Below are 72,089 nucleotides of genomic sequence, written 5' to 3' on the forward strand. Positions count from 1 at the left end.
CTATTAGCTATCAGAGCTGCTTTCCTGGAATGGAGACATTATTTACTGGGAGCTAAACATCAGGTGTTGGTTGTGACAGATCATAAAAATCTACAGTACTTCAAGACTGCCCACACATTGAGTCCAAGACAATTACGGTGGTCTCAATTTTTCAATGAGTTTGATTTTGTGGTGACCTTCCGGCCAGGAAAAAGAAATGGTAAGGCAGATGCTTTATCACGTCAACAAAACCTGGACAACCTGGTATCGGAAACAAGGTCAATAATCCCCGCAGAGAGAGTGGTAGGGGCAGTAATTTCTAAATTGATGATGCAAGTGAAACAGGCAATGAGGAATCAAAGGAATCTGAGTTGGGGAATGAGTAACACTTTGGAAACATTTAAAGAGAATCTTCCTTACTATGATGGAAGATTGTATTTGCCCACTTTGGAACTCCAAAAGAAGGCTTTGCATTGGTGCCATAACTCCCCTTTGGCTGGTCATTCAGGGAGTAAAAAGACACAGACTCTAGTGGAAAAATACTTTTGGTGGCCGAATTTGAGACAACAGGTGATCAAGTATGTGCAGGAATGTGAAACATGTGTACAAAGTAAATCTGATCATACTAAAAAGTCAGGGTTACTGAAACCATTGCCCACTCCCACTAAAATCTGGACACACATATCAATGGACTTTATTACAGACTTACCACCAGATGATCAGTACGACACAATATGGGTGATAGTAGATTACTTGTCGAAACAAGCTCACTTTGTGCCCTGTAAAGGAATTCCAGGAGCAGGGAAATTGGCGGAATTGTTTTTGCAGCATGTGGTTCGCCTGCATGGGCTACCACGTACTATTGTTTCTGATAGAGGACCACAATTCACATCCAAGTTTTGGCGCGCTTTCTGTCAGATGTTAGGAATTGATTGTGCCTTGTCCACTAGTTATCATCCTCAGACGGATGGACAAACTGAAAGAGTTAATCAGACGCTTGAGCAATACCTGCGCTGTTATTTACATGATGGTATGGAGTCGTGGGTTCGAGCATTATGGATGGCTGAATTCACATATAACAATGCTGAACATGCCTCCTTGGGAATGTCTCCCAATGAGTGCTTGTATGGGCAGGTACAGGAAATGTTGCCAGAACAGTTACCAGAGGTTGAAAACCTTCCAGTACTTCAAGACAGAAGGCAATTACTTCTAAACATCAGACAGAAGGCGCAGGATAATCTTGAATATGCAAAACATCAATATAAAATGTATGCAGATAAAAAGAGAAGGGAGGCTCCTCAGTACAAGGTGGGAAATAAGGTGTGGCTATCCACACGCAATTTGTCTCTGGTAGGATCTCGAAAATTTGCTCCTAAATACATTGGACCTTATGAAATAGTAAAGATTGTGTCTGAGGTTGCAGTAAAATTAGATTTACCTAAGTCTCTGAAAATTCACCCGGTATTCCATGTGTGTCTCCTTAAACCCGCAGCACCTGGAACACGCATGAAGAGACCTCCTGCCATTAACAAAGAGGATCATGTTGAATATGAAGTAAAGAAGATTTTGGATTCAAAAAGAAGGAGACAAGTGTTATGGTACCTCATCCAGTGGACTGGATATGGATTGGAAGACTGTTCCTGGGAACCTGCTAGTGCAGTACATGCACCTCGTCTGGTAAGAATGTTTCATGCAAAGTATCCGGAGAAGGCAGGTCCTGGGAAGAGCCCTGGAAGGGGAGGTAATGTAAGGAATAAAGGATTGTGGGGTAAAAGAAAGCAGGTACGGCATAGATAAACTACACTTCCCAGTAGGCATGGGGAAAGTGTAGTTCTTGGGCCGTTAGGTCACAGCTGCGAGTGATCTGCAATTAGTGCGGGTCTTCATAACGGCCGCTCGCCCATGCTTCAGTGCTGTTGATTAATGACTGGAGAGCACGAGCGGCGGCGACGGCAGCAGGCAGGAGCAAAGCAGAACACTTAGAAGAGGCGTGAAGGAGTCACGCTAGCTATGCCGTGTGTAATCTTGATTCCTGGGCTGCGGCAGTGAAAACTTTCTTACTGCTTACTTCATTGCAGGTCCGGGTCTGTCACGGATGACTCCCCGGGCCATAAAGTTAAGTGGTGCCTATGTTTATTTACTTGCCGGGCTGCGGCGGTGAAACTTTTCTTATTGCCTCATTCCCTGCAGGTCCGGGTCAGTCACGGATGACTCCCCGGGCCATAAAGTTAAGTGGTGCTTAGGTTTAGTGACTTGCCGGGCTTCGGCGGTGATTTTGGGAAAAAACACTGCCTTTCAATGCATTTATGTTTTCGCTGGGCTGTGACGGTGATTTTTGAAATGCCATGTAACTTTCATTTGAGGTGATTTATTGAAGAAAGTCCGGATACTAAGTTAAGTACACACTAATGGTGCCTCCATCTTTTGGAGCTAATTAGTTTTGGAGGGTTCTGCCAGAGATATTATGTTCTGGACACAAGAGAGATATTTTTGCTAGAAGGCCTTTTAACATGGATACTAGGTGCCTTCCAAGTACATTGTTTCATGATTTATGAAGTATCTGTGTGGGTCAATGCCTTCTTGTTTATTATGCACGCACTGTTGACAAGTCATGATTTCTAATGCAGATGGTTTTGGTATATGCACAAGGTTTTTGTAATGTTACGTGAATACAGGAGTCAGGTCAGGTTGCAGGAGTAATTATTGATGAGTTCCTTCATTAATTAGGTGTTCTTTGCTTGTATATGTCTTTGTTTTCCCTTCCTTTCCTTTATTTGTCCATCCCCTTTCCCTAACTCCGTCTTCCCCCCATTGGCTGCCACGTGGCTACCTGTAATTCTATAGTCAGGCGCCCATGCCAACCACGGTGGGAGGGGTCGATCCATTCGGCTTCTGTGGTTCGGGAGAGAGGATTGAAACCCACTCTCCCTTAAGTTCAGAGATTTTGACAATTACCTAGATCCATGGAAAAATGTTGGTCATCAACCGCCATTCCAATAATGGTGCCTGCGCTCAGAGTGATGGTCCTAAGGTAGCTGTTATCCATCAATATTGGAATGGTGAGTGTTCTACTTTGACTAATGGTGTTGGGTTTAACCCAACCCTGGCTTTTGAAGATGGGCGTTGAGGTGTACATATGCGTCAGGATTTTGCAGTTTCTGTCCTCTATTGATTTTTAATTCAAGTGGGAATAGCTGCGTCCGTCCTGGGATGGTGACCTCCTCTCCAATTTGAACTTTCACGGCATACGGCAGCAATTGGGCTGACTGAAATGCTTTCTCTGTATCATCAAAATCCATGGGATTGGCCCCTAGTCGGGACCAGGCTTTGTAATTGATCAGGTCCAAATTAATGGCAAACTGATTGAGAATGTCACTGCCTAAATAGAATGCAGCAGGGACATCTTGCACGACCCAACAATTACACACTATGCTTTTTTTTCCGATAGAGATTTTGGGCATACACCCGCTAGGCAGGAGATGTTTGGAATTGGGAGTTTCCAGGCCCATTTCTCACTTATTGATCAATTTAAATGTGGGAATGGCTGGATCTTTTGGGTGCTGTTGGAACATGGCTTCGCTGATGAAGCTCTTACGGTTGTTCAAGCACACTCGGGCAAGAACAGATTCCTTCCCCTCATTTAACTGAATAGGGGTGAATAACTGTTCTCTAATTTTCTGAATGTCAGCTAAACTTTGAGCTGGTTTCTCATCACTCTTGACTATAGAATTGGGATTTTCAGATTGTGAATTGGTATAACATGTCAGGTACTTGGTTGTTCTGAAAATGGAACTCAGTATGATCTGGTTTTTGTTCAACCATGTGGCATATGCCATTTAAACTAACATGGTTGATGCTATGTTTTAATTTTATCGGTCTGTTAGTCTGGGTCCAGAGGACCATATTCACACAGTCTATTAGGGGGGACAACCTATGCAGGATGTCATTCCCCAGTAGACAGGGTGTGCCCTCTGGAGTCACAACTATGACCGGGTGTTTCACCTTTTGTCGCCCAATTTCTATTCCAAATCCGCAGTCCCCTCACCAGGAATTTCATTCCCATCAAAGATACTGTCAGACACTCAACCTTGCGCGGAGGTAGCACGTACACCTGCCTCCCCGTTGGGTCTTGGTGCCTGGCTTGGTAAGAAAACTCAGGCTTCCGTAACCCGCCGGGGAAAGAGGGTTAGGGTCCGCTGGATTGGATAGGTAGGGGGAGTTAGGGTAACCGGAAAGAAGGGGTAGGGGAATGGTAGGTAAGGGGGTTATTTGGAAAGGTCCGTCTTGCTGTTCCCTTATGGGGTTCCTGAGATCGATGGTACTCCGCCCTTACACTCACTCTTACACTCAGCAAGAACCCAGAGACCTGTTTGGTCTCACATGCACATAGTACGTTACTCTGGAAGAAGCGTTCCTATCACGCTTCTTGAGCTGTCCACATAAACACCCCTGGAACAAGTATTACTATACACTGTAATAGAATAACTCGAGGGACACTTAGCTTCGTGTGATGCAGCTGAGAAGTATGCGGCTTGCCCCAGTTCTTGCCGTAACACTACGGCGCGATATAAGTTCTTGCTGTACACTACAGCGGAGCGCCGCTACAAGAGAATCAAAAACAGGTGTGAGTATAATGTCAACAACCGTGTTTCCTTCCACGGCACAATCACACATTCATTGGTTCCGAGTATTGTCAGGCCGTGTTACTTCACACGAACTAATTGGCAACGGGCGAATGTTCCGCCAAGGCGGACTTTGGAATCCCTTCCAGTGTTAGGCTTCACCCCACTCCCGACATATGCACTCAACACTGAATAGCAACCAGCGTGTTCCAAACACACGCTGGAAATATCTGTTATTTCTTTGTAAGCGTTCCGTTAGCGGTCGCTTGTTCTCATTAGTCAAGCCCAAAAAGAAATGCACTTATCTGTCATGGTGCGCGGGGCCTGCAGTATTCACAGGCGGGGTTTGGCCCCGCGGGTCGCTGCCTGCAGGAGCCCTCGATCTGCACGTCTTCTCCGGTCAGACTCCTTTAGCATAAGCAGGGATCCTTGCGCGCGTCGCGCGCATGCGCTGGTCCTCGGGCGTTGTCCCGAAGTAGTTCTTTTGCTCGCGAAGGCGCGAGCATGCTGGGTATTGAAGTCTTTCTTGGTCTTGATGCCGAATGATGTATTCTGCTGTCTCCAGGCCTGCACTCTACAAATAGGGCACAATAAAGTCCTAAAATACAGGTGCTTGGACAACTGCCTGTTCTTCCCTAGCCCAGGGTGTTGCTCTTTGTGCGTGGTGTGTACCAAATGCCCCAAACCTGCATTAGGCACAGTTGGAATCCTGACAGATCTGAAGCTGTCCAGGAAGAGGGGTGAGAGGGATCTGGTATCTCTCCCACTTCCTGAATTCAGCTGATCAAAGGCCCTCTTTGACAGAAGAGTGGCTTGGGATCCAGTGTCTACCAGTGCTGAAAATATACATTGCCCTTACACTTGGACCGGGGCATAAAATCTACCCTCCTTCTCCTCCAATGGGCAAAGGTAATGGCCATTCTGGGCAAGTTTGGTGGTCAATTTCCTTATTTTTGACTCTGATACAGGGGTGGTATGGTGATGGTTCGGTGTTGGGGTTTGGAAATCTGAAAGAAGAATTTGACATTGGGATATGTGGGGAGCTTTGGGCTCCCCTTCTTCTGATTCTAGGCCGCCCCTCCCCGTTTTTGGAGGCAGTCCCATACTTGGTTTGGACAGTGTGGTTTCCTTGATTCTCATGCTGGGGTTCAATGATGGGCAATTCTGACTCAGTCCCCACATTCAACCAGTCTTCATTTGGATCTCTTGGGAACCATTTTTCGTTTGGAGGAGTTCCCTGTTCCTGAAGGAGAAGATTTTTTTCCCAGAATCCTCTGAGGATTCCTCTCCTTCAAATTGGAGCACACTAACCTCCTCCACAAAATGGGTCTTTTTGGGTTCTTTATTTCTTCTACCCACCCTCTGTTCCGGGGGTTGCAGGTTTTTAGGGGCGGGAGATTTTGGTTCTGGTTCCTGGGTGTCCAGGGGCTTTTCACGGGTAAAAAAGGAAGTTTCCTCTAGGGCTTTACACCTCCCTTCCCCCCGTGCCTACTCCTCTGGAACCAGTGAGTTGTCCGGGTGTTACCACGTCATTGTTCTGGAGTACCCGACCCTTGGTTCGTGGAGTTCTAAGCCACCATGTTAATCTGAGGGTTCTGTTGAGCCCTCAATATGCGACCCAGCTCCTGGGATAGGTTCTGGACCTGGCGCTCCAGTTGTGACACCCGTTCCGGCTGTTACAGGGGTCTCTAATCAACCCTAGGTGAATCACGGGAGGGGTAACTATCTCTTCTCCCATACTACCGTGGGTATTGAGAATGTTGGTAACCCTCCACCCTTGGCCTCCCCTCTCCTGGATTGGGCTGTCTGAGCTCCTGAAAGCAGGGAGTGAAAGGAGGGTTGTCCTGCAGGTTGGGGTTTTGTGGGTACCGGGGAAAGAAACTTAACCCGGCATTTGGGGGATTACTGCCCTCCTGGGTAAAGTTAGGAGGGAAGTTTCCTGGGGTGGTACTTACCTGGTTGGAACCCCCCCTTAGACTGGGGGAGTCCATACATACCCCAGGATTGGTCTGTTACCCTTGTATCGGGGGCTGATGTAATCAGGGGAGTTAGGGGTCCCATTTGTGGGATTACCGACCTGACTACCGCCTGTCTGGGATTGGCCCGAGGGCCTTCTGGGTCTTTGATTGGATGGATTTGGTACAGGTATATTTTTAGGCCCCCATCTCCAGATCTAGAATGGGGGCAACCTTCACCTCTGCCACCTTAGCAGCAGCAGGGGTGTTGGCTGGTTTGGGGTTCTTGTTTGTGTTTTTGTTATCTGCTGGTTTTTGTACCTCATAAATGCGGGTCGCCTGTTCTATGACCCAGTCCAGTGATCTTTTGTCATGAAAGTCCCTCACCAGCTGGGTCATTATGTATTTTGGGAGTGCATGAAAGAAGGTGGTGATGAACCCCTGACTATCTGTGCACACCCTCCTTGTGGTCTGTGCAAAGCCACGTTTGAGCTCCTGCACAAATTCTTGGGGGGCCTGATCTTCCCCGCACTGCAGATTGTAGGCCACCTTGCGGGCCTCTTGGGGGTTTCTGTGAGCAGAAAAATGTTTCAAGATGGCCGCCCTGTAGGTGGACCATCTGGAGTGGTTCTGGTCCTCCAGTCCCGCAAAGAAACTGGAGTATTCAGGGGAGAAGGTCCATTTTACATATTCTATGCAATTCTGGCTGTCCTTCATATGACAAGTATCCATCATTTGCTCATATAGTTCTACGTTTTCCCAAACGGAATACTTTGCATTTTTATGATATGGAGTTATGACACTCCTAATGACCTTAATCTGCCTAATTGGATCTTTGTTCATAACTCTCTTAAGCTTGTTTGCCTTCTTTGTTTTAGTCACCCGAGTCCACTCGCCCTCATACTCAGAGGTGCTGCTTCTGGAGGTCCCTTCTTGATCCTCTAGGCCCTCCCGGATTCTGTGAGCTAGAGAAGGGCTCACAGAATGTTGGGGCCTAGTTTCTCTACTCCAGTGTTGCTCAGAATAGTCTTCTGACTCTCCCCTGTTCCCAGGGTTGGTACGGTATCCCCCCCAACTTCCCTAACTGGGTAGAGGTCTTTAGGATGCTCTTTTTGAGCCTTATTTCATTTAGTTCCCCATCAAATTTAAACAACTGGTCCCTTGGAAGGCGGTATTTCAGTGGATCTGATTCCCTGACCCTCCCCTCATAGGAGTCTTCCTTGTCAGAGAGATAAGCCCTAACATTGGGGTATCTGTACAGGGACGCCCGTCCGTCAATTTTTGGGGGGCGCTGATCTGTCTGTCCCATTTTACCAAGCCTATTGAATTCTGCCAGCCCCATGACTCCCGGCTCATGTGAGCCAGTAGACATGAAGTTAGCAGTGTTCATGGTATTGAATGGGTTTGAGTCCCCAAGTACAGAGGTGCTGATGTACAGGGATGCCCGTCCATCAATTTATGGGGGGTGCTGATCTGTCTGTCCCATTTTACCAAGCCTATTGAATTATGCCAGCCCCATGACTCCCGGCTCATGTGAGCCAGTAGACATGAAGTTGGCAGTGTTCATGGTATTGAATGGGTTTGAGTCCCCGAGTACAGAGGTGCTGATGCTATTATCAGGGGCTGCCCTGTCCCTCTCTACCTGTTCTGGGTCCCTCCAGTTAGGATTTAGTCTAGCGCCCTCTTTCTCCAACCTTGCAAACTTTTCTTTATAGGCCCTATTTCTTGGTAATAAGCAAAGATCTGAGCCTTTTGTTCATCTATCAAGGCCTTACTGGTCTCAATGATCCACTCTTGCTCTGCCACTTGCTGGTGGAACCCATCATTCTTTTCACAGAGAGCCTCATCGTCTCTCTATACTTCCTGTATGATCTGGGAATACTGGGACAGTTTCGGCTGCAGGAGACTCAGCTCCTGAGTTTTAGCATCTTTGGTTTGGGTGTTCTCTTCCAGAGCACACTCTACCCGTCTGGCGTGCTCCAGTAGCTTCCCATACTCTGTTTTTAGTTCATGGAGCTCCTGGAGGGCTAACTCACTTCCCGCTAACTAGGTTCTTAACATGCTTATTTCATGGTCTAGCACATCTTTCTATTGATTTAGGGTGCCCCTCTGTTCAGCCAGGTCATCCCTTTGTTTTTTGATGGCATTGGATTTCTGGTGCTCCTGATCAAATTCTGTTTGAGAGTGGAGGTCTCTCAAGATTAACTTATTATTTTCCTCTTTCAGTTCATCTATCTGATTTTGCAACATGGTTATTTGTCCTGAGCAGACCCTGTTATAGTTTAACTGTTGAGTCAGCTTCTGGTTACTCTCTCCTGACTCTCTATTTTTGCTGCTTCTACTTGGGCCTCTTAATCTGTATTATTTTGCTGTTGGCGAGCCAACTCCTCTTTTAATTTTGTGACATAATCTCTAGTTTCTGCCTCCAATTCTTGGCTCTTCTGTAATTTTGGTTCTGCTGAATCTAGATCAGTCTGGTTGTTATCTAATAATTTCAATCAGGCGATACACCGTGGTCTCATCCTATTATGCAGCAGACAACTGAAATGCATGTTTTGTTATATATAGGTTCAATATTTGAGAGATACACCACGCATATCACACCCCCTTTTCAAATAACCTGGGTCACAATGGACCAGGAACCAGGCTGGTAGGTAAAGGTAATATTTATTTATTCATTTAGAAATTCAAGAAAATCACACCTTTTTAATATATCGGGCAGCAATCACCAATGGGGTGATAAGAACAATATGAATGTAAGCAATAGACTTAGTTTAACCTTCTATTAACACAACTACAAAACACCAGGGTATAGAGATACTTTGGAATTTTTAGAAAGATAGCACTATAGTTAGAATTTCCCCCTGCAACGTTCCCTCAACCCACAAATAATCAATGTTAAGTGGATAAACAGAATCAGCAGGTAATCAGGAATGACAAATAAGAAACAAAATAGAAATCTAACTTTCCCTCCCCAAACAAGAGAGAAAAACGGATTTAAACGCTGGCAATGCTAAAATGACACTCGGAAATGAATGGATAAACAATTAATGTGTCTAAAACTCTTGAAACAAAAACAATTCTTTACTGGAGCTACACTGGAAAGATACCAGCAATCACAAGCAGGGATTGAGCAAAAGCATACAATTCGAATTTGAATGGAAGATTGAAAACCGTTTATAACCAAAATTACACATTGTAAAATTGCACACGTTTGCAAATCCGCCTGAATTTACTAAAACAGTTTTGAATAAAAAGGGGTGAAATATGTTTGGGTTGGGGGTAGCTATGGGTCCTAGGTACAATATGAAAGTAAAATGAGGTCTCTAGCTGTTAAATTGAGGGAGTTATGCAAGATCTAGTGAGGTGCGTTTTTTGGAAAATAAAGGCACGAAAAAGGAACAGAAATCATTTTTAACAATGAAAGTTTTACTCTACACTAGGGTATTTGGGCTAGGTGACCAGATTGAGACACAGTAAGCTCTGGGGTTGATCCACGGAATCAACCTCAGCACCTCTGTGCCCGCCCTGATGGACCCAGTCCGATTACCCAAGGGAGGACTAAGGGCTTAGGATTTCACAAGACAAAATTATGACAGATATTGGTGCTAGTAGAAGGAATCAAAGCAGGGTAGCTAGAATGTTTATGACAATATTACAATTATCAGAATGAAGATAGGATAACTTAGAGATTGGGATGGAGCAAAGCAAGGCAAGGTTTACTATGTTTCTGTGGTTCCTATTGATACTCACAGTCCACTTTTAGTTTGGCTTTTGTACAGTCAGCGGTTCTGGTCGCCACACGAGTCTGGTCTAACACAGGGCAGCCGGACAAATTCAGCGGGACAGAGTCAGTTGGGCAGGGATGGTATACCAAAGGATAGTTCTTCTGGACTGGCTGTTCTGGTTACTAGATCCTATAGGGCATCAGGATAGCAGTGAGTAGCAGCAAGGCAAGTAAATTCAGGATGCTTCCCCAAAACACCACAGCGCTTCCCCTGGTTATGGGGATTATTTTAGAATTGAGGCCTAGCTGAAGCAGGATCAGCAATTGCTTGGCCTTATGGTTGGGATCTGGAGTTTAGATTGATAGATGCAAGATGAAGACAGGAACAGACTGGAACAGGACGCCGGCGTAGGAATCCGGAATCAGTGTGTGTCCTGAGTGCTGGTCATGGGGCCTTATTTATAATGCCAAATTATATCATTACAGTATACGACAGGGGCAGGATTCACTACCCACGCCCCTAACAATAGGATTGGGCAAGGGTATAGTCTCCGCCTTGCTCACAATTGGTTGGATATCAGAAAAGTGATGTCATGTTTATGAGGTGATTTTTACTGTATCTAGAAACTCCCACATTTCCTTTACTGAAAATTCGATTTTGCCAAAAACAGATATTTATGCAGTTGCCACCTCTTAGTAACTCAGATACACAGTTTAAATATGTTGTGCAGCACAAATTAGTCCAAACCTCCAGTCTGTGCGACCTTGTTTCGTCTTTCTGACACATTTTGGTAATTTTACACATTAAAGATTTTGCCCACAATTCCCCAATTTTATACACAGATGTGAATTGTCCCCAGGGATGTATGTACGAAATTTGACATTTGCAACATGAATGCTTTTCTGGTGATACAACATATATCACAATTTCTGTCCAGACTGTGTCACGACATTCTACCAAGTTTTCAAACACAGCCACAATTCCACTTTTACGCTGTGAAAATTCCACATTTTTACCAATTTTGACAGCTGAGATATAAGTATTTTTAAAGTTTTTTACAAAATAGTATTAAGACAAATGGGAGTCATTCTCTGTCATTTTTATCTTCCCAGCTAATACCAACTGGTAGTTTCTTCCATGCAAGATGGGGGGTCTCTCTCTTAATTGAAGGTTTTATTGCCCTTTACACTTGACAGGTGAGTGTCCCTGTACTGCTATTGTCCCAGCCTGGAGCAAAGACGAATGTCTGATGAGCATGTGAACTGTCATGTGAACTGTCATTGTCCTATCCCATTCAAAGTTTTTCAAGCTGGTACTTTGCACCTAAGTGTCCTGGATTTAGGGTGTATCTCCCTTCCAATGAGGAGTTTCATAGCTGGCAACTGGAATTACAGGTTTCTGAGAGCTTGCAACTCCAGCCTATGTGTTTTAAACTGTTTCATTTCTTACTTTAATTCGGTTTGCGGCTCCTCAGTTTGCCACTGTCTTGGCAGCTGTAGGTATTATCCTTGCAGCAGTACTCTTAACTAAAGTATAGATACAGTACTCATTGACCTGGCTCAGAGGGTAAAAAGTATATTTGAACTTCTTCGCCTGGATACATTTTGTCAAGAAATAAATGTGTGTTTCCAGTGTGAGTGAATATGAAGTTGCTTTTGATTTCTTTGAGAGTTGGTTTTAACTGGGCCTTTTTACTCACAGTGGTTTTTGAATGACAGCTTAAATTGCCATCAAAGCAGCATTTTGAAAGGGTGAAAACGGTTTCATTTTGAAGGGGATTTTGGTTTTTGCAGCAATAGCAGGCTTTCCTTTTCACTTGATTCCATATATGTTTCAGAACACACTGGCCTATTTTTTCAGTGTGTCCCCTTGTTCCATTTTGCCCGAAGTGTGTGAGGCAAAATGGTGCAGCCATTTTTCTGTTGTTGCTGTCAAAAGCAGTTTTGAAGTCCTGGTGCGCACAGGAGCCAGTCAGCCAGGTTACTGTTTCTTGCGCACAGGCAGCTCAGTGATGTGAGGCAATGCCGTTGAGTGGGTCAATATATCCCACATCTAAAAGTGATGAGCATCTTGGAAAGGAGGAGAGTCAAACCAAGACCATTGTACACATATACTGTACACAAGTAACTCAACGTATATAGTAGTAGAATGAAAGTATAGGGTATGCCTAAGGTATATAGTTGCAGATGCTGGGTGCATAAACTCTGTTCTCTCATGCTTCTCATGTTTATGAACACATTAGTAAAGCAATTACATATTAAAAATCATTCCTGTTATTACAAACATACAAGAACATTTTACACTTATCAATTTATCAGTTTACTACCCAGATTTTCACCGCAAAAATATATGGAAAATTAGAGATGGAACATTTTACAAAACAGTATATTAATTGACTTTAATGGAAGCAGAGATTTGAAAGAGAATATATAAAAAAAATAATAGATAGAACAGTTGGAAATTAGATGTGGTCCAGTACTGAGTTTGTCACAGCTATGGTTTTCAAACAACTATGTACAGAAGATGACACTGGTTTTTGATCCTGTTGGAACTTTCTGTAGAATTGTATACAGGTGGTTTACTTCTGGGCAAGCCCAGATACACTTGTGGAATCTGTTTTGATAATCTCAAAGAGCATTGCTTTGAAAGACAAAAGAATATGATATTTTTAAGGACTTTGCATTAAAAGCCCAGAAGCTAAAAAAGAGAGATTCTGGGAGGGATGAGGCCGAGCTGTTTGAGTACATCATGGGTGCTGTTACAGTGAAGAAGAGCTTAGCCGAGGACCCAAGGACACTGGATAACTTTCCCCATTCTGGTTTATGGAGGAAGGAGACACTCATTGCTCCTTTTGTCTGACCTGGATCTTTGCAGCACTAAATTAGATTTTTGATGGCAGAGGCTCCAGGTTCTACTCCTTTTTGCTTTGGAGAGAATGTGCCTTTATATTGAGTATAGGTAAGCACCAAGCCCTTAAGTACAACAACTCAACACCATTGGACTATCATATTCTGATGTGGCTTATGTTTGCATCATGATCCATCCTATGCACTCTCTGTTAGTGCTTTGTCATAGCCATTAAAGGCCATGATGTATTATTATGTATTTTCTCCACTGGATTTTATATTTTGAGTAATTGTTTATGATGTTTGGATTGTACAACTCACGCCTCCCTCCAGATTCAGGGACTGTCAGCTGTTCAAGTTCATCACAGGGTGCTGTTGGAGCAAAGCAGGGCTGAGATGATGATCCCAGAAAACTAGATAACTTTCTCCATTCTGACTTATGGAGGAAGAAGTGGCTCATTGCTCCTTTTTTATGACCTGGGATTTTGCAGGCCTAAATTGGATTTTTGACAGAGAAAGGTGGGGCTCTTTGCCACCATCCCTCCCCCTCAATGAGTAGTAATACAAGCCATGGAGGATGTCTGAGCAATCAAGGAAATAAGAGTGAAGAGACAAAGGAACAAAAATATTGAAGTTGCTGATGTTCATTCAAGATCTGGGTTCTACAATGTTTGCTCGAGAAAATGTGCTGGAGGTTCATTTGCTTGATTTCTTTTTTTACACATTTCATCATAAAAAAGTGGGGAGACCCACCCTGCAACCCTCCAAAGAATCCCCACCTTAATATATACCTAAACCTATCCCCCCATCTACTTTTACGGCAAAATGTGAAAAACAAAATTGAGAAAATGTGCCTGTGAGAAAATGGGCTAATACCATGATCTACATTGGTACCTAAAAATACATTTTAAAAAAAGGTTCTGTGGTGCTGATGGTGGTAATCTGCATATTCAGGTGGTATGTCAGCTTCATTGAAAAAAGTGGGACATGAAAAGTTCTTTATTTTACTTAAGGCCAATTCAACAGCAAAGGTCCAGACTGTACTGGGGATGAAGGATGCTTTCACAGCATTTTACCACCTTAATCTGGTATCTCCCACAGGCACACCAAAGCATGAAGAGATGAACTGCACACTGTAGGAACCATCAGGTTGTAAGAAGGCTTTAATGCTGAATGTTTTCATTCTCATTGCAGTCAATGTAGATTCTGTAGAGTTTAAATGAAGCTCACATGGTCAGACTTTTCAGGTGTGCTGGCACCTTCAAACACACTCCTTCAAAGCATACAGGTGAAAAGTAGAGTCTCTATGTAATACACAAGCATGGGTATAGGGTACCTCATAGACAGATGTTACCCAGCAATCTTTCACTTGATGCAGGGTACACGAAGACTGTAATGTTTCACACTTTAGGGTTGGTCTTGTTGGCACTGGAATGTTCAAAATCCCCATGGATTGTCCATGACGTGAGGTCCTTTTCTGAGACTGATGATCCATATAAAGTCTTTTTGAAGACACTCAGCAGATTATAGATTGACTCTGAGATGGCTTGTCACAGATCCTGTTTGGATAAGTTAATTTCCATCAGTTGCACCGGCCACGCTTTGGTAGTCCAATCTGTAGCTACTGTAGACAGTGTGTCCAAGAAGTCAGTAACTATCAGATGTTCGACAGCAGCTTGTTGATCATCTTGTAGGGTTTCCAGGTCTTCTTGGATTATGTGCACCATGTCAACCGCCACATTTCTAAGATTTTAGATTAGTTGCAATAGAACAATGAAGTTGTTGTCAGTGGCAAGTAAGCTCTTCTCTATTGAATGATCTGCCTGGCTTTCGATTTCTAACACTGGTAACTTACTGATGTATAAGGAATCAGTGCATCTTCTTTCACTTTTTGTCATAACCTTTCCTAAGTGACCGATCTTATATAGGATTGCTAACCATTCATCTGATTTACACTGAGTGTGTTTCTCATTAATAGCCACATTTAAGGATGAAAGTTTAGCAATGCATTGGCATGCGTTGCCTATGGAAATGGCATTTGTTCGGAAATGTTGTACGTATCCCAAGCTAGGACCTACATCTACACCTGTGTGTCTCTTATAGAAATAATTTATCTAAAGTTTCGAGGCCATGGCATGGCTGAAGATTTTGTCATGTGTTCACTTTTGTTTTCTAGCATTGCTTTGTTAAGCTTGTTAGTTGCTCACCAGAATTTACCCTCTTTGGCCTTCCAATTGTGATAAAAGGATATATCATACGAACTACAGGTAGTTTGGAAAAAGTAAAGTTAGGAAAGTACATCAAATGTGGATAAGTACATGCTAAGCCTAGAGTGTCAAATCCATGTACCAGTCAAGATTAACCTGCCCTCCTACCCCATGTTGTGTTAAGAGGGGCACATTCTTGCCAGGATTGTTCTGTCATTGTGGCAAAAAATGTTTTATCATATACCACAAAGTATGTAGACCTCACACATTGACTTTTCTCTGCAGGAGGAGGAATATATACATGTTCTTTACTATGGGTCCTCGCTGCTCTATTCTTACATAAGGAAACTGTGCCTTAAACTCAGGTGGTGTGTCTGGAAAAGGAACAGCACAGTGCTCCCAGTGGGTTTTATTTATACGCTGCTTATGTTTGTAAAATAGGAAGGCATTGAAATACATCACAAAATAAATATGATTTGACATGTCATCAAAATTCTCCAAATCATCTTCGGGATCTAAAAAAGCTCCTTGAGAAAATGCCTCCATCTTAGCCCTCAGCATGTTCCAATAGGTATCAGAGACATACATTTTAGGGGATCTATCCCAAATTCATCTATCACTGATGGTGTATGTACCGGGAGTTGCTTACTATGCCCACTGTAGGTTCTATACTGGCATGTTCAGAACTGACATGACCCAAGTGGGTATACATTACGTTGTGTTGCAACGCCACCCAAATCAGCCTACACCTCCCTCTTGTGTATTGCATGTGCTAAAGCTATGGTTGATATGTTCTTGTTCATCTATTGGCTGTGTAGAGATCTCTAGTGGAGTAAAAATGTTCCTGAGTTCAATAAGACAAGAAAGATGAGAGGATTTATCCACAGCAAAATGTAGAACAACATGACTGTTCCATCAATTTTTTTGGGAACAGCACTCCCATTGCAGTATATGACATTTGCAAACATCCAAGTTGATATATCTGGAGCTGCTGCATCTGCTTCTGGTTTTAAAGACATTTCAAGATCATACATCCGTTGCAGCTCTGGCTGGTAATGAGATCTTGGGCCTCATTACGAGTCAGGCGGAATGGGTTCACGGGGTCCGCTAATGGATGCGGACCAGTTATTCCCATTCCGCCTGATTACGAGGTCCCCTCGCGGGACTCGGCAAGGTTGCCTGGTATAGCCAGGCGTCGTTACTGGGTCCCGCGAGGGGACCACGAAGCTAACAACGGGCCGGTCGTAATCGGCCCGTTGTTAGCTCCCGCTCCCATTCCCATTGAGCCCTATAGGGGCTCAAATGGGAATGGGGAAGGTCTGGGCCCGGGTTCCCTGATGGAGGAATTACCGGGCCCTCCGAAATCGGAATGGGCCGGTAATTCCACATTCAGGGAACCCGGACCCGGTTCTGGTGGCAGCCATGTCGCCAATAGCGGCATGGCTACCGCCAAAGCCGTAATGAGGCCCCTTATGTCTGGTGCTACTTGAGAGGACACCAATTGGACCCACCTTGAGTGTAATGCTTTTGCATTTAAGACTCTAGATCTGCACTAATGTGTGTATGCCAGTAACAGGTTTGCAGCTAGTGTGTGTACCTCATGTAATACAGCTTGTATAACAGCCAGAACCTTCTCATCTGGAGCAAACCTCTGCTGTGAAATTGTTTATACATGTGAATGGTATTATGTGGGTTCAGTCTCACCACCATTACATACTACATACGTAAAAGCATTTAAACCAGGAAACAATGCCACTTTCAATCTTTTTATGTGTTTCTGTTCTGATAAATGCTGGCAAATGTTGTGCAAAATGCATGTCTGCTCCCCCTTTCACTCCAATGGACGGGAATTAGGTTTAAGCAAATCATATAGTGGTTTCACTAATGCTGAATATTGTGCAACACATGAATGCCTAACATTCAAAAGAAAAAGTAAGGTCTGTAACGGTTTAAGTATGTGTGGACTCTGCATGTGTGCTAATTTCTCCTGGAATTGAGGGCAAACACCCTCCCCATATCAGATAATGAGAACCCCAGGAATATGATTTATCTATGGGCTATCTTAGATTTTTTTAAATCGAAATCTAACCTTTAGCTGCTGGCATCCCTATGATTAAATGTACCTTTTTGAGGTGTTCTTGTAAATCATCATCTAAGCATATGTCATCTATATATGTCCAGCAATCCTAAAAACCCTCTAAAGGGGATACAATTCTGCTTAAAAATATCCATGGGCTATTTTTATACACATGTATGAGTCTTGTGAAATAAAACTGTTTGGTCTGAATGTAATAGTGGTGTACTCATAGGCCTCTGGGTCTAAAGGTTAAGCAAAACATCTATTACCCACATTCAACACAGTCTTATACCTATATATGTGTATGTTACTCAAAAGGCATGAACTGTGCATGTTCTGAACAGTCTCTGGCGTGTGTCTGCATTGAGTATTCTGAAGTCAGTCACCAGGCAATATGAACCATGGATACTAGAAGAAGTGTTCTGTTGTGTGGGCTTGCTTGTTGTTCTAGAACACCTTGGTCTAATAAATGATCCACAATTATCTTTAAATGTGGAATAGCCTGTGCTTTGATTGGATACATTTTCCAAAGCATTGTTGTTTTGCAAACACTGCATTCTACATGGTGGCCAGTCAATATCATGACTCAGCTGTCACAGTTGTCTATGGGTGGATTACAACCTGCTGGTATTGTGATGGGTAGAACTATCTGCCTCTAATCTGAGGAGTAACTGGAGGGTAGGCAGCCTAATGCTGGCTCAGTTTAGTGGAATCCCATTTAGAGATCTCCTCATGCTTAGTGGGCTAGGTGCCCAACAAAGGCTTGATGTTCTGGAATGGAAATGTCCGATCTTCCCCTGCTGGCAGAGGTCTAGCTTTCATCTTCACAGCCTGAGTACAAACAACAGCAAAGTGTCTCCCTGGTGTAGGGATCACGTGCCTCCTTTTTTGGGTGGTACCTCTGAATGTGTTCTAAGGATAACCCTTCCATAGAAAAATGACCATGCCTATCCCTGGTAGTGGGATATGTCAAAACCCCTTGAAACCATCTCTAGTGGTCTTCCTGATGTGAAGCTAACTCAGGATACTCATAAGGTACATATTGTATTGTGGCTAGGTACCTCTTACTGTGTAGGAGGTAGAACCTGTCCCCTGGCTTGGCACCAAGTGCCTTCATGTATGTAAAAAGGGACTGTATTGGAAAACCTTAATTCACAGGCACTGCCACAGTGAAATTAGTTTAACCATCTCTAATACCACCTTCCTGTAACCCTCTTTTTCCTTCAGGGCAGTAATATACAGGTATGGGAGCGTCATCATGTGAGTTAGCCATTCTAGCACCTCTTTGCTCAACTGTAAAGCTTATATGCTTAATAAAGATACCCTTCTCTTCACTAGAGTATGCTTCTAAAACATTAAACCTTCTTTGTATCGTCAGGCCTTTATCAACCCTCTTAGCCCATCTTGAGTAATTAAGTAGGGAGAATATGTAAGGGTATAGGATTGTAGTTTAAGCAGTGTGTCCCCCTTGGTGTTCACTAAATTATATTAATTTTGTCAACTTTACACCCAGAGCCTTTCCTGCACCGCAGAGGGAGTGTAGAGACCCCTCAAGAGGGGTTCTGGTAGGACTAGAGCTATAGAAAAGCATATAAATGTCACAGTGGCAATAAACCAATTCAGTCGGCTAGCAATCATCACTCATCCACACGTCACTGATTAAATAATGTCAGGTGATTTATAGAGGGACTACTGTTAAACCTCCTACCAACCTATTCCTTATCAAAACATGCACAACATACTGTAAGACAATATATGTCAACTTACTCAGATGCCCAACATTTAATGAAAATGCACAAATGTTCATGAATTGATTCTTAGTAAAAACCACTCAATTAATGGTACTACACTCTCCTACAATGGGCATTTCTTTTTATTAAAAGAAGGAATTAATAGAAAAGCAATGCAACTATTGTTGTGTTTATACATAACACACTCAATATAAGAACTGTTATTAATGAAAACACTTCTAGCATTGTCTAACCTATATTCCTACGTAAAATGAATCAACCAACCAAAACTCATAATAGCTTCTTAAAGGTAATTTTAATGCTAATTGTCTCTCACTAAACTGCCTCATGAACTGACCTGTCTTTCAATAGCTCTCCCCTTTCTCAGTGTGATATTACAACAGGTAAAACCATCTCTTATACTCACACCAATCATCTGTGGTAGAGGAGAGCTGAAAGCTGACAGCACCTGCAGATAGAGGAAGAATTCAGTTGTTCAATCCAAAAATCACCAAATAAACCATCAAAATGTCAAATCCAATGGAAAACATCCTACAAATCTGTCATGGTCAATAAGGGTGAAAACACAGCCTTATACAAGATTTAGTGTCAATAGGATTGACTAAGATGCAAATAGAAGCCAAATCAGAAAATTATAGTCCAATGAGTTTGAGCTGTTATAGTTAAGGGCTTGGTGCTTCCCTCTAAAGCTCAACAAAAAGGATAATTCTCTCAAAAGCAAAAAGAGGAAGCCGTTGGAGCCTCTGCCATCAAACATCCACTTTAGTACTGCAAAAATCACAGGTCAGGAAAAAGGAGCAATTCTCCCACCCTTCCTCCATAACCCAGAATGGAGAAAGTTATCCAGCCTACTTGGGTCATCATTTCAGCTCTGCTTTTCTCTAACAGCACCCATGATTAACAGGAACAGCTCTACCTCACCCCTCCCAGATGCTCTCTTTATATAGCACTTGGTTTGTTAATACAAATTCCTTGAGAATATCAAAACAATGCACTCTGAGAATATGTTTACATATTCTTCTATCTTTCAAATCAAAACTTGCTGATAATATCAAAACATATTCCACAAGTGTATGCAGCCTTTCCCGGAAGGAAGCCATTGGATGCCACATCATGCTATATCCGGTAGCACGGAATCCATCAGAACATTGTTTATTATTTACAGGAACATTGGGTACTATTCACATAAACAAAACAGTCACTGGATCCCAGCCCAGAAACTATGTTTACGGTGTTCTTCATTTACAGTAAACAAATGATAACTTGTCTCGAAGCCCGGGCTTTCATAGAAGATGGCAAAGGATGCATTTTTTATTGTTCATTTATGCGTATTGCATTAATACAGTTAAAATTTGAATGCTCTTTGTGCTTCTGCATTTTTACACTAACCATATAACAAGACTGTACAGTTTGTAAAAATGCTCAGGTCTGATGAATGTACATGGCAGGACGTTGTAAGTGGATCCCACGGTTCTATGTTCTTCAATTGCAAGTTTTATTTTCGCTGTTTTTTGCCAAATATTTTTTGCTGAAAAAACTTGTATTAAATAAAATAACAATTGGGGTTCCCCCCATGCCCTCCTGCCCTATTACCTAGACCCTATTCCCCACATATTGCCTACCACTTATATCACTATACCCACCCCTTCCAATATGTTTCGATGTGTTTTTCGGCTGAAATGTTTCAGCAAAATACTCAGCGCAAAAAGTCTGGCAATGTAACAAAGTCATACCGGATCCCATACATGGGTTCCTTGAGAAAAACAAGGAGATTGATGACTGCAATAGGTGTCTTTCAATTGCCCAGATTCTACTTGTCTTTCCCTCAAACACCTTTGTATCCCTTGCCCGGATCTGGTGTCTCCATTCACTTCCTCCTACTCTTCTCACTTATCTTCCTTCTACTGTATCTCCTCTCTATCTCCCGCTTCCTCATCTGTTGCTCTGATGTTCCCGCTATCCCTACTCTCCTCTACTGCTTATTTCTACCCTACACTCTATATGCTACTACTTTCTCTCTGTTGAGTACTCTACACTTCCACTACTCTTCTCTACTCTTTTCCACTACTATCCTCTACTCTACTTTCCTCCCACTACTCCCCACTACTCACTTCCCACTACTCTCCACTACTCATCTTCCACTTCTCTCCCAAAGTCACCTTCCTTTCACTCTCCCACTCACTTTTCCCAACCAATTTCACTCATAATACTCACCCCTAGTTACTCTCATTAAAAATATATGAACACGCACACCTAAGTGCAACATTCTTTGACCAACCAATATCTCACATTGTACACGCTTTTACATTCTTGCACACTACACTGTACCATACGTCCTGAGACAACTCTCTTGGACACCCTTGTCCTCCTCTGACTTCACGTGAACATCCCATCCTTCCATGTTCGTTCATCCCTCTTTTATACTCTCAGTTCAACCTAGATTGGACCTCTATGTCAGCTAGTTCTCCATTCCAATTTCTGTCTTCTTTTCCTCCATGCGCCAGGTTAGAGATATCAGAGCACATAAAACAGGCCATAAACCCTGCACCCTTTCTGTACACGGGTACACTTGTACTTTTGTACTTTATAATTGGAGGCCTTCTCCAAAAAAACTAACTTTAGAATGTGTTTCTATGTTGACTGGATCGTCAGAATTGTAGGTCTGACTTGCATGGCATTCCATGGCTTTCCCGTTCGTCACCACCTCTCTCACCAAAGAGCTCTGCAGTTGGGTCTCTGCTGCAAGGACTTCTGGTTAGCTACAGTCCTATTTCAGAAATTAGAAAAACTGGCCAGCACATTACACAGCATGAATAGAGTGATGGATAGTGGTACTTGATACAGCCATTCAAGCAAATGTTGAAGGAACATACAGAGGGGCTCTCCCAAATCCCTCATCCTACCTATGGGGCAGGACTGGCTCTTGCAAGCCCCCTGGTTGTAATCCTGCCCCATGTTGAGAGCTCTCCGCATCGCCTCTTGACAACATCACATTCCTAACCCTGTCACAACAACTATCGCACATTTTATATTTTAAGTCTACTTGATTGCAGTAAAGTAGGATGTTAAGTTGTGGTGCTTTGCAATACTGTAAGGAAGGTATGGTATCAAAGTAAAACAGACACGAGTGATCACAGTGCAAGGGTGTTTTTTAAACTGTAAAAATGGGTTAGGTAAACACCTAATCTAAACCTAAATCTAAGATGGGAGCATGCTGCGATCATCAAACAATAAAAATAAAAATAATAAAAAAAATAATAATAATAATAATAATAATAATAATAATAATAATAATAATAATAATAATAATAATACTAATAAGATCCAAGTGGAGTCTAGTCAAATAGAAATAATCTATACTAAAAAACCTATTGGCCCTCATTACAAGTCAGGCGTTAAGGGTTTAACGGCGCCGTTGGCGCCGTTAACCCTTAACGCCTGATTCACACTTTAACGCCTGCTTTTTGCAGGCGTTAAAGTCCAAGGCGCTAAGCGACCTTGGTGCTAATTACGGCACCGTAATTTACGGTGCCGTAATTAGCGCCTTCCCCATCCCCATTATGCCCTATGGGGCAAAAATGGGAATGGGGAAGGGCAAATGGTGAATGGGGAATTACCGCCCCACTCACCTTGTAATGGGGCGGTAATTCCGCCATCCACCATGGCAGAATCCGGCATGGACCATGGTGCTAATAGCACCATGGTCCACTGCCTGAGTTGTAATGAGGGCCATTGCCAATTCTTACCACTATGCTACAAAAATAGTGTGGGATAATGTTCACAAGAAAAGAAAGAAGTGTTCACAAAATGATAAATCAGGATTTTATGGCAGGGGTCTCCCTTACCCACATTTTCAGCATGGGACATGGCGGGACTCTTGAGCACAGCACACTCATTGGTTTATCTGGCATGAGGTTACAGTTCCTTTTCTCAATATCAGGACCTTCTCTGTCCAAGTCTCTTACATGGAAATTCTCTTGCTTCAGAGGGCTTGTTATGCCATTAACAACAAAACAAAAGTTCCTTCAGCTAATCTTCACATCGGGTAATTACTCTTCACCCGTGGATCCCCTCACCCAGGCTCCGATCCTTCTCTCAATGTTAGCCTCCTTCAGTTGGGCTGAGACCAATTTCTCTCAATATTAGGCTCCCTCAGTCAGGCTCAGACCAACCACTCATTGTGGACATGCCTCAGTCCTGTTCACACTTGTCATCACAATGTTCACAGGTGTATTACTGCTCACCCTTATTCACAGGCATCCCTCAGTCGGGTTCACAATTGCCAAAATATACAGTTTACTTAGTTTTCTCACAATGTGGGATTCACTTCCCTTGGCTATCCCCTGGAATCACTCGATTAGGTTCCCCTTGACATTTTAACACAGTTCAAAAGAAAGTCATTTTAGACCCGTTAGGTTTAGACCCGTTAGGTTTTTCTATTACACAAGTCCGGGTCTCCGACCCCACTCAGGCTTTCCCTTAAGCCTTCAGTCATGCTTTACACAGCTTTTTTCGACACCATTTTCTCAGATTGGTTACGGTTTACCCTAATTTGGAGGCATCTTTCAACTGTACAAGAGGTTTGGCTTGACCTTTGTATGACCTCTTTGACAGCTCCTGCCGGTCTCACCTCGCCTCTTGGTACTTGTAGTTTCTACAACAACCGAAGACTTTCAACTATGCACAGCATTTCACAAAACCTAATGAAGGACCCCTTCAATTTCTCAGTTCAACCACTCTAACTCTGATACCAATTTGGTTTAAAAAGGACCTTTGTCTGTTAGTCTTCTTTCTTCATATAATGTTGCTCTTCGCATCCTTAAACCCAACAAAGTATGATTTATTATCAGCTCTTTCCGACTCACCAGGTTTGCTGAAATCAGATGGTGTCTCTTGCCTCTGGAGTCAAGAAAGGTACCACAATGACAACCACTTATCCCGCCCTGGCTATCAGTGCAGAAGGGTTCCATGTACCGCTGACATCCTTTGCACCATTCGCCAGCTGCAATTCCCGGTCTTACTTTTCCCTTCTCGGAGGCTCTGTGTGTCTAGGTTAAAAAGGGCAAGTACAATTCCTTCCTCATCATCCTTCCAGGTCTCTCCGCCTTTCTCCTCCGTTTGAACTGCTGTCCTGGAATAGCTGCTTTCTCATGTGTTTGGCATTGCTCAGAGCAGGATTTCATGCTCTGCCTTTTAACCCTATTGGGAAAGGAAAGGGAAGTCAGTTGTTTTATTATCGGCAATTGCCTGACCCTGCCTGACCCTTGTGTTGAGGCATGTCAGGTATACTGCTCTGTTGTTAGTCCATTGTCTTTCATGGTTAATTGGTCTGTGAGAAAGTGTTTTGTGACGAAAGGGGGTTGAGTTTTTAGATATCCTACATGGTAGGATGGGGAAAAGGTGTCATAAGGAAGGGGGTACCGTGTCTCACCCTTTGGTGTCCTACTTCCACTCCCCGAAGACCCCACACCCAGGTGACCTTCCCCCACAGGTCCACCCTACAAACTGGATCCAATAGCGATGGCCATATCCTGGCTCAAGGATGACAGATTCCTGGGGACTAGCGAGTGAGACTCCTTCAGGTTTCTCATAAATACTCACTGCAGTTCGCCACCACACATGGTTAATGGATGGTGAAATGTAGTCTGGCACAAATAATGGACCTGTAGGCATGCTACACTTGTGCACATTTTTCCCAGCTGAAACACAGCACTATACATCTGCACCTCGTTTTATACGCTTTTGCAGTGCATTGATATTTTTCTGTCTATCTGCTGCATTCATAATTCATACTTATTCAACTTTTTTTTAAATGTGTTTCATTAATTGTGTTTATTGGTTAAATCAAAACTTTTACATATTCCATTTTTTAAAAAAAATCAACAATTTAAAATACATTTCACGAAATCACATATAATATCTAAGTGAATACAATAAATAGAGTACATCAAATATAAAATCACTGACCGATTCACCCTCCTAGTTTATTAGTAATTTCTTTCCATAAATAATTCACAGTAAAGATCATAACCAGATTCTCTGCCATACAAATATAAGACCAAAATTGATTCGTGTGAATAAAATGCAGAGTTTGTACCTGAGTACCATAGGCCCTTTCATAAAAAGGGAACACCTGGTAACAATCTATACAAACAATCCCATATGTAATACTATTCCATGCAACCAAATGTGTCTGTGTCAGAAGTTGATTAAACCTTAAATGCATTATAAATTGTCTAGCATCCTGATTTTGTAGATTTTTTAAATATGTACAGAGAATATCCACAGGGAGGGATTGTCTAGATCAGCATTCTAGATTTCTTAGATAAATGACAGCTTTACTTTTTATTTCTTTGAATTTGCTAGCCAAACTATCATTAACATCACACGAACAGCCAATATTTTCCAGGAAATTATCTATTCCATTCCTCCAGTCTTTTAAAGCAGCAAAACTATTAAAGACACCCTGATGATTCAGGACATGAGCATATAAAGATTGTGATATGTCTTGGCTCATTAATATTTTAATATAAAAATTACATGTCAAGATAATTTTCCTTGTTGTTAAGGAAATGTAAGCCAATTCCCCACAAATAGCTTTCACCGGTACAAATTGAGAAAGACCTAATGCTTTCCGCCATATTTCCCCTTCTAGCATACTCAGCCTAGTTGTTTCTTTCAGGGAAAATGTCTCCAGTTTGTAGAGTATAGCCAGGACCACACACGTCTCATAAAATCGTATCAGTCCTTCGATAGAGTGCCCTCAAGCTTTATGGAGGAAAGATTGTATTGCTTTAAACTTAATTGACACTCTATCTGTGATTTGGAGAAAGTATATATTCATATTATTTGTAACAAAAGAGCCCAAGTACACATAGTTCGAAAGTTCCGCAATTTTCTTCCCTTGTGAAGACTAAAAGTATTTTCATATATTTCGTCTATTAGCCTTAATCGTCATGCTCTTAGTCTTTGATAAATTAATGATCAGGCCATTTTCTGAAGAGAATTTTTCTAATGCTTTTAGACGGTTCTGCAGCCCCATTGCAGTTTGATATAAAATAACAATATCGTCTGCATACGAGAGCCAAGTAACGGGGCATTGCACAATACCTGAAGGTTTATCATTACAATTCTGTAGTGAATTTCCTAAGTCCATCAAATAAATATTGGAAACTGTGGGTGTTAGGGTACAACCTTGTTTTAAGAGATGGTAAACCTTTAAGCCCTCACTTAAATCACCTCCCGGATAATCCTAATCTGTAAATTATTATTTAAATATAAACGTTTAATAAAATACAGGATCTGCTTATGTACTTTTCCTAATCTCATTTCTCCCGTAAAATTTGGCAGTTGACTGTGTCAAACACTTTCGCAAAATCAATAAAACAAATATAAAGACATTTATTCCTATGAAACAAGGTGCTCCAAATAAAATATATTAAAATCCATACATTTTTTGTAGTCTTAAAACCTTTTCTAAAACCTGATTGTTTTATACTAAAAATCTTATCTTGCTCAATCTATAAAAGTACATAGCGTAAGAGTAATTTACAGAAAATCTTGGCACTAGAATCAATCATGGCCAAGATTTAGTCATTTCCAGGGGAGTCTCTAGGGCCTTTTTATAGATTGGAATTAGCAGTGATCGTCTCCAAGAAACTGGAATTTGGCCCGAGGCCACAATACTCGGAAAAATTACGTAAAGAATTTGAGCCCAAATATGAGGGTGAGCTTTCAAAAGTGCAATAGGTAATCCATCAGAACCAGGAGCCCTGGTAGGTTTTAAATCTTTTAGAATTTTTTCTATGTCCTCCTTAGTGAATTGAAAGTATTTTCTATCTTCAATGTTAAAATAATGTTAATTTTCTTCAAGTATGCATTGATTAAAGAATAAGGTTTGTATATAGTACTCCCAGACCTCAGTTGAGACTGGGTTAATTTCTCTCACTGCAGTTTGGTTCATGTTATGCTTATGAAAGATGTACCAAAACTTTTTAAAGCCCTTACTCTTAAGGACAGAGACCATGACCTTCCACTGGGCCGAGGCGATGGAGCCCCTGTGCACTTTATGAGTTTATAAAATAGTGTCTTTGTTTTTTTTAAATTTGAGATCTGCTCAGAAATATGCTTAACATTTCTTTGTTGATCCATCTAATGTCCTGTGTTAATTGTTTCTTTTTTTGCATGACATTATGATCATAGGCTTTTTGATGTACCTTATGACCAAAATAGATATTTTTCCGCTGTTTATATGCAAGATCGATCATAAAGGCTTGAGTGAGTTGGTAATAATACTCAACATTTGTAAAATATAAAATATTTTATTTCATCAGCATAGAGAGCATTTTCAAACCCATCCCAGTTACATTTCTTTCTTTCCACCTTATTCTATTACCAGCATTGTTTACTATACATTTCCCGGCCAATTGTTTACAAGGTTGCACTACATCCAGATTGATAGTGATTTCAATGATAACATGGTAGCTTAACTCTTTAGTAAAAAGGTTAAAATTACTAATATGCAAGAAACCATCACTGGTGTTTAGGACAAAATCAATCGATGAATGCTGTGTTCCATTCGACCATGTAAAGTACAACTCGTCCTTCTTAACATTAATAAATTGTAACAATTGATGTGCTTGAAAGAACAGTAGCCAACAGCTAGTGGCATTACTGTATTCCTCCTCAGAGGAAACCAAAGACCATAAATCAAACTGGTTCGAGGTCTAATAATATTCTTGTGAGATTTTAACTTCTTTTAGTTTGTATCGTGGACAGTGAAAGTTAAAATCCCCCATTATATAATATACATCATTCGGCTGGGTGGATCTCCAAGTAGTTGTCAAGAAATCTAGGTGGTCAATAGTCTGTTGCAATTTAATATTCCTAGGAGTTTTCTACACATTTAAAAAAAGAATAGCTATGGTCTCCTGTGTTAAAGTCTGCTTCACCTTAACAGCCAAAACCTGATCAGAGATCTGTGCAGGAAGAAATTCAGAGGTTTTTAGCCAATTTGTTACCACCGTAAGCAGGCCTCCAAAGGAGCGACCTTTCTCATGTTTCTGTGCCCCCCTTTGGAATGCTGTGAAGTCATCTAAGCAAACATCATGGGTTAACCATGTTTCTTGCAAGATACAAATATCTGCTGTGGTTAAATAGTAAACTCCGAAAGGGTTATCTAAGAAAGATCTATGACCCCTAGAGTTCCAAGTTCTGATAACCAGATTCTTAGGGTGCCATAGTCACTCAACTTTGTTAAATTCAGAATAAGCCCAATTATCAGTACCCATTACATTATTTTTCTGAAGCGAGTGGAAAATATTGGTTAGAATATCATTAATTACTTGCTTTGGCACATGTTTATAAATTTTAATATTATTTGGCACATTTTCATGCCTTTGTTTTGAATTTGGCTCCCTAATTAGTTCATTTCCCATCTGCAGAAAACTATGTGACTGGGACATGATTAGCTTGGTGATGATAGGGAAGACGAGATGAATTACCGCCCAGTTTGAATCCCATGATTTCCGTGGAATTTCTACTAACTTAATATCTTGGGAGGAGATGATTTTCATAAATTGACTTGATGCAGCAATTCTATCACATTTGTCCAATTCAAATATGGACTGGCCGAAGAAGCATATAAGTCAAATATGTTTATCTTATTAGAGGGAGCCTTAATTGTTTGGGAAGAAAGGAGCTCCAAATCTAACATATTGCAATGTACTTCCTCTATTAGTTCCAAAGTGTCAATACAATCAACATTATCCTCCTCTTGACAATGCTCAATGCCCAAGACTGGAAACCCTTCAGATGAAGTAGGCTTCTTGTTATTTTTTATTTTATTTATCACAAAGTTAAAGAAATTCTCTTTGATAGACTCAGTAAGCGTCCTTTCTTCTTTTCTAGGTTTAATAGTGTTCTTCATTTGTGGGAATATAACCTTGTTTAGTTGTTGTCCTACCTTTGGAAGTCCTGTTTGTTCTGATAATAAACTTCTTAGCCTTTTCCTGACAGGTAAGGCTGCTTGGAAAGGAAGAGGCAAGACCTTGTCTACTTAGCCCTATTTTTCCAGGTTTACTGCACAGCTCTTTATTTTCGCAAACCTGCATTTACTTGCTGCTGCAGCCGTAAATTAGGATCCGTAGGGTTATTAGAATCCTTTATACCTTCTTTATCCTGCTCCTTCATACCTTCTTTATCCTACAAGGTTAGAATGATAATTAGGGAGGTGTTTGCACGAGGTTCCCTATTTATATATTCATCCTTTCTAGCAGATATGGCATTTATCTGCCTAGTGATCAACAGTTCTGAGATCTCATTCAGGTCTTGTTTGATTATTGGTTGATCTTTGTGCAGTGTGTTGCAAAACCTGAACAGAGCTTTCAAAAGAGTTATGAACTCAGGTTCAATACTGGGGTCACCCAGCGAAGAAACATCACTGGAAGAAAAACATGCATATTGTTTGCGGGAGGAAGCCTAACCATTCATGGTAATTGCTGTCAAGTTAGGGGATTTTGCCAGATCAGTGGATGGAATGGAACAAGGATCCTTGCTTCCAATGATATGATAAGCCATAATGGGTATCAGATTCTTAGTGATCATGCTTGCCTGTACATTTAAGCACAGATTTAGCATGGATTTGTCAATAGGATTGTCCTCCAATGAATTTTGCTCAGTGATGAGGACACTGCTAATTCTTGAGATGGAATCTGGAACCAAATCACAGCTAAAAGGTGCTAGGGGTTTAAGGACAGCAGCAATTTTCCCACATTCAGAGTTTTCAATCTCTTTCAGATCCAAGATTGAGTGAGTCACCAACACCAGTATTGCTTTCTACTGCTTAACTTTGTATTTTTCCCCTTCTTTTTCAATGCACAGCTGGCCATCAAGATACAAGAGCATATAGCTTGTTCTTTAAAATGGAGAAGAGTATCTTTGGCAAATAGCAGGCATCCTATTGCAGGCCCAGCATTTAGCACTGATCCATGGATCCTGTGACGATTTGTAACATTAAGGTTCAAATACTAGAACAGCCTGAAGGCCCCTCCTATGTATAAGGATGTTACACTAAGACAGGCCATTTGTACAGCTTCACATCTCTGATCAGATAATACAATAGAAAGTACCTCCAATGAGCTAAAAATAGGTATGCCCAGACAAGGGAAGAGTGGTTCAAACAGTAGAGGACAATAATCTAGAGGTTCAAACTCCAGCAGCCCACAGTCACCTCTAGAGAAGGAGGTAAATTGTCAAATATTATTGAAAAGTCTTCGGCCTAATTAATTGAAGAAAAGCATTTCCATTTGAGGCCGCCTCCAAGAGAGTGGGCCTCATTATGAGCATGGCGGTAGCTGTGTCTGTATGGCAGGCACAACTACCTCCAAGCTCGCTACAGGCACCGCCTCCCGCTATTGGGCAATAGCCGGCCCATTACGAGATGAGTGGGCTGGTAATTGCCCATTTGCGGGAGGCGGTAATACGGGGCTCCCGATCCCCATGCTGCCCTATGCCCTATAGGGCAGAATGGGGGTGGGGAGCATAGATGCGCCAGCACCGTTAATAACGGTGCCGGTGGCATTACGAGTTATGCTTGCAGGTGCCGCACAGCCTGCCAGGTAAGACCTGGCGGGCTGTCAGGAACACGCAAGCAGAACTCGTAATGTAGCAGCCCGGTAGGAATGGTGTCGGTGCCTTACTGGCACCGTTCATACCGCGGCCGCCAGCCTTATTATGAGGCCCAGTGTGTTTAACTAGGTGGCAAGCCTGTACTAGAACTAGGCGTATAAGCAGTTAGAGTAAGTCAATGGCAGATTAAACATCTACCCCAGTTTTTGGCTCCTCTCAATATGCTACAGAATAGATTGTATCAGTCCACGAGTCTTCAGAGCCACGAAATATTAGAAAACTCACTCCACACTCCTCCATGCCCCACCTGGTGCCAGAGTCCCCAAAGGAAGAAGCACCTTCTTCCCGGCAGAAGCAAACAACAGACCCACAGCTGAGAACAACGGCATCCGCCCCGCAATGCCAGGAACACTCACTCCACACCATGCCATGCCCCGGAGCCCCCAAAGGTAGAGGCACCCCCCTCACGACAGAAACAAACATCAGACCTGCAGCCGAGCACACCGGCAACTGCTACCGCAATGTCAGGAACACTTGCACGACACTCCACCCTACTTTCTAATTTTGGTTTTGAAAAGGGATCAGTTTGCTCATAAGGCATGGCTAAACACTGACAAATGTTCTTGGGGCCATGATCTGAAAAATGTTTTGCCACAACTGATGAGATGGGTAAGTGCATCTCTTCACTTGCACACAAAAAAAGGGCAGACCTATTCACAAAGTGCACCTGAATGAGAACAAGAAACAAATGACATTGTATTGTGCGATTCATGAATTGTCACTATGTGAAGCAACTCTAAAGCCAATTGCTTAATATGTGAGGGTTTTTTGTTGAGTGTACCCTGGGAACTAATTCACTCTGATGGACTAAACATTTTGAAATTGGGGTAGGCAATTGTGTAAAGTTAGGTACTGTAGTTATAAATGAGTTACCCAAGATCACACACTTGAAGTGGGAAGCTGGGATTTTAGTCATGTCTGTAATTTCAGCACTTGGCCACATTGACTACAAGGACTGGTTATTCACCAAGATTCTCCTATTTGTGAATGCTTGATTTTCAAGAACTAAAACAATACCCTGGCATGTCTATCTGATTTGAAAAGTATACAAATCACTTAATGAACCAACATGACAACATCTAAGAGAAATCCTTGTAGTAACCTCTGATGTGAAGAGAGCACGGTTGTAGATTTATTTTCTCTATCATCAATATAAGTCTACAAATCCCATTATAATAATGTCAGTCATATAAACCTCATCTAAGCTTTACTACTGCATTGCATCAATTGAAAATACATTAAAAAAGCAACTGTGGCATAGGGTCACCTGCTTATAGTTATTGTTTCACAGAAACTTGAAGATTACTTTTCAAAAAGTGAAGAAAATAGGAACTTCTGCAATAAATGCAAAACTGAATGAGACGGTTGTGACTTTGGCAAAGAGCACACTTGATTTAAATGGTCTCCATTCTAAAAGTTCAGTCAATGGGGTAAATAATGCCACAATAATGTGAGAAGGTAAATCATTAAAAAAAATACATCACAGTAATATGAAGTGGGACAGGATGATCTTTCCAGGATCACAGTTTTGCCCTGTCACAGATCCAGTATGCGAGCCTCAACATTTTGTTCACACTGTCTCTATTTTTGTTACCTAACCAAATTCTCATACTGCAACCCTTGTTCGGAGGAAATAATCTTTAGAATTGCATTATACTGATGCTATAAAAGTTCATATAAATAGTGGATTTTGGGGCCGATGTGATGTGTAGCACAGTAGATGTTACGATATTCAAAGTTTATATGCTCAAGTTAATCAACCTCAGAGAGAGAACTGGCTTTGTTTGCCTTATTGTGATTTGGTTGTGTGATATGTCCCGTGCATACAGATCGCTGCGACAAAGGCCTTTCACACTTACCTATTTTCTTAACCATTGTTTCACTGAAAACTATGAATAGGCACTTCAATTTCAGTTATTTCACATTATCGATATATATCTATTCCTCAATGATAGGCTAATACGCAAACAAGTTGTGCTATGGTGAACATACAAAGTATATCCTAAAGGGATCACAGAATGCACTTACAAGTTTGATCAAATTGTAACTTATTGATCAACAACAGCCAAGAAGCAGGCTCAGAACCTCAGTAGCACATTAAACAATATCATGACATGTGTTATTCATGTTTTGGCAACAATACAAACTGACTCCTGTTTATCAGTCGGCTAGGTGGTGCACTTTTCCATGCTGGTGGCCCGGACCATGTGTCCCTTTGGCCCACTCTAAGATGTTTGCAGATACAGGTCCAAGTCACCAGTGGCAAGAAGATTTTTGTGTCCATATGTGCACTATACGAATAATTATACATCACATCGCACAACACAGCATAATCCCTATCTTCTCAGAAATGGATAAGTAAGGGCAGGAAATGTCTATGGGGTTCGGCCTAGGAGATATCGATGTGTACTCATTTACTCAGGGCTGAAATAGTGTACATAAATGTTGTCACCTTGTTTGCTAGTCTTTGTATCAGCACACTAGTGCCATGTCCCACCATCTCACATGCCTTCTTGCTAGAAAGCATAACATTTTTTGGCAGGACTCGTTCCAGAGGAGGCCACAGACTAATTATGCCTTCACAGAAATCCCCTCACGCAAACACAGTCTGATGTCTAAGAATTACCTATATAACTTTTGGAGGCTCCAAAGTGAGCCTGAGAACCTCATGTTACACAGATTACAACTTGGTGACTGTATTTACATATATAATTAAGGGTATTGGAATATATTTACTTAAACACACTTTTAAAGCATTCCGCTATACATTTAATCAAAAGAGGTAAAAGCAAATAATTAACATTTGTTTTGTAGAGCATGATAAAAAGGGTACTGTGAGAGACTTCAATTACGAAATATTTCTGAATTTCAGTTTATGCAAATCACAGGTAAGACCCAAGGTTCTATCATGGAGAGTTACCAATACAAAAGTGTTTCATTAGAACTTTTTTTTAAATCACATTATACAAGTAAATGCCTAAAGTACAAGAATTAAGAAATTCTCAGTGAGTAGAGAGTTCAAGTAAGTGCCATATTTGAAATGTGTGAGTTCTGCATCATGTGATTTGAAGGTTTAGTGGAGATTAAACCTGCAAAATGTATTTTTGTGCCAAGTATCAAGGGCAGCAGAAGTTTGAAATTTGTATTTATTATGTTCGGCTCCAAGAGCTTTTCGTGAAAGAAAAACGTACATTAATCTTAAAAAAAATGTACAATGCAATTCAAAATCATCAAAATCAAATGCACAGATTAAAACTGCATGATAAAAAGTATATTAACATAATAGAAGTAAGCAGAAATAACCATTAAATAGGAGTATGAACAAATGTTAATACAAGACAGTTTACTTACAGAAATTGCATAATACAAGCCCAACATCTGTAATTGATCCCCCCTTCTCTTTATTATATTTGATCTCATTTTACAAGCAGAAAGAAAATCTGCCTAAAAACCTTGTCAGCTTTGAATCCCAATCACCGAGGAGGAAAGGGAGAACATTCAAACCATCTGAGTCTACCAACAAACATGCAGTGGCCAAATAACTGTCTTATTGCAATGTTCACTGTTGCCTATATTTTGGGAAGAATATCAAAAAGTGTGAAAGATCTTCCAAGTCTCATTGACAGTTGGCAACACTTTGTATCTGATAACAATTTCCATTTTTTAAATTGCTAGCCAGTGGCAGTTTATCAAATCTGGCTAGCACAAACACATGTCTCGTTTGCGGCTAGGATGACATTCTTAAATAAGGCTGTTGAAAAATGTCAGCACTGTAGATATAAGACCAAGTGTGATAAGCAATCATTTCCAACGCTATCTTCATTCCTCTTACATGGTTCTATCTCGTTGCCTGCCTAAAACGTGACGGGCCTATTGATAATGAGGCTTTAGGCAAATGATTTACTGCTAACAAGTTTTCCAAACCCAAGGTCTGCCATTATGATTTCAGGTTGGTTTTACATTTTGGAGCAACAGACATAGGAAGATTTTCTTCCCAGTCAAAGTTTCTCTTTTCCAGGTGTAGACAGACGGTCTGTGGCATATGACATTTGAGGCTGTAAGTGCACCTACATCAGTCTGTAGTGCAACATTTGGAAAACTCCCGGACAGGTGTAACAGACTTTTCCAAAAAATACTTTCACTGAAGACATTCATGGTACATGCTGCATCCAAGCCCCACTTGTCAGCCCTATACGCCACAATGCCACTGATTTTCACAAGAAAACTGTCTTGATCTGTGGAGAGATTATATGAGCATGCCTACTGTTAGCCATTCTTAGACATAAGTAGTGAAAAGTGGACACCGCCTGCAGGGGCTTATTATGTGCAAATAATTGTTGTTTTATGCTTAGCTTTAGAACTCTTAAACACTATCATTTTGGAACTGGCGATGGTGATCACTAGTTTATTCTCCTCACATCGAATCTTGCCTTTAGTTGGGCTTGTTAGGCCCTGGGTGTCCATGCTCAGAAGAGTAATCTGAATAAAAAAGTTGTGTTATTTGTACACTTTTTAACACAAGGAATATCTTTAGAGACCAAAAGTACTTTTCTGCCATGCCATTCATATATAAGCAGAATTATAGCAGGGTAAAAGACAGCTTTGTTTTGTTCCACATGTAGTTGGGAATTTTGGAGACATTTTCCCAGAAAGATCAAATCTAATTTGGGAGGTTGTGACAAGTACGCATTACGAAGGTTTACACACCAAATGTGGTGCCGACCCAAAGCACTTTAAATTTCCAACAGCCTATGTCTAGCAACAAGGTCAAATGCCAAGAAGCAAAAATCTAAAAATGCTATGCCTGAAGTCAACTTTTTGATAGTTGAATACTTATAAATTTTATGGTACAAAATAAAAATATGATCCATCATTTATAGGCCAGATGTAAATCTACCCTGTGCCGGCCTTAACATGTGTTTCCATTCTAGCTATTGGTTAACATCTTAAATAATGACATGCCAGAAGATGTTGCAGTCAATGAGCCTTGATACGAGGACGACTGTAGCCTGCCTGTGCAGCTGGTGGGTTGCCGCCGTCCTCGTAACACTGATTACGCCACCTGTGCTCCTGGCGCAACCGGAACATTAAAAGTGTCGGATGATTGGGAAGTCAAGCAGCAGATTTGGTAACTCACCATTCCCGTGGAGTCCTGGAGGACACCACGGGAATGGGTTCACGGAGGTGTCAGCACCGGTGTTCATGGTGCCGGTGCAATCAAGACAACTCTGTCTACCAAGACCGGTGAGACTGGCAGGTCAGACCTGCCGTTCGAACAGCCCAAGAAGGAAGAGTTGAGAGTGGCGGTTCGGAAAGTTTGTCGGTACGGTGCGACTGGCCACCCTTATTTCTGGACCTCAACACTTGGAATGAAGCCTAATGTGAATAAAACAATTCGGTCTACATGCTATAGTTAAATTTGGAGAGTAGAGAATGCACTTATCCAACATCCATTTCCATGCAGTCCCAGTCCCTAGTCATCTGTTTTGACATTTGCTCAGTCAATAGCAACATCTAGACAGGGAGTGACATTCCCATAGTGCATAACATTGTCACTCACAAAGTGTTGAGTGACTCTTAAAACATGCACACCAGTTTTCAATGGGGAAAATGTTGAAGGAGCCCCCAAGACTTCAGATGAGTGCCATTTTCTCCCTTATACCAATGATAGTCTAAAACACTTTGACACGTCATCTCACAAACCCTATATATCAGTTTGCCTTTAACTCCCAGCATGCATTATTCTATAAATCCCAAAACCTGGGCCAGAAATGCCATAAAATATACATTTTTCCATAAACCCAGTTACACATTCTGGCCTGTACTTGCTTTCCAACCCCTGGTCACTATCACTCACAAAGAGCATAATTTTACTGAGAAAAGCCATACTTGATCTATGGAATGGGCATTGGAAATAATGAGCAGTAGCGAGTAAATCTCTAGGGCCTATGGAGATTTTATAAGAACCTTTATAGTGTCTGTGTGACCAAGCACACAGAAATGAACAGGCAAACCAGCAAGGAATATTCCAGGCTCCTTCCATCACCAAGAGAGACTAGAGAAGAAACCCCTCTCTTTACTTTTCCATGAAAACCCCATGTTTACCCCAACCCACAGTGAAAACAAAGTGTTCACGGGCAGATAGATTGCTAATCTACTAGATTATCTAAATTTAAAAGTTCCCAGGAGACACACCATGAACCCCACCAAATGAGTGGAAATATTATTAATACCCCATCACTTACCAGAAAATCTTCAAGAATCATCTAGGGTGGGGGAATAAACAACCTGTCTGAAAGCATCCAACTCTCCTCCTTTCCTGTCTGTACAACCAACCAATCAGGATACAAGGCAGTATTCTTTCTCCTGCAGTCTAACAGAAAACTGCTTGAATGGGAGGCAATGAAGAAATCTCAGAGAATTGCAAGAGATACATTGAGCTGTTTAAGAGGCTGCAAGACTGTCGTGAAAGACACTTAATTTGTGAGTACCCCAGGAGGGGGATTGTACAAGAAATCTGAAGTATGTTTGATTTCATAGAGTAGAGTCGAACTTGGAAAGACTAACATGATGAACAATTGTGTTGGACAAACATGGATATCGTTTTTCTGTTTGATCTTAGGGCTAGACAGGAAGCTAAATGACTTAATATAGATAGGTTTGAGCATTTGTGTAGCCATCTCTTTAGATTCTGATTACTAGACTAAAGTGTACATGGTGGGAGAGAGAATTATAGCAATAGATGTACAATTGTATGTTTTCAATACCCACTACCTCACTACCCAGTGGTGTGGGGAGCACGAGGGCAGTTTTTTATGGTTGCCCAGCCATCATACTGTATTTTGGAGGGATTCCTCATATGCTAATTCTTCCCTTATTTCCTATGACTTACAGCCACCCTGTATCAATATTCAAATAAAAGGTGTTAACACATTATCAGTTTTTCTCTGATTTAGTCTCTTGTGACCATTTGGCACCGTGTCACAGTACTTGGCAGTAATCAGTTTGTCCATTTAACCATCTGTCCATGGAAGGAGATGAACAACTTTCTTGGGAAACAATAATTCATGCATGATCTTGAGTCCTTTGAGCCAGTTTAAGGCATGGGACTGGATAGGATCCAGACAAGTAGAGGACTCAATCACACCAAGTTCCAATATCTGGTTAACATCAGACTTCATTCCGTTACTTTTGATGACATTCTGTATCCCATTCATTTGATTGGTACACTATCTCCTCTGTCAATGTCATGTTGTCTCCTGGGAGTTAGACATGAAGAGAGGCAACAGATGGCAAAACTGCTAAGAAAGGATTTGCTGTCCTGCAGTTGACACACAGAGTCAGATGTCGTGAGTTTAATACTCTATCCACTGAACTAAATGCTGGACTTCTAGGGTTTAGATCAGGCAGAGGTCCACTTCATTCATCCTCTCTCTTAGATACCATAATTAGTTTTACATTTCAAAATGTAGGATTGCACTGTTTCAGTCTATTAATGTGGAAGACCCTGGGGGCCCCATTTGGTCTGCTGAAAACAAACATGTAGCTAACCTCACCAGGTTTGCAAACAACTCGATAAGGCCAGGTTAATTAGTCCTGTAAGACTTTATGCTGTATAGGCTCCTTGACTAACACATCCTGTGGAACAGTTAATACAAAATCTGAGGCTTGCTGGTCTTACCAGGGCTTGACCATAACCTTACCTGCATGATCACTGGCATTTGCTTTGGCCATAATAAATATCATGTTGTTTCTGAGATCCTACACAATTGCCACAATGTTAATATCTGATTTGAAGATGGACTCTCCCAACCTTCTTTCACCAGGGCCAAAGGGTACCACTCAGGATGACCAAAGAGCAACTCAAAGTGGCTGATTTCAATAACCTCTTGAGGTGTCTCTTTGTAAGCAAATGGGGGCTTTGGCAAAGGAGAACATACTTTTCAGATTTTCTTCCACAGAGCTCATCATGATATTAAAGGTTCTGCTAAATATTCCAACCAACCCATTGATTTGAGGATATTAGATTGTTAAAAATGCAAAGCTTTCACCACACTCCTTCCACACTGCCTTCATATAATTGGATATGAAGTTGTTCCCCTGCCAGATACAACTACCTTATGGAATGCAATTCTGGTAAAAATACCAAGATCAACATTGACAAGTGATTTGGTACTTACTATCCTAAGTAGTATTGTTACTAAGTACCTTGTGGAATTGTCAACAACCACCAAGATACATCTATGCCCTGAGGAAGTGTGGAGATCAAGGGGGCCAACAATGTCAATTCTACACTCTCAACAGTCATCTCTGAAACATGGATTGGAACTATATTTTCCGAAATACTGGTTCCAGTCTTTTCAGATCGCTGACAAGTGACTAATTCCTACAGTGGGCTTCTATCTACACACCTATCTTGGGCCAGTAGAAATACAGGGTTCAGTTCTTATTATTCCTCTTGATGATAAGGTGACCTACAAGGAGGATGGGGCTCAAATTCAAGGGCACTGCCAACTTCCTGTGGTCTACAGGTATGGTCTCTATGGGTTCAATGTACAGGTGACCAAGTTTCCTATTGATCTTGTGTTTTCCAACGGGTTACCATCCAACTTGGAAAAGGATGGCATTTAATGGATGGACACTTCTTTTGACCCATGGCAAAATCTCCTCTAGAGTGTCGACCTTCAGTAGGTATATTTGAAAAATTAGGATAGTCTCTAGGACTCAGCTCTTCTAGAGAAAGGGATCACCACCTTTACTCCTGCATAAGGCTCAGAAATTGTCTTCCCTTTCTTTTCTTTGTGTTTTTCCCTTTGTGTTTTTTTTTTTTGGTTTTGGCTTGAATGTGGCAAAGTCCAGGACATTTCTGTCTGAGAGCTGGTCCTCTACTCTATGTGAGACAAGACCCAACTGTTCAAATAATTGCCTAACATCATTCTACCATGAACCTGCTTCTGGATACTGACAGGTAAGGCGACAGTGACACTATTTACTGTTGTGGTTATAGGCAGTACAGGGAACCTAATGTCCATTAGCCATTTATGATGAGTGTCAACAGCACTTTAGCTACTGTATCAGGTCTACTAGTACACCACTGGTTTTGCTGGCCTCAGTACCCCTGATTCCAAAGGACACTCTGGCATTGATCATATCACGATCTTTAAAGTATCTTTTGGTGGTATCAGAAGGAACCTCATTATAGGAATCTATTACATGTTGTTCCCAGGAACCAGGATGTTTGTCTGAACGCTCATGGATTCTTTAGCAGAAGGAAATGAGGTGCCTGTGAATGTAGGACCTTTAGGACAAAACAAATAATATTGAACCTTGAGCACAATCTAACCGAGATGCACTTACTTGTCCCAGTTTTGCATGAAAATGGAGACAATAGCAAGAGAAGCTGAATAGATGGGAGCAGATTTAGATTTTTAAATGATGGAAGTGGTATGGAAAGTCAACTTTATCAATGTGTTTTCACATTGGATAGGCAAATACACTTTGCATTTAATGTATTTGTTTTTCAGGTTGAAGGCTGTATTTGCCATGCCATCTCGCACAATACTCATATAAAGGTCCTCCTTTTGCAACTTCCAGCTGCAGTACAATATAATAGAACCCGATGTTCGAACTATAAGAAGACCACTATCACACAAAGACAATATGCTCTGTCACACTTGCCCCACCTTCAGGCCGGTGGCAAGCAACCTATCAATGAGGTACAGTTTCTCACTGATTTTTCCAAAAACGTTGTGGCCATTACAGAGAGCACCTACACAGATGGCACCAGGTAGTCTGGTCTCTGAGGATATACCAATGTTGAGAAAATAACTATTACTGAAAACGTTTTTCTCATGAATAATTTAGCAATCCGTCAGAGAGTGTATATGTTTTTCTCCACAAAGAATTGGAGCATTTTAAGTGAGCATTAGATACCTGGAGCCATATTATATTGGGTTCAAATTCCATGTAATCCCTGTCTTGCATGCTATAGAGCTGATAAAAATAGAAAATACTCTTACTTATTAATATGTGGTTTCATCATATTTAACACACTAAGAGCTAGGTAAAACACTTTAAAAAAATCAAACATACATACTTCAACAGTAAATGGAAAAATGTATTTCCCACTGTGTCTGAATTTCACACAGTTAGACCTGGGTAGAGAAACTGTTAGATTCCGAAAGTGGAGGAGAACATGGTAGAGACACATTTTCAAGCCTTAAAATGATTAAACAAACAAGAACAATGCTTTAGGAGACAAGTTTTGGAAGAAATTAAATTAGGAAAGTGTAGTCAGTTCTCCATCTATGGAGAATATAAAACTACAGGTCCTCCACCACCTATGACGCTACGAGGTAGTTACGCCTTTACACCAAATGCAAGTCGATAGGGATGTGGCACCTGAAGATACATAGGCCATCTCAACCCACAGGCTCCAGCTTGTGAAACCAATGGCGGGGGAAATCAATGAGGACAACTAAACTTAGTTCACATGCTGTGGGTTTGAGGCTTCCACTGATGGTTAGGTGTGGCACTTGCACAGACCACAGAAAATGCTGACTATTACTCTATTTAAGTACCAGAAGCACAAAAGTATGCCTCATGGGCATCAGACAGGAGAAGACTTTGGCACGACCCAACACACGGTTGGTAGGCATTCGGGAGAAAAGCAGACACTGTGTTCCAGCAGGTTTCTTCATTGTGGTGAGAGATGGCAGCAGCAGGTGTGTGAGGTCCAAGCAGAGTGTTGAGAAGTCCATCAAATGTTCCTGTTATGAGGTGAGTCATGCAGTGGGCTCAGTTCATTCTCAGAAGGATGTAGGCCAAATGGAAACCTGGATATGACTCCAATATCAGGGATTTGATGTGGGCAGAGAAGGGATTCAGACTGTTTGGTCCCACTGATCCAGAGGAGGAAGTACCTAATTCAGGTCTTACCTGCTGACTTGAGGGCGTAGGCTAGATAAGCTGAGGTTGGTTTATATTTCCAGAATTGAGGGGGAGGAAGGTGGCCAACTAAGACTATGCCACACAGTGCATTGTCAAGCCATGATGGGCAACCAGTAAAATAATAAAGTGCATGGCTGTACACCTAGAAAAAGATAAAAATCGGTTTGCTGCCGCCTACCGGTTCAGTAAGCATCACAAAAGTAACTGGGAATTTACTTAGAGAAAAGAAAAAGAGACAAGGAGCATCCATGCACCACTTCATGGATTGTGCTACAATTTTAAATTGAAGGTGAAAAATAATGGGAGACACATTCTTTGCACTGGTAGCCAGAGAAAATAAGTGAATCAGGTAAGTGATGCAAAGGAGTTCACTGATTTAAGAAAATCAGATTGTTTCCAGGCAGGAAGCAGGTGTGCACGTGGACTCAATTGAAGGCAATATATTCATTTTGCAGAAAAAAAAGAAATCCTAGCCCTCATACATAATAGTTTTGGAATAATCTAAGGCCCTCGGGAGTCCGTTTTAAAAATAAATACCACCTCAAAGACGGCCTCAACACAATACAACCCTGGGTATGAAATTGATATATCACACTTGGACTAGTTAAAATAGGTATAACCCTGATCTGTAAGGTACTCATGGTGGAGACAGTGTGTTTATTAAACTGTAAATGCAGGGTGGAAAAACGCCTAGTCTAATCCTAAATCTAAGATGGGAGAATGCTTTGACCATCGAATGGCAAATAAGGCAGTCCTTGTGGCGTTGTGTCAAATCAAAATGATCTATAGTAAAGAAAAACCTATTTCCAATTCCTTATAACTAATTACAGTAAGAGTGTGGGATAGGGTTTCAATAAAGAAATAAGTGTTCCAAATAATAAGTCAGGATGTGATTGACAGGGGTCTCCCTTCCCCACGTTCTCAGCACGGGACAAGGTGGGTCCTTGGAGCATAGCACACACTTGAGTTTTCTCAGCACGTGCTGACAATTCAGTTCCAGCTATTAGGTTCTTCAATGGTTAAGTGTCTTTTCAATAAAAAGTCTCTTGCCTTCGAGGGCCTGATGTATTCAACACAAACAAAAAGTTCCTTTGCAAATGGACTTTGGGTGAGGACTTTTCACCGCTGGATCTCCCTTGACCGTGCTCGGACCCACTTGACAAGGGGGACCATTCACTTCCCCTAGTCCTCCAATATCTACTTTCACGAGTCTCAGTGTCTTTTTAAAGAGTTCTTCAGGCTTTGCCCCTGATTGCTGGCTTCCCTCTGCCGTGTTCACTCTTGCCAACTTTTACAGACAGTTCACTGTGAACACCCCTTGGTTGGGTTTACTTCGATTCACCCACTATTCTGGTTGTCAGCTTCCCTCTGCCAGGTTCACTCTCGCCAACATCTACAGAGAGTTGACTATGGGACTTTAGATTTCACCCTGTCTCATTAGCATCCCTCTGCCGGATTCACTCTTGCCAACATTTACCAAACAGTTCACTATGGGACTTTAGACTGTGCCCCGTCTTGTAGCATCCCTCAGCCGGGTTCACTCTTGCCAACCTTTTCCAAGCAGTTCACTATGGGTCTTTAGACTTCACCCCTTCCCGTTAACATCCCTCCGCTGGGTTCACTCTTGCCAACTTCTGCAACACTCTGTTCATGTTCTAGTTTTTACCATGCAGGATTAATTTCCCTTTCTTTCACAATCATCTGTCGGTCAAAGATTTTACAAGACCCCTGTATGACCACTTTGACCTCTCTTTGCCTCTTCTTAAAGGCATTCTGGTTACAGTAGTCTCTTATCATCGGGTAATCACCCAGCGTTTCCTTGCGGTGCACCCACGTGATGCCCGACGCCTCCGTTGCTGGATTTCTCCCTCTTTCTCAATAGTAACTTTAAACATTTCAAAGTTCAAATTTAGCTGCTTGCTACTCTTCGTTCTATGCAGTTCGGTTTCTTGTTGACTCTCCCCTCAACTCACCAGCTCTGATGAACTGCTTGACTTTGTTCTCCTTCGAGTCAAGGTTGGTACCACAGAGACCAGCGTCTCTCCCCAGCTTGGTTATCAGCAGAGTAGGGTCTTGCATACCATTGACATCTGCTGCAACACACGCTGGCCTTTGTACACGGTCTTATGTTTCCATCTGCAGAGGTTTCACGGGTCTTGATTGGAAAGGGCAAGGTCACTTCTCTTCTTATCTCCATCTAGGTATTCGCTGTATTTCACTTCCTCTTGAACTGCTGTGCTGCGTTAGCCCTCCCAACCTCTGGGGAAGGGAAAGGGCTGTCAGGTATGTGTGATTCTGGTCAATTGCCTGACTTTTCCTGACCATTGTGTTGGGACATGTCAGGTAAACAGCTCCTGGGTTAGACTCAAAAGGGGGGTTGGTATACTCAGAAGTGTGAGATTGGTGGGGCTTGTAAAGCAAATGGGAATGATTGGGATTATTGTCATAAAATAAACAAGGGGGTTTATGGGAACTGTAATGTCTTATCTGAGCATGTTGGGAATGCAAGAAATGAAAATCAGAGGGACGAGAAAGAGAATAACCAGAAGTATTCGGGTATGTAACAGAAAGACAGGCATCCGGGAGGTGTAGTTTCTCATGGCACTGGAGCTTGAGATGTTACAAGAGTTTACTATAGACAGATGGTTTGTTGGCTTTTGCTAAGGGTGATTCATTGAGAGATCTGGAGTAGCCTACAAAAGCTTCCTGGACATCACCCTCCTCACCTTATCGCCTGGTAAAATACAGCGTCTCCCTTGGTTATTACCCCAAACACAACCCCGGGATCCCCTACCCAGACGATCCTCCCTCGCTTGTCCACCCCCAGGGTTGGGATTTGAGAGCCCCTCCCCTTCCCAGGCAACCTGAATAAAGGGCTTGCAAGGTGTACTTGAGAGAATAGCCTCTGGTTTCTCACAGGTCCCCAATGGAAACTAGACTCAGGTGTTTAAGTATGGTTTAATGGCATACACCTCAACATCATCTCCCCAAACATTGCACTCTGCACCAAATAATTTGATTTTTAAATAGACCCTCACCTATCATTAAAATCACACACCACAATCTAAACTTAAGTCTCAAGCCATCTGCTTCCAGTTGCTAATGCTCAGAAAATTCAGGCCCTCCCTCTCAACTTCAACCTTCCAGCCTATTACATACATGCTAGTCATTTCAGATATTCATGGTGCTAATGGATTTCTCCCTTTTCTCCCTGGCCTTTCCTCTTCAAATCAGTCCTTGTGAGAGCTTGCCTCATTACTGCCAACCTTACAATAATCACAGATAATTTTGAGACTCTCCTTACTTGCATATTTTTTCTTATATTGTCATGATCTCTGCTTCCAAAAGGTCAGGACTTACCCAACTCCCTTGGAAGCAGACCCATAACCCAGGTTCCGAGTGCCAATCAGTCCCAATTGGGACCTTTTGGACCCTGTCCTGGTGCCAGTGGCACCAGGCTCATAAATATGCCCAGTCCCAGCGCTGGAAGCGCCGGGCTCATAATGCTTGGGTGGACTTACCTGCAGCAGACCATGCTGCTTACTTACCTGCCAGTTAAGCCTCTGATCCTCTTCTGTTTGGGACTACTTTTCCTGTTGGGTGGGGCAGGAGCCACTCCCTAGGTTCAGAACACTGGAACTCTTCTGGAAAGCAGGAACTCTTTTTCTTCTAGGTTTGGCTGTGGAAGGAGACACCTAAGCACTACAGGAGGCTATTTAAACCACACCCGATGGATGAATCTTGCTTTGCGTTATTCTGCATCCTCTGCAGCAGAACGCTCATCGTGTCTTCTGCATCTGATCCTGGGCCTAAGGGAAAAAGGCTTACCATCTGAATCCAGTCTTCAGCAACACCTATAAAGACAAGGTAAGAGATGCGCTGTCATTGACAGCGCATCTCTTACCTGGTCCATTGGCTGTCACCAACGCCTCGCGCTGCATTCCGGCATCTGAAAGACAAAGGATTACCTACTCTTCGCGTGCTCCGGAGGTCTTCGCACTGCATTCCGGCATCTGAAAGACAAAAGCTTACCAACTCTTCGCACGCTCCAGAGGCCTTCGGCGCTGCATCCCGCATCTGAAAGACAAAAGAAGGTGCGTTTAAAGACATTGGGTAACTTTAATACTCACGTGCCATTACTCCTTCCCACGCCGAACCCAGTGGGTATTCCGGCACCCTTCAGCAGCTCCGAACTTGTACCTGCAAGATAAAAGGACAGTTAGTGTGCATCGTGAAGCAGGCAACAAGCGCTTACTTACGTGCTTCCAGGCGCTTCTATTCCTCACACGGGTTCCATCCTCAACTCAGTTCGGCCCGTCATCCGCCATCGCCGGAACCCTGCAAAACAAGAGACATCATTACAAAAGACTTTTAAAGACATTTGAAATGCTCAGAACTTACCGTTCGTGCAGTAAACGACGGACAGCAGTCCTCTGAAGTCAAGAGGCCTGCACCCTTATCCAGTGAAGAAACTGGTTACGGCACCCTGCCCCGAGGCAGATGGAGAGCACGGCGTTCACATACCTAAGGTGAGAGCGTTAACCTTTGGGGTTCTACAGGAGAAGAGAAAGGGAAGAAGAGAGAGACACCCAATAACCCAGTTCATTAATCCCATATTTTCTATCTGCAGACATCTTACTCTTCGAGTCAGACATACAGTGCACAGAGGTCCAGCCCAAAGAGCCAACCGTGTGTTACACATCACCTTTGAAGATACGGTATTCGCCCAGTCAAGACCGGCATCTCTGCGGGAATCAGGTGAGCGTTACAGAACGCAAAGCCTACCGCAAACCTCCCGCCCAGGCGCTATGGAAACCTCGGATACCGACCAGCTAGCCCAGTTACTTGGGGAACTAAGAGCAGAAGTGCATGCAGCCCGTCAGGAAACGAACGCTCTAAGAAGGGAACTGATTATTTCCAAGAAGCGAACAGACGATCTCGCTAGACAATTGCTACAGTCACAAGCCGGAAAGACCCCGTTACCCGCATCAGGGGCAAATCTTCCTTCAACATCCTCTATGAATCCAGTGCAGATCAACCTACCTGGGAATGTACCTCTGGCTCCGCCCGAACGATTTTCTGGTGACCCAAAGAGGTTTGCAGTATTTATTAATCAGTGCCGGTTGCATTTCTTATGCCGGCCAGCAGCCTTTCCAACTAAAGATCAAGCTAAAGTAGCTTTCGTGCTTTCGTACCTTAGTGGCAATGCGGCAGACTGGTCGATCCCTCTAGTTAATCAAGATGATCCGGTTCTCCATGATTTTCAAGCTTTTCAGCTCAGTATGGAAAAACTGTTCGCAAGACATTCACAGGGGCAGGCCTTGGACAATGAGCTTCTTTCGTTGCGACAGGGTAATCAAGACCTTTTGGCTTATATTGCGTCTTTCAACAGACTGATAGTGGAAACTCAATGGCCTGAGGACAAAAGGATTACGCTGTTTTATAGAGGTCTACGTGGAGAGCTCAAAGATGTGTTAGCCCAAGTAATGAATCCCCCGCAAGACTGTTCGGACTATATAGACTTAGTCGTTCAAATATATCACAGACTGCAGAACAGGAAGGCCGATCGTTCCAAGTTTGATGCTCGAGTATTTTCCAAACCACCAACTCCTTCCAAAGGAGTAGACTCCGGGGAACTCATGCAAATAGGGGGCCTGAAAGGACCACTAACACAAAAGGAGCGGGAAAGGAGAAAACAGTTGCAATTATGCCTCTATTGCGGAAACTCAGGGCACACTCTTCGAGACTGTCCGGTGAACCAAGCAAGAAGGCAGTAGGAGCTGCAGTTACCAAGGTCACAAACTCTGAGCAGGGAAACGACCTCGTCCGACAAGAATAGAGGTCCTCTTGCCGAGCGTTAAAACCAGTTCCGTGACCTCGCATTTCGTGATACCTATGGTCCTCATTAGCCCTGATCATCCGGATCGATTACATGCGATTGAAGCTTACATCGACAGCGTTGCCATCAGCAATTATGTGGATCATGAAATGGTTTGAGGATGAATCTAACTCTTTGTACCAAGGCTGTAAAGGACGTCATTACTACGGTGGATGGTACGGAGATAGCCTCCGGACCAGTAACGCATACCACTCAAGAAGTGACGCTAGTAAGTCAAGATGGACACCATGAGAAGATCGTGTTCGGTGTGATCAAGGCCCCTCAGTTCCAGATTATTCTAGGAATACCTTGGTTAGAGAAACACAATCCTCAGATCGATTGGCGAGCAAGAACGGTTCAGTTTCCAGAATGTGTCTCTACTTGTCACCCTCCACCTGGTGTTGCACTGGCAGCAATTTCTTCGGAGACTCCCCAGTTACCTCCCGAATACCTAGAATTCCAAGATGTTTTCCGGAAGGATCAGGCTAACTCTCTACCTCCTCATAGGTCTTATGACTGCCAGATAGACCTGATACCTGGATCTACTCCTCCTTGTAGTAGAATTTAGGCCCTCACCGAGCCTGAGAACCTTCACCTCTGACAATACCTGGATCAATACCTAGCGAATGGGTTTATTCGTCCTTCCAAGTCCCCTGCTTCTTCAGCTTTGTTCTTCGTTCCAAAAAAAGAAGGAGACCTTAGAACTTGTACAGATTATCGCGCCCTGAACCAGATCACCGTTAAGAATAGATATCCGTTACCTTTGATCCCTGAACTCCTGGACCAAGTCAGAAAAGCATGCATATATACAAAGCTGGATCTTAGAGGAGCCTACCACTTGGTACGAGTAAAAGAGGGCGATGAATGGAAGACGGCCTTCCGCACCAAGTATGGGCTATTTGAATATCAGGTCATGCCCTTCGGACTTTGCAATGCCCCGGCCGCCTTTCAATATTTTATGAACGATGTCCTCAGAGAGCTCATAGATGTGTGTGTTGTTGTTTACATTGACGACATCCTCGTTTATTCTTCATCGGAATCTGAACATCGGAAACACGTGAAAATGGTCCTCGAGAGATTGCGTCAACACAAACTTTTCGCTAAGTTGGAAAAATGTGTTTTCAACGTAACTGAAGTTGAATTCTTGGGATTCATATTATCACCTAGCGGAGTGCGTATGGATTCAAAGAAGGTCGATGCAATTCTCAAATGGCCATCACCATCCTCCGTGAAAGGTGTTCAAAGCATGTTATGCTTCGCTAACTTTTACCGCAGGTTTATCCCCGAATTCTCCCGAATAGTCCAGCCCATCACCGCCTTGTTAAAGAAAAACAAACGTTTTGAATGGTCTACCGAGGCGGAACAAGCTTTCCAGAATTTGAAGACTAAATTTATCTCTGCACCAATTTTAAAACACCCTCACCCCGAACTCCCCTACATCGTTGAAACTGATGCTTCGAGCCTTGCCATGGGGGCAGTTCTATCACAAAAGGACCCAGTAACCAATCAGTTGCATCCCTTGGCATTTTGGTCCCGCAAATTCTCGCCTCCTGAAATCAATTACACGATTACTGATAAGGAACTTCTGGCTATCAAGTCAGCCTTTAAGGCTTGGCGGCATTATCTTCTGGGGGCCCGACACACCGTTACTGTGATTACGGATCACCGAAACCTGCAATATTTGAAAACCGCAAAAGCCCAATCCTCTAGACAACTCCGTTGGGCACTATTCTTTGCCGAGTTTGACTTCATAATTACCTATCGACCTGGTACAAAAAATGGTAAAGCTGATGCCCTTTCTCGGATGGGAGTGGAAGAACACTTGATCAACCCTAAACCTGTACCTATCATTCCCGAACAAAGAATTCTGGGTGTAATCGCCACACAATCCATAGAGGAAGTTAAGGATAAAGCCAGGCAACTTGTAACTCCAGCAGACATACAGAATTGGCATCTGCAGGGAAAGGACTTTGCAGTGAAGGACAACTTATTGTATTTCCAAGAACGATTATACCTGCCCAGCACAGATTTACAGAAAAAGGTAATCTCTTGTTATCACAATTCTTTAATGGAAGGACATCCCGGTATGGCCAAAACCTCAGAAAAGATCAAGCGCTACTTCTGGTGGCCGTCTTGGAAAAAAGATATCAGAGACTTTATAATGTCCTGTGGAGTATGCGCCCAAAACAAGAGTCAAAAGGAAAAACCAGCCGGCCTCTTACGCCCTATTGACATCCCACCTCGCCCTTGGCATACACTTTCTATGGACTTCATCACCGATCTACCTCCATGCTCCGGATACAATACGATCCTAGTAATCGTGGACTTATTCTCCAAGATGGCGCATTTCATTCCACTCAAAGGCTTACCAACAGCAGCAACTCTGGCCCGAGAATTTCTCGAAAACATCGTCCGACTGCACGGTTTTCCTTCAGTTCTAATTTCGGATCGAGGTAGTCAATTTATTTCTCATTTTTGGCGAAGTTGCTGTCGGTCGGCTCAAATTGATGTGAGACTATCGACCAGTCACCTCCCTCAAACTGACGGACAAAACGAGAGGACCAATCAAACTCTGGAACAGTATTTACGCTGCATGCTGCAACAAACTGAAAAAACTTGGAAAGATATCCTTTGGATAGCCGAATATGCCTACAATAACTCTGTCCACTCGGGAACTGGGAAAACCCCGTTTTTTCTTTTATACGGCAGTCACCCTCGAACCTCGGAGTTGGATCCACTCCAAGATCTTGGAACACCAGCAGTAGACTACCTGCATTCTACAATCACCCAAGCCTTTAAGGAAGCCGTTTCTCACCTTCAAAGGGCTAAGGAACAATACAAGAAAGGAGCAGATCAACATCGGAAGGAAGCCCCCCAATATCAAGTAGGAGATCAAGTCTGGTTATCCACCAAATATCTACCTCTAAAAGGACCACGCACATTCAACCCAAGGTACCTTGGTCCCTATTCCATCACTACCATAGTAAACCCAGTAGCAGTCAAGTTGGACTTGCCCCCTCACATGAAGATACATCCGGTCTTCCACGTCTCTCTATTAAAACCCGTGCAACCTCAAACCCGACTAACTAAATCTCCAAAACCTATCCTAGTCGATGGAGAACTCGAGTTTGAAGTCAAAAGCATTCTGGACTCCAAGATCTCCAAATCTAAACTATTTTACCTAATTGACTGGAAAGGCTACGGCCCCCAAGAAAGATCCTGGGAACCTGCAGAATATGTCCACGCTCCTCGTCTAATCAAAAGATTTCACCGAACATTTCCTGACAAGCCCAAACCCCCGGAGAAGCCCGGTTTGGGAGGGGCCTTGAGGGGGGGTGCTGTCATGATCTCTGCTTCCTATAGGTCAGGACTTGCCCAACTCCCTTGGAAGCAGACCCATAAACCAGGTTCCGAGTGCCAATCAGTCCCAATTGGGACCTTTTGGACCCTGTCCTGGCGCCAGTGGCACCAGGCTCATAAATATGCCCAGTCCCAGCGCTGGAAGCGCCGGGCTCATAATGCTTGGGTGGACTTACCTGCAGCAGACCATGCTGCTTACTTACCTGCCAGTTGAGCCTCTGATCCTCTTCTGTTTGGGACTACTTTTCCTGTTGGGTGGGGCAGGAGCCACTCCCTAGGTTCAGAACACTGGAACTCTTCTGGAAAGCAGGAACTCTTTTTCTTCTAGGCGAGGCTGTGGAAGGAGACACCTAAGCACTACAGGAGGCTATTTAAACCACACCCGATGGATGAATCTTGCTTTGTGTTATTCTGCATCCTCTGCAGCAGAACGCTCATCGTGTCTTCTGCATCTGATCCTGGGCCTAAGGGAAAAAGGCTTACCATCCTGAATCCAGTCTTCAGCAACACCTATAAAGACAAGAAAGAACAGGTTAGGACTACGGTCTTCAGTGACAGCGCATCTCTTACCTGGTCCATTGGCTGTCACCAACGCCTCGCGCTGCATTCCGGCATCTGAAAGACAAAGGCTTACCTACTCTTCGCGTGCTCCGGAGGTCTTCGCACTGCATTCCGGCATCTGAAAGACAAAAGCTTACCAACTCTTCGCACGCTCCGGAGGCCTTCGGCGCTGCATCCCGCATCTGAAAGACAAAAGAAGGTGCGTTTAAAGACATTGGGTAACTTTAATACTCACGTGCCATTACTCCTTCCCACGCCGAACCCAGTGGGTATTCCGGCACCCTTCAGCAGCTCCGAACTTGTACCTGCAAGATAAAAGGACAGTTTGTGAGCATCGTGAAGCAGGCAACAAGCGCTTATTTACGTGCTTCCAGGCGCTTCTATTCCTCACACGGGTTCCACCCTCAACTCACTTCGGCCCGTCATCCGCCATCGCCGGAACCCTGCAAAACAAGAGACATCATTACAAAAGACTTTTAAAGACATTTGAAATGCTCGGAACTTACCGTTAGTGCAGTAAACGACGGACAGCAGTCCTCTGAAGTCAAGAGGCCTGCACCCTTATCCAGTGAAGAAACTGGTTACGGCACCCTGCCCCGAGGCAGATGGAGAGCACGGCGTTCACTTACCTAAGGTGAGAGCGTTAACCTTTGGGGTTCTACAGGAGAAGAGAAAGGGAAGAAGAGAGAGACACCCAATAACCCAGTTCATTAATCCCATATTTTCTATCTGCAAACATCTTACTCTTCGAGTCAGACATACAGTGCACAGAGGTCCAGCCCAAAGAGCCAACCGTGTGTTACACATCACCTTTGAAGATACGGTATTCGCCCAGTCAAGACCGGCGCCTCTGCGGGAATCAGGTGAGCGTTACATATATCCTGCATCATGTTTAAGGCCATGATCATCAATCACCCCTTCTACTTTGACAGCTAACTTGTCATCTTTGGAGACTCTCGTGCTAACCATTATTAAGTCTTTGCCAGGCTAGACACCCCTTGATTAGCGAATATAAAACCTGCAAACAGGTCTTGCAACACTTGCCCTCTCTCCATCAGACTTGTACTCTCTTTTATTGTCCTTCTGTAGATGTACAGTGATTAACAAATTTAGGATTGAGCTTCACAAATACCCTAAAATAAAGATACAGGGGTTAGAATATTGGGAATGCTACACTTTTTGCAACACAAAAACCTGAAGAATAAAAGCTTTGAGTTCATCATAACAATTTAGCCACTGGTGCTCTTGCAGAAGGGGGAGACCTTTCCACACTACTAAACCACATACCTCCTGCAAGGGACCACAGGCAGTCTCAGACATCTGTTGGTCTCATTGGGCATTGTAAGTCAGGTAGATCTTGGACTTGAAGCACAGGGAGCAAAGGACTTAATGCCAACCCTTTGAGGCGCGAGTCAGCACACCAGGTTTTTCTATGCACATTTTGTTTATTGCAGTTACAATTCATTGAACTGTTTTTTGTTTATTGTTTGCTACCCACACTCTAAGCCATTCACTAATCAACTAGGGACACTTAACCTCTTCCTCCTTCTTTAGTAGCACCTCTTCCTCCGACCATTCTCTGCAATAGAAGGGCTGGAAAAAACGTAAGCATTGGCGCGAGCTCCCACCAATAACTTTCTTCTATTGACTTACAGTCTTTTATGGAGGCCTCATCCTTTTAGTCAATGCCTAGTCAATGCCTACTCCACTCCACCTGCCCTCAAACTTTGTTCCTCTCATACGCAGGTAGACTATTGTATACTGTTCTGTTTTCAGGATATTGGCTGGAATTAAAGCTTGGCCCTTTTTTCCCACAAATCCATAGGCCACACCTTTTACACCATTCATGAATGTCCATTGTTACTTTTGCCATTGAAGGAGGAAATTATATCTTCGGATAGTGAGACACCCTGTTACTGGTAATATTCCCCTGGTTACACTCCACATCAGTTGAGGAATATGTAATCCATGCTCCTGCCTCAGTAGCAGCAGTAGTAGGAGTATCTGGCCAGCTCTGTTGTCTCTGTCAAAGGCAGCAGGCACCTTTCAATACCCACCACCAAAATCTTGTGCTGGATTCACTGTTGGATCCTAGGGTTCAGCGGTGTTCCCTCTTTGACAGCTGCTCCTCCCCATCTCACCTCCACAATGAAATGCTCTTCACTGGCTGTGGACAGTCTTCATGGGACTGTTGGTACAATCCTCTGATATGTGATGCTCCAGCAGGCGACTGAAGCATGGATCCAGGTCCGTTTTGGGATTGCAGCAGCCAGCAGCACAGCATCAACACACTAATTGCATTGCATAGTGTTCGTACCTAAGACAACTTTGCTAGAATAAAAATGTAAAGTTAGGGAGCTGCTCTGAATGAATCAATTGGTACATAAGGAGCTATGTGAATGCAAAGTAACATAACATATCATAACATACCCCATGTGAAATGTTCTGTTCAAAGCTCACATGGATGTTTTGGCATTACAGAAGGGGAACATGGTATGCAAATCAGTATTGATCCCATTGGGAGTAGTAAAGATGCAGATAGAGCGTCCTACAAGCTATGGGAGTGATGTGGTGATGCAAGGGTCACTGATTTAGTGATATCACATCTTATTTAAAAAACACATACTTGTGTTATACGGTTTATAGTCATAATCTCGAATACAAAAATGTCGAAAGTCATAATGTCGAAAAAATAAAGTCGAAAACAAAAATGTCGAATTTCTTTTTTTTGTTGATTTTTATTCGAAATGGGGGGGTTCCCCCCCAACCCCCCTTTTTTAATTTTTTTTTATGTTTTACCCCTTTTTTTTACCACCGGAACCCCAAAAAAACATGTAAATTAAAAAAAAAACAATTCGACATTTTTGTTTTCGACATTATTGTTTCGACATTATTGTAATTCGACATTTTGTTTTCGAGATAATGACTGGACACCGTGTTATACATCAGGAAGCTGGCGTTGCGCAGGAAAACACACACATGCAAAACAACACAGGTAGCAAAGCATTTTCTCTGTGCTTTCTTCCTTTTTATTTATTTCTGTAGAGCACTGTTAAATTCACACGTACAGTTCAGGAATTCCTTGTTATAAAACACGTTTATATTATACATTTAGCTAAACTTTTCTTTTTATGATCTGTCAACCATGCAAATCTTTTAGATTTCTTTTCAGCACTCTCTTTTTACACTCATATTATTGTATAGACGTAGGTTAGGTAGGTAGTGTTAGGGTTATTATGTAGCTAGAACTGTATTAAGGATAAGGAGTGAGCAAGTGATCTGCCATATTTTAACATGCCCTTGTTAAAAAGCTGCAGAGCTGTTATCTTTAGCTAAAGGTCAAAACTTGAATTTAATTGAATTTTGTTTCTGCTGATTAACCGAGAAATAATGAGCTGTCAAAGTTAGAAGACAAGGAAGATTCCAGGAACATTTTCTCATGGGACCGAAACTAACACCCAGACAACAGGTGCAGTCCCGCGAGATAGGGGGCAATGCACATTGGGCACAAAGGACACACTACTGAGGGTCAGGGGGCCCAGGCCGCAGGCTGCCAGAAGAGGTAACTAGCATGGGAGCGAAAGCACCCCCAATGACCACAGGCCATTTTTCCCAGGAATGAAAGTGCTATAATAGAACAAATAAAAAATGAGAAATTGGTTTCCAGCAGCAGGCCCCCACAAGTTTTTTTCAAATTAAGTTGGCAGCATGTCATGAGAAGGGAGCTCGGGAAGCATTGGGCGAGGGGATAGGGGCCGGGGAAGCCAATCAGGAAAAGGGAATTGGGTGTTCCAGTGGATGCAACAATGACTTCACCTTGCTGATGTTACTGCATAATATCATTGGTCGTTCTCTGTGGAATGCTATTGTCTGCGCTGTCTCAAAAAATAAGGGTCCAATTAGCATTTAGCAGTTTATCAACATATATAATGAAGTATGCCAAATAATTGAAATGTTAGGTTTCGTGCAAGCCAGCACATTGTGATGTCATTGAGAGGCAGGATGTTCAACGTTCTGATGTCATGCTGGGGTGGTGTGTTCCATGTTCCAAGAAATGAGGCCCCCAACTAGAGTGTTCAATGTATCAAGCAATTTAGGGGCTTGCTGATGAGCAGCCAATAAATGTATTTGAATTACCTTGAACGTGCTGCAATGTTGATATTATGTTAATATGTTGTATGCCTTATATACTGTGGCCTGGAAGTGGCAAATTCAGATGATTTTTAGTTCCAACTGTTTCTTTCTCCTGGACATTTGGATTGATAAAGCTGTGTTTTTCACGTGCACCATATGCATTCAATTTTTTGAGGATTTTTTATTTTTCTTTGGTCCCATTTCCCATTGTGTCCTATGGGACCCAATGGGAATGGGGATTTACCAAATTCTGCCTCCATAATTCCCGGGACACCGGGGTCGTAATGCCCCGGTAATTCTGGGAATCACGTTGGTGGAATGGTAATACAAGTCTGGCGGTAACCTGCCAGTTTTTCCGGCTGGTTTACCGCCAGACTCGTAATGAGGCCCAATGTCTGGTAGTTGTGGAACACATAGAGGTTCCCCAGAAAACATTGGTTGCAAAAACTGAGCCGCCATACTTACAAACTTACAAGAAGATACAAAACAGGGTGACTAAAGAACTATGGACCAGCGGCCCCTACGATGTTGGCCTGCTGACAGATAATGGGGCTGTCCACATCAAACTGAAGCAAGTGGATGTTACCCCAAGTAAGACTGTACCACCTATCAAGGGAGGTGGATGAGGGAATATATGACACAATTGTAGCTTTATAGCAGATGGGAAACATTTTGATTTCAGAATCTCCATGCAACACAGCCATATACAATGTCAAGAAAGTGAAGGGGAGGTCATGGAGAATGATCCAGGACCACTACCCATTGAACAATATAATGGAGGTGGAGTTACCAGTAGTACCAAACCCAGCTACCATTTTGTGCAGTATAGATTTGAAAAATGCATTATTTTTTATACCCTTGCAACCAGACTTTCAATACCTCACTGTGTTCACTTACCTTGGCACCAGGTTTAGCACACACTTGATCACCACAAGGGTATTGCGAATCCCCAAGTGTTTGCAATAAGGTGTTACAAATGGATCTAGGGAACTTGCATATGCCCAGCATGGTGATCAAATGCGTTGTTGATCTCTTAGTGTGCAGACCACGGAAGAGCAGTGCAGGGAGGACTCAGTGGCACTGTCAACAATGTTGGCCAATGATAAAGGGTACACAGTGGACAAAGAGAAGCTAGAGTATTGCCAGAAAGAGTTTGTGTACTTTGGACAAATAATATTCTTAGAAGGAAGGGGGATCACCCCAGAAAGGGCAATGGCGGTACAGCACACACCACAGCAAAACGCAATAAAAGAGTTGCAGTCATTTTTGGGGCTGTGCAACTATTGTCAGTCTTGGATTTTTGATTATGCTTCCTATACTAAGCCCCTTTTGCAAGGGGTAAAGGAGGCACAGAAGGAGAAGAGCTTGATAGTGTGGACACAGGAATGGGTTACTTATTCCATGAATTGAAAAATGTGCTCTTCACCACACCTGTTTTAGCAACTCCATATTATGACAAAAGATTTTTTCTATTTTCACATTTTAATGGCCAGGTTACGACGGCTGTTTTTGGACAGAAGACATCTCAAGGGCACACGCCACTGACCTATTAAAGTGGTTAACTAGACGCAGTGCACTTTACATGCGAACAAGCACTCACAGCAGCAGGGTCTGCAGTACAGAAAAGCTCCACAATTACGGTGGGTTTTCCAGTGATGCTTTACGTGGAACATACAGTGTTTGTCAAATTGGTCAAATCCAAAAGTTACCTCACCACTCAGTGAGCTTCAGGGAAAGAGGTAATACGCTCCAACCCTTCAATACACATAGTGGGGTGCCAAGTTGTTAATCCAGCAACATTTGTAGCACAGCAATTGAAGGCAGGAGATTATGCAGATGATACTACATTGGCACAATTGATGGTCTCACTATAGTACAGGAAGATGCCTTAGAGGAGGGAGAAGTGCTCTTCTTGATGGGTCCTTGACAATTGATCAGAAGGGTGCAGCGGTACTCTGCTATCAGAAGGGGTAGTTTTAGGTTTAGGCTTAAATTAGATAACCCCAGCACTTCTCTGCACAAGTGTCACAGTTGGTGGCATTAATAACAGCAGAAGGTCCCTGCATCACCATTTACTCAGACTCAGCATATGTTACCTTCACAGTGCACTCTGGGTTGTCAAGATGGAAGAGGAGGAGGTTCAGAAAAAGGGATGGCACTCTGATGCAACATGCAGATCTATTATCTAGATTGATAGAGGCACTGCCCCTTCCCATAGTACTGGCTATCATACAATGTGCAGCCCATACCAAAGGTACAGATTCAATTGTCCAAGGTAATGGCAGGGCCGATTCAGCAGCCAAAGAACCAGCCTATTTTCCACCTGCTACAAGCAAATATTTCCAATGCAATGCAGAAAGTGTTCCCATGCACACAACCATGTCCTGACCAACAGCACCATTCACTAAGCCCTACAGTGCTACATCCATGACTCAGATAATTGAGCTACAGGGACGCGTGACAAAAAAAAGAGCAGCAATTATCACGATAGAGAGGGTGCTTGTTATCACCTGAAGGTTTGATTTGGAGACAAAACAGCACATGCAAGCCCATTATGTCCCAGGAGCTGCTTACACTTGTTCTGGGCAGTTACATTATATAGTACACACATACACAGAGTACACTGCAGCTGATATCCCAGAACAGTGGTTTGTACGAAATTTGCAGGAACTTGTGGCAGTATTCATTAACAATTGTGTGACCTGTCAGCGGTACACCATGGGGCACATACTAAAATAGGTTAAGGTGACATTGCCAGGCCCTGTATGGGAGCTCTACATATTGACTTTATCTATATGACCCTTAGATGTAATACCTATCACTATATAATTGTTGTGGTGTGTCCATTCTCCTGTTGGCTCGAGGCCAGTCCATGCTCCCATAATGATGCCAAGGCAGCAGCAAGATTCCTAGTGTGTGAGGTATTCTCACGCTTGGGGTGTGTGAGGTGTTGTGATCCAAAAATGGACCAGACTCCTTTAATGACCTCTATAAAGAGACAGCATCCTGATTGTGCATTATAAGTTTGTCTTGTATACCACCCCAGACCAACAGTATTGTGGAGCACCTCAACAGATTGCTCTAGGAACGCCTTACAAACATATGCAAGATTTCTTCCAAGAGTGTGGTCCACTGCTTGCCAATTGCATTGTTTGCACTGCATAAAACGCCAGGCTCTCATCACCAATTAACACCACACTAGGCATGTACAATCTCTAATGCTCACAGAAGTTAGCAAGTCCTGGGGGAGGAATTCCAGGGGTACCTTAAACATCTTGCTGACTCTCTAACATTTATTTCAAAACAGATGGTACCTCTCCAAAGCCAGCTGGCCACCTCCTCTACCGAAACTGCAACACTGCAAGAGGCAGGATCCCTATTGCATCAGCCTCCACTGTACCCGGGTCAGAAGATATACATCAGGAATTTCACCCAGTGATGGAATCAGCTCCACTTTGTGATTTACACCACACAGAACACAGTGAAGGTGGATGGGCAGCATCTCTGGATCCATGTGTCAGATGTCCATTGAGACAAAGGGACCAACCCCCATCCAGAAGAATAGACAGGAGAAGAACTGCCCAGCAGTGGGTGCTGAGAATGTCAGCTTAACTGTTGCTGCGCACCCGAGTACTGGACAAGAATAGGACCTGGGCCTCCTGTTAAACCCCCAGTGGCATATCAATGATTGAATCTGGGTCACATAGGCTTGCAGAGTAGTTGACCAAAATTGGGGGCAAATCGGTCATACACATACATAGATAACCATGTTCTTCTACATACAGATTGCACCAATTTTGCACCAGTGCAAAGTCACTTTGCATGCAAAAATACACTTTGCACTGCTCTGTGAATCAGAGTGTTTGTTGGCAGTGCAAAGCCACTTTGCACCAGTGCAGAGTTTCTTTGGACTAGTACTCCCTAGTATTTCTATATTCTGATTCCTGGCCTTGTACCTTGGGCCTTAGAGACGGTAAAAACACATGCACTTACCTTGACAAGACATTTAAAAGTAATCAAATTGAGTTTAATTTTTCTTCCCCATTCTTGTTTGCATTCTTCCTTCTGTCATTTAATACTGAGAGAGGACAGCCTATATGTTTTAAGTCTGCATTATCTGTACATTTGCTTTTAGAGGTGGGTTGTTGCTGTTTTTAATAAAGTTGCTGTGCTTAAGTAAAGAACATCTATTAAAGAATCTTGCGCGAACCTTTTTCTGTATTTGGTACTTACCGTACTATTGATGTTTGGATGCTTACACTGCCGATGCAAACCTCTTATAGAGTACAGCCTGCCCTCTGCCCATGATACCAATATATAGGAGGAGCAATGCAGTTCACTTTCTTCCTGTTCAGTATCATGACTGAGGCAGTACTTCTCCCCTTTATACTAGACGGCCTGGCTTAGCACCCAAAAGCCCTTGTTCTCCCTTGTACTGCAGCTGACCAATAAATGTTTAATCATGATATCATTTATTGACTCCCAGATGGCATATGACAGACAGATTTTCTAAATTCTCAAGCACCACGTGACTCTGAAAAAAAACCTTTGCAGTTCGGAATTATTACATATCTCGCAGGATTATCTACATATGGCTTAAATGATTCTTACAAGTCTTAAAAATTGAAAATGTTACAAGATTCATAATAGCATCCAGACTCAGTGAAATACATGGTTCTCAAGATTTTTAACAAAATCCATGATTAAATGGTTTTTAATTTTTGCTGAGATTTGTTTACATTTATTTGCATAATGTCTTGCATTGTAATATTTTAAGGGAACATTCCAATTCAACAGGACCTACTCCCTGAGAGGTTTTTGAGCACATGGATGATGAGGGCGGGGTGCAGCCAGGCTCACCCTTGGCAGCGGTGTCCCTGCCGTAGCCCGTCTAATCATCTGTAAACCTGTACTGGGCCAGGCCATGCAGAACCATTCACTGAACTAACAGCGGCAGTTGGATGTCTCAAGAAACTTCTTTTAAACCTTGACTGCAACCAATGGGAGAGTGGCACATATTGTCCTCAGCACAATCAACCCCGCTGATTTTGAATTTCGGAGAAAGCTGAATCCCAGGCCAAGTTGGAAAATGCTCAACTAATATTCCATGAAGCCATAAGTGCTGATATTGTATCTGTGGGGGAGGAGAGCGTCCAACTATATAAATCCAAGCCACTTGAACATGCTGAGTTTGATTGTAGAAGTCCTCAAGAATGCCTTTCTTTCTTTTCTATCAGTGAAGGATCCGGGTGAGTAATTTCCCACTGTGAAAATGTGTAAAGGTATATTGATGAAGTAGATAGATTCACATTGATTCGTGTACTTGTAAAGAGGGGATTTGCGTGTCATTCTGCACGCAAATCCCCATTCGCCCATATTTGGGTTCTCTTTGGAGACATACACAGCATTTGTAGCTGACTCTGTCCTCCTTTTTATTTCTTGACAGGTCGGGTGATTGGCCCACACTTATTGGTTGAATATAGGAAATCTATTTGTACCTCTCTCCTGAAGAAAGTTCTGTACATCTGACATATGAACTGAAACATGTCGAGACTGTATGACCCTGTAAAACACCAGAGTTGTTTGAATTGAAATGTGTGCTAACCCACTGCAAACTGTACACAGTGATTTACCACTAATTGATGTACATATGTTTATAATATATTTTCCACTAAGGTTTTTTATGTTTCTATGACATAATGTGTGAAATTGTTTGACTTATGATTACTGTTTCACACCTTTATTGATTTAATACTTGTTTTTTTTTTAAATTTACTCTTTTGTGTTTAAATTCTATTTATTTTTAAGTGGTTGTTCTATTTTTGTGTATTTATAACCCTCTTCATCTGACCTGTCGGCCCCTGTTCTATTTCTCTATATTTACTGTACAGCATACATATTTGAACCATGGTTACAAGCCTATAAAATGAAATCCATAAATATGCCGTGCAGTTACGGAAATTGATTATCTAGCTAGTAAAGAGAATGCGGGGGGCTGTGGGCTGAGGTGGAAGAGGTTATATACAAAACTTACTGATAGTAACAGATCCTCCAGTGTGACCAGTTGGCTAATGCTCACATCTGACATGCTTCATGTTTTAAGTGATTGCTAGCTTTAGGTCTTACTTGACTTCTGGGGATTAAATATCAAATTATTAGTTAATTCTAAGACTGCTTTGACAGCTCTTCTTTGGATTTCTAAAATCCTAGATTCTGCATGACTCTTACATAACTGTATAGCTTTTTTTTATTATCAGATACTATGTGATTGGAAGAATTTCTATATTTTCAGATTTCACATAATTCTAAAAAAGTCTTCTAGAACTTCCTGAGGTTTTGCATACCTCTGAGATGTTTCTAAATTCTTTAGACTAAATGGTTCTTATTAGTTTGAATATTGTAACTTTTACAAGATTCACACAAGTATCCAAATTTCCTGAATTACATAGTTCTCAAGATTTTTAACAAAAGCCATTATTACATGGTTTTAAACTTTGGTGAGATTGTTTGAGGTTGAAATAAATAATGACTTGCCTTTTAACATTTTAAGAGAACATGCCTATTTTAAATTCTATTCTGGAGGCATTCAAGGACAACAAGCTGAATTTATTTTCTTTGAGGATTTCAGAGCACATCGAGGAAAAGTATGACATTCAGGAAGGCTCAGTCTGACAGAGGATGACCCTGCAATGCTAGTGTCAATGCGGCTGGAACAGGCCCGATTTGGAAGCAGTAATTCAGTTACATATGTTCTTCCAAAAAATAAAGGAAACCATTATAATGGTGTAAATGTTTCTAAGGTTCTTGAAAACCAACAAGTGTTTCCAAACTGTGGAAGAACATTGGGAAATGAAATTGTTATGTACTCCCAAGCCTGGAAATGCAGTATTATAATGACTAAGCTCTTTCACCTGTCATGTTTAAACATGTTTATGCAAGCAAGACACTGTAGGATGTACTGTGCATGTCTTTGCAATGAAAGCCTCTCACCTAGCTTGCTGGAATGCTCACTTTCTCATCTCTTGCCTATGATGTGTCCCTTTTGGTATAGATAAGCGGGATCTAGGCTCACACGTACTTAAAAAGGCGGCACAGGGGAGTGCATGTCATCACATTGCTAATGCTCTCGCTTTCCTCAAAGCGTATGGGAATCTTTAAGGAATCTGGGCACCTTGACTAACTGAATTATGACAAGCTGATCTCACTGATAACACTGACTTACATGAAAGAGCGTGGCTGGTGCCAAAGGCTGATATAATGAGGAATTGTTATTTGCTAGCAGGATGAATGTAAGGTGCACCGTGACCTGTAAGGACCACCCCTGACCTTAAAAAGTATGTTCCCTGGTAGGAAAAAAGGCCAGGTGTCTCAGAGGAAAGCAGATACTTGGAACTCTGTGTCTCGTGTCGCTGTTGGGTTTGTACTGTCACTGCTTTCTTCTAATAACGTGTTCATCAATCCACCAGAGTCATGAGTGATCCCTTTTCCTCAACAAACCCTAATAACATACATACATTAAATTTGTTTTTTGCTTCATGGTAATGAAGAAAGTACAGCCTCTGAATTTCAGTATTTTTACCAGGTTTTCCAATGTATCTCCATAATAAAGAGAGTGCATCAACAATGCCGGAAAGTTAAAACAATTGTAATTAAATCCCACAGACAAGTGCAGAGTAATGATGGTTCAAAGTTGGAGGTTATATGATTTGGAGAAGAACTGAAGACAATTGTCAATATCTGAAACATACATTGTACTTTGACTCAGGATATTCGTAACAAAATTGCCTGTTGTGAAATTAGAACTTCAAAAGCAATGCATAGACCAACAAAGAGCACACATCTGTGTACCAGCAGTAGATGCCTGTGTTTTACAGCATGCCTACAATTCATAAGAGCTTGGAAACCGACCGATGTCTGAGCAAAGCCCAAAATAATGGACTAATAGAACCAACATCAATTTCTATTGACACTTTTCTTAAAAGAGTTTATTCAATATGATATGGGCATTTCCATTGCAGCCGATAAAAAACATGGTCATTTTGACTTATTGTTAACTGTAATCGCTTTTGCTTTACAACACAATTAGTAAGTATATACCAAAATGTTTAATCGTTAGCTGACATATAATTCTGCAGATTCCTCCCTTTGCTACTAATTTGTCAATCATATTCATGAAGGATTTAGTGCAAACCAAAGTTTTGAATACCTGAATTTGGTAACAACATGCCCATAAGTTGTCCAGATACATGATTTTATATATTTTTTATTTCATGGGACAGATCACTGCAGTTCTTAAATAATTGCACTAGATGGCAAAGCACAACTCATGATGCAACACAATTTAAATCTATGATTTATAATTATTAATTGATATTTTGAGCGATACAGTATTCAAGAGTCACTTTATTTTCATATAGCAGCAGGTGCTAAATAAGTCCCTCACAAAAATCATCAGCAACCAAAGAAGTCACTGAATCAGGAAAAAGTGAACTATAGCCACAAGTCTGTCTTCAGCAACAACATCTCAGAGTGTTTCTCTTTTAGAAAAAATAATTGATGAGAGGGGAATAAAAGAAATTGATTAATAAAAAATAAGTTACAAATATGCAAGCAGTAATAATCAATAGTTCAGACCACAATATGCCTACCATTGAAATTAAGTTGTTATCTAACTTTTTACCTGCTATGTTAACCTTTACAGCTGATGAGGTTTCAAGCAACAATTCAATATAGATGTTCTGCTGAAAAAGAAAGGAAGTTTTTTCACATACTAAATATTTTTTATGGTCCAGGAACCTCCACCACCAAGATTATTTAAGCCAACATGTTTTCAACCTTAGTAACACTTTAATACATGTATTTACATTTTTGGTAATCAATTGATTGAGATTTTTTGACACCAGATAGTGCAAAGCCACGCAATAGTTAATGGCAGAGAAACTGTTGGAAATTTTGATAGAGATATCAGAGGAGAGTTCAGAAAGAGAGCAGAAGATGTAGGTGTTGTCCATAAAGCAGTAGTATAAAAATTCAAAGGAGGAGATTAGAGCCCCAAGAGCAGAGGTGTGGAGTGTAAAGAGGAGAGGGCCCGAGACAGAGACCGGTGGAACACCAACAGGTAGAGGAGTGTATTGAGATGTGTTGTTGATTCAGGAGACAGAGAATTGGTGAGGTGCCAGGTAGGATACAATCCAGACAGGAGCTTGATCGGGATATCCCAGAAGAAAGTGAGTATTAAGGAGATCAGTGTGATCGACAGTGTCAAAGGCAGCAGACAGGTCAAGGAGAATTAGGATAGAAGATAGACTGGAGTGCTTAGCAGAGGAGATGAAGTTGGAGACAATCATGAGAGTAGTTTTCTGTGGAGTAACACAGGAGTGGATAGCTGCTTTTAGGGGATCTTGAAGGTTTTGGCTGTCTAAGAAATGTGTAAGACGGTTGAACGCAACCCTTTCAGGCATTTTAGAGTAGTGCAGAAGGAAAGACACGGGGTGCTTTTTTAGGAGAGGGATGACCATAGCCATTTTGAAAATGAAGGGAAAGCATGCAGAGTCTAAGGCCAGGTTGCAGAGTTCAGCAATGTAAAGGCCATTAAGGTGTCAATACCCTTGACTAGCTGAGGAGAAAGAGGTGCTGCACCTCTTCAGTATTAGTGTGACTAAAGTGGGAAACAGAGGCAGAGGAAAGTAGTGTGACAAGTTGTCTAGTGTGGTCACTCTCTATGCTGTTTGGAGTCTGCCGTTGCTGTTTACGGTTCATTACGAGCAGGGAGGTGGAGCGCTGCAAACAGACCTGCCAGCATCCAATATTAAAACCCGGTGCGGAAAGAGGTGTGACAAGTGGTCTAGTGTGGTCCAGTCGGATACGTGCATGTGAACTTGCACCTTTATGGTCCTGAAATAGGGTGTCTTTAAGCTTCCTTCCATGCATAGATATTACTTCTACTGGCGTAGAAGAAGACCCCGGTAAGTTGCACTACTTTGATTGTTTGTTGAAAGGCTGCAACATATACTATATCGAAGAAACCAGACAGACTAAGTCCCTTGGGTCTACCTGCTGAGACTTATATTCCCCATTAATCATATTGGTTTCTGCTCTTGGGAATTGGTTGTCTGTGTAGGTGCCACATTGGGGCTTAGCTGTTTTGGCAAGGTTTAGATTACAAAGCCTCTCAAAGCACACAGATTGTACGGTGCAGGTACAAATGTTAGGGATGGCAAGGGAACTACATCACCTGCTTAGCTTGATGAAGGCGGAAGTTAATGTCTCTGCTCTATTGAATTCCATGAGGTTTTTAATTGAAAAAAGTGACAAAGATCACTCCTTTCTTTACAACATGGAGTTATAACCCTGCTGCAGGAGGTACACCCAACTGAGACACCAACTCATTTAGTCTCAGATAATCAGATGTTGAAGTCAGCTGCAGTTATCGAAGGAAATGAGAACCTTATGGGAAGCTTTTCCCTGTCCTTTTATACAGACGCAGAAGGAGACATCAGGGGGGCAGACATTATATCATATGTTTACACTCCTCACCCTGCACCGAGGAATTAATTATCCTCCTGCTCAATGTAACGAGGGAGAATACCAAAACTTTGAATGCTCAAGGTGCTCTAATTCCGTTGAACCAGGCAATTTTCTACTTTTTACTCACTGTCTGAAGATATCAAGTGGAAGTGAGAATGCATATGATTGTTCTGTGTGTTTTTCAGTCCAAGTTGGACAATATCATCAAGAATTCTGAATTATTGGATTTAGCCCAAACAAACATCATCAAAGAATGGTCTGACTTATCTCAGGCAATTCTAATGCTACAATCCATAGTTCACAGTCTCCCAAGCTGTTTTCCAAGAGCCAGCTGACTGTTCTTATAAATGAGGACCCCCTACAAAGGTAATAATGGCCTATGAAAGTGACTCTGTGGAGGTGACCATCACACCTCGGCAGGACCAGGTATGACTTGTTCAAGGGGATAAGCAGTTGGGCAAGTCTAAAAAAGTCTCACAGAAGCGTGATGATGTATCAGTGCCTCAAAATGTAAAGTTCAAGAATACAAAAGAGGAATTAATATAACATATCATCCCATAAAATGCTGAAGGAGTGTGACAATACCTTAGCTACTGGAGAATAATAATATTTTTAAAAAGCAAGATCAATACAACTGTTAAGGATGGTACAGTGCCAAAGTGCCGAGTGTTGCGGTGGACAACTTTTCAGAAGAGGAAAATATTTAGAATAGGGAGTCCCCCATCCGCACAACCACAAGTCAACTGGCGTTAGAACCAGAACATGTTGCACCAAGGGTTGTTACAGTATCCACTCAGTATGACCTAACAGAATCGGAGAGAGTTCCCCCCATGCTGTATTTCTGTGGTGTCATTGGTGGATTTATCAAGCGGGAATCCGGTAAATACGTCAACACCTGTTTCAGCCTGGTACAAGCACACACAAAGCACTTGGGCCAGCAAGAAAGGGCCTACTAACATTATGGAACAGGGTGCAAGGTCTTTCAGTTGCCAAACAGGCCCCTTGTTGCCCTGCACAGAGAGGGTGAAGAGTGTGTCAACACAATGGGAGTGCATGAAAGTGGAACTACTAAACAGCAGAATGGTTTGGCATGTAAAGTAAACTGACTCTTACTCTAATACACAGGTGTTTTGTTTGGCTTTAGACAAAGGTTCAAGGTTGTCATTGCCATGCTTAGGTCCAGATGAACCCACATAGACTTTGCCCGTGATAGACATCAATGGGGAAAAGTACATGTATCAGAGGCTGTGTTCAATAAAAGTGTGTAATATAGGTAACAGACGAGAGGCTGTGTCCAACAAAAGCTTGCAATACCAGTAATGGAAATGAATTAAGTGGGAGATGACCGATGCCCCCGATATCTGTATTGAGAGGGGGTAGGAGGCCTGATTGGCCATGACCAGAGGGGGCCCGCTAATGAGTGGGTGAATAAGGGGCCAAACAAAGGTCGTAAATCATACACGCTTAAGGAAGATACAGCCACTCGGCTCCTTTGCAAGCGTCTTTGAAGAGGGCCAGCGGAGGTAACAAATAGATCTGGTATTCTCTGTTTTTTTGAGAAATGTTTAATCTACATGCTATTTCCTCAAAGGACATTGAAAGGATAGAATGTACATACCCTGAATGAACAGCCATAGTTGTACTTAGTCTTTGCACAATAGTTGTTTAGGAGCTCATTATGAAAGAGGTGGGAACATTGAGGTGAGTTGGTTTCTATGTATCACCTCTTAACAACTACCCCATTGTTAAGGACAGCTAGGGTAATCATGCAACAGAAAATTGAGGGATCTCACACACTGATGTGATAACCAACAACGGAGCTAAAATACACAGAACCGGACACTTTGGAGGTGGAGACAGGAATACAGACCGGGTTTGGTCTTGGATGGTGGGCTCCTTGTCCAACCAAAGGCGCTCAGAAGGTTAATATTGCTGACTCTAGTGTTGGAAGATATTAATTTTATTTCATGGAACACACAAGCTTAAAAGATCCTGAATTAGGATCCATTTTAAGAGGATTTGGCATAGTATGTTTACTGGAGGTTTGGCTGGGAGACTGTTCAATCAGGGAAGGGTACACAGTCAGCTTCCAGACATCTAGTAAAGGCCTGCTAGATAGACCAATGGACGGGCTGATCACAATGCTTAGAACATGCAGTTTTCTTGATATTAAGTATTATGACATCCATCATGTATTGTTAGGGGTAGAATTTAGATAAAAAGTAAAGGTTGAGTTACCTCGACATTAGTGTGTAATATCTACTGTCACACAGGAATCTGCACTGTGGATTGCTTTATGGCTACCCTCTCTGATTTTATAATTAAATGGGTTGACACCAAAGTTAATTCCCATGTCTTGGTCCTTGGGGATTTTAATTCAACCTGCCCCAATGATGATGGACTAGAGTAGAATCAACTTGGCATCATGGCCACCCTCTTAATCCGAACAAAGGAATCAATGGGGCAAGTGGCTGAATGGCTTGCGAAATGCCAGCTTTGTTAAATTAAAGGGTGATGTTGAGGTCTATTCGCTGGCCAGGCGACCTGGCACAGAGGAACTTCGTCTTCAACACTTGATAAAATATTTGTCGAAAAACTGCCGTTTGGGAAATGCAAGAGACGTAACATCATCAGTCCCGAATGAGGTGAACACTGTATCCTGCAGTCGTCACTTGATTACAGTTGTAGTGCTCCTAGACAGGTGTATGATGTGAAAGTCGAGCCTAATGCAGCACTGGATTGAATTGTATGGAATTAAACTAGGGGTTGGGGCACTTTGATTATGAATGGAAATTGATTACATTAACAACTGATAAAATCAACATTTTTTTCTGATAACTTAATGAACACTCTGGGAAAAGGAAAATGGGAATACTAACAAGAAGAACACACATAGTAATGAGGGCAGATATTAGGCATAATAAAGCAGATATATTAACTCAGTTTGGGAAACAAAAAAGCATTGACAGGCTTAAGCAAACCTACAAAAACTGGACAAGAATACATAAGGCTAACCTTGTGCAAGCAGACACAGAGGCAATGCTCTCCTGCCTGATAACAAAAGACTCTGTTTATTTTTGGGGAACTGTCATTGCAGAGAAGTCAGGTCAGGCGGAACCTATTGTCATTGTCATAGCCGAAGTTAACTGGGTGACGCACATGCAGTCCCTTTATTCTGAAACTGGTTCCTACTTGTCGCAGGAAATAAACTGCGTGGATACTAACCTAGGATATAACTCTTTTAAGTTTGAATTGGAATACATACATCGTATCATTTTAGGTACCAGTAATCCAAGGGCACTGGGACCTAACAAGATGTCAAATAGACTTTTTTTTTTTTTTTGAAACGTCAGTCTAATATGTATTGGTACTAAGACTTTGACATCAGACTTTTGTTACAACATGGTGATTTTGTTGATTCCTTTACTAAAGTCAAAAGCCAGCCGATATGATGCGAGCTGTGGCGATCCAACATTATAGCTAAAAAATACAAGGGAGGTCAGAAAGGCGGCTATGCTCACCACTATACCACCATGGTCATGCGTTTGCTTCCAAATCTAGAGAGTCTATGAAGTCAACTACGGCACAGCTTAGTTTCACAGAACTACCGGCCATGGCAAATGACCACCAATCTCGGGACTCTGGGCTTTAATGGAGACCCGATTACAAGGGCCATATTGTTAACATTTCTCTTTGATGGCATTATGAGAATGGGTGATTCCCCAAAGCCTGGTAGACATTGGGCCTCATTAGGAGTCTGGCGGCCACAGAATGAACGGTGCCGGTAAGGGATCGGCACCGTTCATTCTGGGCCAACACATTACGAGGTCTGCAGTGGGTCCCGCTCTGGACGCCTGGCCATACCAGACGTGCAGAGCGGGACTCGCTAGCAGTCCAGGATGCTAACAACGGGTCCGTCATTTATGCCTTTGTTAGCATCCTCCCCATTCCCATTGAGCCCTTTGGGGACTCAAATGGGAATGGGGATTTACCGGGTCCGGGTCCTGCGAAAGGGAATTACCGGGTCCTCCACAGTTGGAATGGCCCAGTAAGTCCCCTTTTGCAGGACCCGGACACGAGTTTGCAGGTAGCCATGCCACTAAAAACGACATGGCTACCTCCAAACCCGTAATGAGGCCCATTGTTTGTAATACTGATTTTCAAGCGTGGTCTAAGATAGGATCCCAAGAACTACCACCCAACCGCAATATTAGACGCGAACATTAAAATCTTTGCACGCCTAATGTTGAAACATCTGGAACATTGGGCAGGTGGTACTGGGAGAGTTAAAAAAATCAAACCAGTTTTGGGATATTTCATGGAACCAGATTGAATGATGTTTTAATTAAATGCTGCCAGGATTCAGTGTGGGGTAAACAATATTAAGTGATTCACAACTTGCCAGCTATCATCTTGTCATCTGCATTTGACTTAGTAAGCCACAACCGCCCGTTGAAAAAACTTGAAGACTGGCGAATCCCCGAAGGCTTTCAAAAATGGCTGGTTAGGTTGCACAAGGGATCTAATGTACAAGTGTGGTTAACCAAGAGAGGGTTCTTTCTGAAGGAATACCTACCAGGAATGACATATGGCAGGTATGCGTTTTGTCCCACGGTCTTTTAATTTGTAGGTTTCAGATGTTGGGACATTTTGGACCTGGTTACCCTTGGTCCGCATAGAATAGGATCACTGAGCATCTGTTGGTTAGCCTATGGCAATGAATTTATCTTGTTAGACCAAACCGGCATAGATTTGCAGAAACTTTTAACTGTATTTGAGAATTATGCACCTGCGAATGTTTTAAAGATCAATGCAGGGAAAACTAAAATCTTATCAATTACAAACAAAAAGAAAAGCCCAAAAATAAGGCCCTACTGAATAAAGTAGCCTCACAAAAAGTGAATCACGTGGTGAATTTGGGGTTTCTGATTGTAAATAAAATGGATAAAGACTGCAAGAAGAATTATATGAGACAAATAGCTGCCTTTATCATTAACCAGATGAGACTAATAAAGAACCAGCATTGCAAGTGTATGTGCCTACAGCTTCTTAGGGTTCAATTATCAAAGTGATACCGAAGCTTATGAATGGGATAGAGCTCCATCAAGAATAGATTCTGGAATTCCTAGGATCCTTGGAAGGATTGATATGGAGAAGGGTTTGGGGTATTCCTAATGCAATACAGACTGATGCCAACAGGTTTGAGTTAGGGCTAAATTCCCTAAAAGCTCTTGGTCAGTGGACAACTTTGGCTTTTTATCGTAAATTATTAAGACCTGCACAGAATACCCTGTATGAGGATCAGGATGACGTTTTTACTGACAGTACAGTAGTGGTTATAAAAAGCTTTTTTAAAAGATAAGATACCTTTTTGGGCCTCTGTAGTTTGACTAAGAACAATCTGATAAGTGATCCTGTCATGGTCAATAAAAGGTTTTTAAATAACGATTGGTGTAATATGATAGATACATGTCCTGGATATGAGACAGTTTGCCCTAGAACACATGACCCTGGGAGAAGCATCATCTTTCCTTAAGATCTTCCCCTGTCTGAAGGTTAGGTATACCTTTGTTGGATTTAGATGCAATCTCTACTCAACTGGGGAGATTATGTTTAGACGCAAAATGATTAAAGAGGAGGATCTGAAATGTACATTTTGTAACAACGAAGGTTTGGAAACTTTGGAGTACCTTCTGGTGATGTGTCCCTCTCTGAAGCACCTTAGTTTATTGAACTTTAGGAAACTGTTGCTAGAAGGTTACTCTATAAACCGGGAAACATTCTGGTCTAAGTGTCTCAGCGGACAGCCTACTTCAATCGCTATAG

The sequence above is a fragment of the Ambystoma mexicanum genome, chromosome 5q (assembly GCF_040938575.1).
Source record: "Ambystoma mexicanum isolate Mex_15411 chromosome 5q, UKY_AmexF1_1, whole genome shotgun sequence".
NCBI classification, from domain to species: Eukaryota; Metazoa; Chordata; class Amphibia; order Caudata; family Ambystomatidae; genus Ambystoma; species Ambystoma mexicanum.